General features: G+C 43.3%; 1 protein-coding gene across 1 annotated transcript; it reads right to left on the reverse strand.

Moving 5' to 3' along the window:
• Positions 1–21,068: 21,068 nt before the first annotated feature.
• LOC144509171 (tissue factor pathway inhibitor 2-like) lies at positions 21,069–50,520 on the reverse strand. Its single transcript, XM_078237600.1, has 5 exons — positions 50,159–50,520; positions 38,325–38,504; positions 34,413–34,592; positions 34,127–34,300; positions 21,069–22,209 (listed from the first exon to the last, which is right to left on the reverse strand). The coding sequence occupies exons 1-5, from the start codon at positions 50,229–50,231 to the stop codon at positions 22,103–22,105; spliced, it is 714 nt and encodes a 237-aa protein (XP_078093726.1). The 5' UTR covers positions 50,232–50,520; the 3' UTR covers positions 21,069–22,102.
• Positions 50,521–68,245: the final 17,725 nt, after the last annotated feature.

Consider the following 68,245-nt stretch of genomic DNA (forward strand, 5'->3'; position numbering starts at 1 on the left):
AACTAAATATAGCCCTGGGGTTGTTTGTGCTTTGAGCTGAATGGCTTGGATTCTTCTAGAATACCTTGTTGAAATTAAATGACATAAATTTTTATTGTGAATGATTTATTGCTAAAAAGAAAGTATCCATTATGAGAGAATATTAAGAAGTCGATTCCATGGTTAAATATCCCTAACTCAGCATTGTTGGATATAATGAGTGTACAGAGAGAGCACTGCCGTATATTTCCTCTCCTTGACTTTTTGTTTCCTTTTGGCAGGTGACAGGAAAACAGTGAAAATGAAGGAAGTTCCTGCTGCGCCAGAGAGAATGATCATTAAAACACAATCAAAAAATCAGTTTCTAAAAAATCTAAAGATGAGAAATTAAATGTTGATTATTCTTAGTGAGAAAATCCAGGTCTTGAGTTCCGACATTTTAATCTTGATTAAAAATCCAGACCGAGATGCATTTTTCCTCCACATGTTTTGATCATGAAAAGAGGAGATACAATTGACATCTGCAGCTCCCGATGTATTCACAGAATAAAGGTCTTTCCAGATTTTGATTCTGTTGACATTAATTTCACTTAAAAATTGTTGTAACATGACAGGAAATGAAAGAAAGTTCTTGAATGATATGGTTTGTGGAAGGTTTTGATGGACCAGCTGATCATTTCTCATTTCACCCATTTTTTATATGGTGTGGAGATGCCGGTGTTGGACTGGGGTAGGCACAGTAAGGAGTCTCACAACACCAGGTTAAAGTCCAACAGGTTTATTTGGTATCATGAGCTTTCGGAGCGCTGCTCCTTCATCAGGTGAGTTTTTTATGTTATTCCATTGGAATCTGTTTCAGTGGAAAACTTGGATCCATCTAAAATGGAGGAGTTTATGATCTGGAGTTTATGAGCTAAGATTTTTCTGCAAGGGTTATGCACCATTTTCTTCTTAAATAATTGTTTATTTCTTATCTTCTCTTTGGTGATTTCTTCCAGATGATGCAAATGTAAAACTCCTGGATTATTATTCCCCTGCTAATTATCTCTTAGATTGGTAATGTACCTCCTGTACTGTGTCTGAATAGCGCTAACCTCTACTTTGGGCTATTTGTGGCTGCCAGTGCCACAATGAGGGGCTAGAACTTCAGCAACATTTGTCAGCAGAGTTATATCAGGGGAACTTCAGCTTTGCTTTAAATAGAAATCTTTTCAACAGGAAACCATTGATGTTTTTCATTGGTTAAATTACATTGTTGCTTTGAATGGTTAGACTCCCCTTAAATAATATAACTATTAAAGGGTTACTGATTATTTTAATATGATTTATTCTTAAAATAAGAGAAATCTGATAATTGATGCATTAATTTGAAAGATGGTGTCCTGGTGGAATAAATTCTGTATTGCAACTGTTATGAACTCGAATTAAAAACAAATAATATTTTATGTTCCAATACATTTAAAAAATAAAATGGACTGAATTACAAATGATACACGTGTGTGAATGGATTTATATCTACAGGTTATGTGATGACATTTCTGAACCTCTTACACACACTCGGTGGAATTATCTGATATTTTCTCAAGATGTCGGTCCCAGTGAGGAAACGGGAGAGAATCCTGCTGGTGCCTCGAAGAGAAAAGGTATCATATATTCAGCCACTTTACAGAAAATACATTTTTCACAAATTTTGGCCTGCCTCTGATTCGCTCGCCCAGCTACAACTTAATCTCAGCAACCAGTTGGACCTTTCCTTTTAAACGCCTCCTCAGCACTTATTCCAAGTCCAATCGGGGGATGGTTGCCAGAAAGACTGCACCACGCTTCACCAAGGGAGCCCTCAGCAAACCTCTCCATGGTGTCGAACAGAGGCAGGAAATCCTGTACCTGCGGTCAGGCAGACGACCAACCCGCAAAGTGAGCGGCCCCACCTGGGAGACGCTGGCCATGATAGTGAGCCATGATGTGGAGATGCCGGTGTTGGACTGGGGTAAACACAGTAAGAAGTTTCACAACACCAAGTTAAAGTCCAACAGGTTTATTTGGTAGCACAAGCTTTCAGAGTGACTCACCTGAAGAAGGAGCGACACTCTGAAAGCTTGTGCTACCAAATAAACCTGTTGGACTTTAACCTGGTGTTGTGAGACTTCTTACTGTGATAGTGAGCACCAGCTTGCTCCATAAGAGGATGGGGATTCAGTGCCAGAAGAGAAGGAAAAGGGTTAATTGCTTAGATAAAGAAAACAGCAGCTCTTTATAGTCCGGACTCAGTCCAAATTCCAGAGCGAATGCCAACTGCTCCACAATGGTCCTATGTTCTGAAATCGACCGTCTGCAAGTTTCTCTTGAACTCCACCTGGAAAATAGTGCAAGAGTCATTTGTTGTTTCTCAGACCAGTGCTGAGAGACCAACCATAGAACCCGGATGCCATTTCAAGGACTCCATTATTATCCTTTTCCTTTGACCAATTGGCTTTTAACCATTTGACAAAATCCCTCTATTTTGTTTTGTTTTTGTATGTATGCGTGCCTGAGTGCAGGAATAAAAGTTTAGAAAGTGTCACTATTATAGCTTAATAGATCATCAGAAAATGCTGGAAAATCGCAGCAGGTCTGACAGCATCTGTGAAGAGACAAAGGGTCACCTAGACTCGAAACATTGGCTCTTTTCTCTCTCCACAGATGCTGTCAGGCCTGCTGAAATTTTCCAGCATTTTTTGTTTTTGTTTCAGATTCCAGCATCCGCAATATTTTGCTTTTTCTTAATATTTCATAGTGTATTAATAATTTCTCCTTGATAAGCCAGGTTCAAACAGAAATAAATCATTTTGCTGTTGAAGAAATCTAAGCACGGAGTGGTCATTCTGAAACAAATGGATAAATATATAATTGACCGTATCGCTGTTTTTACATGTTGTGATCAGTGGAGTAATGCAAGGAGAGATAAGATAGTGCACTTCTCCAAATTCCATTTGAACAAGCTATACTTCATTTCCTGTAATGTAAATAGATTAACATGCATTCCACTGCCCCTCTTTTGTCTGATGAGCTGCTTACTGGTTAATCAGGTGTCACACAATGTCTACAATTGTTGGAGTAAACTTAAAATTGAGACTGCTTAAGCCATTATTGTGACTTTAAAACTTTTTAAGCCATCATTGTGAATGTAAAACTTTTTAAGACAAGAAAAGTTGTCTATGTAACTTTTGCACTCTGTGGTTAACTACAAACACTCGAACCTTGACTCAGTGACAAGCTGGGGTGAGCCATGTCTCATTTTAGTGTAAAAATGCAGAGCAAGCAGGAATGGTCAGACTGCAAAGGACCAGAAATAGTCAAGTACCTCAGGGGCAGATGGCCTGAAAGAGGAACTCGAACAGTGAGGTATTTTCAACGAAATGTGATTGGGAGTTATTGATAACTAACTATTGTCAAGGGGCACAATTGGCCAAGTATGTAACCGCATACAGCTTGATGCAAAACTGCTGATGTTTGCGATGTTTTAACATATATAAATGCACTTGCTGCCAAGCCAGATTGAGGAACTCTGCCCAGAGATCCTCCCGAAGCTTCGATTTAATAAACTGCATGTTGAATCTCAAGTCTGATCTCCGAGTGGTGACTTTTCCCACAACAAATGGCGTAGTCGGCAGGATCTGTATTACTGGTAAGTCCAATCGGTGGCCACGATCAGAAGCCAGAATAGAGATCATTGAATCTGTGGGAGTCAGACTGAGTCAACGGTGTAGTTTTCTGGGGTAAAATTTGGGGAATTTGTGATATAGTGATAAGGTATAGTGATAAGTATTAACTGTTGATAGTGATAAGTAACTGTGACTTGTGCTGATCGACAAGAGGACAAGGTAGTGCCTGTCTCTGAGCTCACCTTAGATCGGATGTTAAGAGGGAAATGGTCAGGTATTGAAGAGGTAAAGAGACACCAAGGGCACTTAGGATTGTGAGGCACAAGTGGCAGAAGGCGGCTAACATCAAACTCTGTAGTGGTGAAGAGCGCAGAGTTTTGTCTTTGTGTATTTAAGGTTATATAAGTTGGGTTGGTAGTCTACCGGTTAAGTTGTAACGTAGCATGTGAAGGAATTGATCACTCCTTACTTTGAGCCGGACTCCGGTGGAAGAAACACATTACAGAGAAGGTAATCGTGGCCGGGAGTACGTGAGTATAAAAAACGGTGGGGAGAAACATGTTACTAAGAGAGTAATTGTGGCCATATAGGGAAGCAAACCCCAGAGAGGGAATGTAGGGGTCTATAGGATGACAGATGAGGAAATGAAGTGGGGAATCCCAGGCTCCCTTATCGACCGACAGGCATTCGTTGATGAGAGAAATGCCAAAAGATGGCTGGGATGTTTCTCAGACCTGAGAAGAAAAAAAAGAGTAAGATGAAAAAACGGGAGTGTTATTAGTCCACCAGTTAGATGGTCTAATTGGACAAGTAAAGGATTTGACCAAAAGGTGGAATAAAGACAAGGATAAAATTAAGGACTTAGAATCCAAAATTGGAGAAATAGAGAATGAGGACATGGCAAAAATTAAGAAACTAGACATCAGAATCAGGGAATTGGAAAAAAGAAATCAGGCATTAGAAAACAACCCACAGCCCTATAACCTCTGGGGACCCTCCCCCCCCATACACGACCTCTCAGGAGATGTTACAACAAGGTTATTATTAGTGGAGACACCTGTGCATATATAGATATGCAAGGCAGAGGTATCTGGAAACACTGGACGCAGTTGAAAGAATAAACTGGTACCAATCGGAAAACATGTACAACAGAACAGTTAAGAGGGGAGTAAAGGGTTAAAACTCCAGCAGTCTGTGAGTTTCTTTTTCTCTCTCTCGATAAGAGGAAGAGAGAGAGAGAGGGGTGAAAGTGTGCGACCGAGAGCCACATGTGGTGGAATAGGGTATAGCAGATCAATGTTTAATAAACTATTACATTTTACAATCGTGTATTACATTACAGCTGAAGAGTTGTAAGAAGAGTTAACCATTTAAGAGAAATAATTAATTATGCGCTCATCTTGAGCTTAAACCGGAGAGTCTGTGAGAAAGTGTAAACGTCGTAATTAGTAGAGATATTTAATAGTGATGAAAATAAATGGATTATTTGGATCAGGCTTTTGTTACAAAATGTACTCTTGATAGAATTGACAATGAAAAGATAAATGGAAAGAATTACTCCTGTGTATTTGAAGTGATGATTAATCACTTGTTTATGTTCAGCTGAGTGAACTTACCCCTCCGCCTCTCTGCTGAAACGAGCAGAGACCGAATCCGCGACAGGAAATTTGTGTTATAAGACTTGCAGTAATCTTAAGATATAGAATCAAAACTTAACAGAGAAGGGAGTTACAGAAGGGCCAAATGGGAGGCCGTCCTCCTACCTCCCAGCAAATCAGTCATAATAGTAAGAGATACAGGAGATAACCCAGCAGAAGGAATTTTGGATACAGGTGAACCACATAACTGTGGGGACGTAGATGCGGATACAGAAGAAGGTAGGATAAAGGATGTACCTTTAGTGACAGCTGAGGAGACCCTTTTTGTAGATGGTTCACGTAAATATGTGGAGGGATCACCCCGGACAGGGTGGGCAGTAGTAAATGACAAATTGGAAACGGTAAAGTCAGGAAGGATTGACGGAAGTTTATCTGCCCAAGTAGCAGAACTAGTGGCACTTACACAGGCCCTAGAATGATATGACGGCCTGGAGTAGAAGGGGGTTTGTAACCACGGGAGGAACTCCTATTAAGCACCAACAAAGGATCAAGGCATTACTAAAAGCTAACGAAAAACCCCTAGAAGCGACAGTAATAAAAATTAAAGCGCACCAAAGGGAACCAGAGAGGGACAACCCCGACTGGTTAAAATACAAAGGGAACCAAGCCGCAGACAAGGCTGCGCAATTAGCACTAGAACAAGAAGCAATTGGTGAGTTGCCAATAGCAGTTATCAGTCAAACAGCTGAATAAAAGCGACTGTTTAAGATGTTAAGTCTGAATAAATGTTGGAAGCTTCCATGTGTATCTGTATGTTTAACAACGTGATTGTGTGAATGTTTTGTTGGTGTTCGCTTTAATGTTTTAATGTTGAGAAAGGAGTTAAACCTTGGAAGGACCATTGCTCTTTCCTTGTCTTGAAATTAAAATACGAGTATAGTTGAGACGTTAAAAAAAACGAAGTAATTTTATGAAAATAAAGAGAAGCAGGAACAAAAGAATAAGATGAACATATTGTCTTTGAGTCAGTTTAAAGTGTATCAAATTGTGAAATGAAGCGTAGTTCTGATGACCCCAAGTTACAGCAGGAGATTAACCTCAGTTGTTAATACAAACAAATATGTTGTCCTTGAGCATTTTTAAACACCATGAATTGTTGGAACTTGTGTTACCAGTTAGTTATTTTTAAATAACATGATAATAATAGGAAATTCAAGACTTGTGTGATGTTCCGATAACATGCAACAAATTACATCAGTTAAATCATCTCACGTTGATGATAGTTCTGTAAAATTATATACTGCTGTTGGAATTGCATGTGCCATCTGTTGTTCAAGGTTTTCCAGATGTAAAAACACTGCAAAGCTTAAAACCGAGCCAGCTAGGAATCAAACCAAAACATTTCTGATCAAGTAACAATTGTTATTGTTATATGTATTGTGCTTGTTATTGTTCTAAAATGCAGGGATTCCGATCTGGAGCAGCTTAAAAATAAAAATGACTTAAATTAAGAGGGGTTGGACATACCTGAGAGAATCAAATCCTGGAGCGCCTTAACCAATTTTATATATTGTGTATTGATAAAACATAATTCTGTGGGAGAAGAGGCTATTTATTCCAGACATTTAACCATTCTTTGCCATAATTTGTAATAACTTGCATAATTAACATTGACATGACAGGAAGTGAAACCGGAATACTAGAGAAAAAGACAGAAAGAGTTGGTGACTGGCCTTACAACCAGACTCAAAAATCTTGCAGCATTCGACTGAACACAACAGATAGCTCATTTGGTTATCTGTGTTTTTAAAGAGCTGTGTCTGGCTCTGTGACCACGTAACACTGTTGTTTACCTTATGGGACAATCTGCCTATAGAGGGATCATTTCTGCTCAAACAAATGATTAAATTAGATGTAATGTAAGAATACATCATACAAAGATCGGAGCTGTATGGTATGTGATTTAAATAAGGAAAGCGATGTCTTTTGATAAGATTATATACATATAACAATAACAATGGATATGCAAAGTGTTATTTGATTTACACTAAACTTTCTATGATTGATTGCTCTTGTAATCATAGTTGTTTGCTGTCTGATTATTGGCTGTCTTAATAACTGCTGTAAAGTTATGATGGCTCAAGTCGTGCCAGGAGTCAACATGGTCATCGAAGATGAACAGCTGGTGGGAATACCAGAAGAATCCGAAGGCAACAATCGCGGAGAGGAGAACCAGATGAATGGATATCTGCAGACATGTAGCCAGTGAGCTACGGGTCCAGCATAGGCACAGAACATCACGGAGGACCGATACCCGAAAGGCTGTGTCTAAATTGCCGGACCAATGATACAGAGACTTTACTATTGTTGGTCTATTGGATTATTAAATGATAATCCAGACCAAGAGAAGGGACTGTTGGAGTAAACTTAAAATTGAGACTGCTTAAGCCACTATTGTGACTTTAAAACTTTTTAAGCCATCATTGTGAATGTAAAACTTTTTAAGACAAGAAAAGTTGTCTATGTAACTTTTGCACTCTGTGGTTAACTACAAACACTCAAGCCTTGACTCAGTGACAAGCTGGGGTGAGCCATGTCTCATTTTAGTGTAAAAATGCAGAGCAAGCAGGAATGGTCAGACTGCAAAGGACCAGAAATAGTCAAGTACCTCAGGGGCAGATGGCCTGAAAGAGGAACTCGAACAGTGAGGTATTTTCAACGAAATGTGATTGGGAGTTATTGATAACTAACTATTGTCAAGGGGCACAATTGGCCAAGTATGTAACCGCGTATGGCTTGATGCAAAACTGCTGATGTTTGTGATGTTTTAACGTATATAAATGCACTTGCTGCCAAGCCAGGTTGAGGAACTCTGCCCAGAGATCCTCCCGAAGCTTCGATTTAATAAACTGCATGTTGAATCTCAAGTCTGATCTCCGAGTGGTGACTTTTCCCACAACACAATCCCCCACCCTTCTCACAGATGTCACATCGTGTGCCTCGGTTGCATGTTGCGTGCAATCATCTCATATTAGTATGTCTGTTCACTGCTCAGTGCTGCCATCAACAATGCAGCAGCCTCAAACAAGAGTATAGCTGTGCAAGGCTTCTCTGAGACATGCTGTGCAGGTTTCAGTACTGTTCAGTCCTGACTGTATAAGATGGAGGCTCATGTAGTCCTGACTCACATACATTGTAGAATGGTCAGTGTGTGGTATGGGTGATTAAATATAGCCGCATAAAGAAATAGAGCATTTTTATCCTTGGCCTCCATGTGCTCTCCGTCAGCTGTGAGTATGGTTTGTCTATTAACCCTAACTCAGAGCTCATTTGCGCTCCTGTCCAACTCTGGGTGGCACGGTGCCACAGTGGTTAACACTGCTGCCTCACAGTACCAGGGATCTGGGTTAAATTCCGGCCTTGGGTGACTGTGTGGAGTTTGCATGTTCTCCCCGCGTCAGCGTGGGTTTCCTCTGGACGCTTGGGTTTCTTCTCACACTCCAAAGATGTACAGGTTTGTTGGATCAGCCATGTTAAACTGCCCCTTAGTGTCAGGGGGACTAGCTAGGGTAGATACATGGGGTTGGAGATAGGGCCTGGGTAGGATTGGTGCAGGCTTGATGAGCTGAATGGTTTCCTTCTGCATTGTAGGGATTCTATTTAGTGTTCTCTAATCACTGCGTGGAAATCAGCACAGCTCCCCGGTAACAGTTCCCACTGAATATTTTTGAGCTCTGGACTTCATCAATTGGTTTTTCCTGCTAGAAGTTGGAAAGTTAATGACCTTGGAGTTGCATGCATTCTACACCAGGTTTGGGGAGATTTGGAGCAGAGCCATAACTTCCGGTTAATGTCCCCTGATCTAAACAGTCTGCAAGCTTCAAGATGCTAATTCCAAAAGGTTCTTTGATTTTGATTTTTGATTTGACTTGATTAATTATTGTCACATGTATTAGTATACAGCTATACAGACAAAGCATACTGTACCTGGGGAAGGAAAAGAGAGAGTGCAGAATGTAATGTTACAGTCATAGCTAGGGTGTAGAGAAAGATCAACTTGAGGTAGGTCCATTCAAAAGTCTGATGGCAGCAGCGAAGAAGCTGTTCTTGAGTTGGTTGTTACGTGACCTCAGACTTTTGTATCTTTTACCCGATGGAAGACGGTGGAAGAGAGAATGTCCGGGGTGCGTGGGGTCCTTAATTATGCTGGTTGATTTTCCAAGGCAGTGGGAAGTGTAGACAGAGTCAATGGATGGGAGACTGTGTTGCGTGATGGACTGGGCTTCATTCAAACCCTTTTGTAGACTCTTGCGGTCTTGGACAGAGCAGGAGCCATAACAAGCTGTGAAAAATCCAGAAAGAATGCTTTCTGTGGTGTATCTGTAAAAGTTAGTGTGAGTCATAGCAGACATGCTAAATTTCCTTAGCATCCCAGGAAAGTACAGGCGTTGGTGGGCTTTCTTAACTATAGCGTGACGTGGAGGGACCAGGAAAGGCTGTTGGTGATCTGGACATCAAGAAATTTGAAGCTCTTGACCATCTCCACTTCATCCTTGTTGATGTAGACAGGGGCATGTCCTCCACTCTGCTTCCTGAGTTGATGACTATCTTCTTCATTTTGTTGATATTGAGGGAGAGATTATTGTCATCGCACCAGTTTCGCTATCTCTTTCCTATATTCAGTCTCATAATTTTTTGAGATCCGATCCATCATGGTGGTGTCATCACCTTGAAAGGGGAGTTGGAGGGGAATTTGGCCACACAGTCATAGGTGTATAAGGAGTATAGTAAGGGGCTGAAGACACAGCCTTGTGAGGCACTGGTGTTGAGGATGATCATTGAGGACGTTTTGTTGCCTATCCTTACTGATTGCAGCTGTGGGTTAGCAAGTCTAGGATCCAGTTGCAGAGGGAGGAACCGAACCCAAGGACATGGAGTTCAGAGATGAGTTTTGTCGAAATAATGGTGTTGAAGACTGACCAGTAGTCAATAAATGGAAGTCTGACATAAATGTCCTTGTTATCCAGGGTTGAATGTAGGGCCAGGGAGATGGCATCTGCTGTGGACCAGTTGTGGCGATAGTTGAACTGTAGTGGATCCAGGCAATCTGGGAGACTGGAGTTGATTCATGCCATGACTAAAGGACAATCTTTGTGTCACGTTCACATGTCAGGCAAATGGATGGAGAATTTGTTTTTTTTAATTCAATCATTCATCTGATGGGGGCGCCATTGACAAGGTCAGCATTTGTTGCTCATCCCTAATTGCCCTTGAACTGAGTGGCTCATTACAACATTTCATAGGGTACAAAGAACAATACAGCACAGGAACAGGCCCTTCGGCCCTCCAAGCCCACGCCGCTCCCCGGTCCAGGATTGAATCCTGAAACCAGGATCCCCGCCCAATTTTCCAGCCTATCTACATACTAATATCCTATCCACCGAGCTGTCCCTCACAGCTACGATGCTTTGTTCATCTCAACCTATTAACTCACCCCCACCCCCCCATTCCAGACCATGTGATCTCCAGGGAGAGGCGAAAACCCAGAGTGAAAAACCCCAGGGCCAATATGGGGGAAAAAAATCTGGGAAATTCCTCTCCGACCCCCTGAGGCGATCGAAACGAGTCCAGGAGATCACAATGGCCCCGATCGGAAAATGCTTGCCAACCCTAGTCATTTCCACTTCCACGAACACCATATGAATTCCCTGCCCCCGAGACAGGTTCCCAACTATCCGCAGTCTCGCTCTGTACTGGCACCGGCAAGATGATCATAGAATGAAGCCTTGAAACGAGAAACAAGGAACAATTAGCCCGCGCCGCTCCCTGGTCCAAACTAGACCACTCTTTTGTATCCCTCCATTCCCACTCCGTTCATATAGCTGTCTAGATAAGTCTTAAACGTTCCCAGTGTGTCCGCCTCCACCACCTTGCCCGGCAACACATTCCAGGCCCCCACGCCCTCTGTGTGAAATATGTCCTTCTGATATCTGTGTTAAACCTCCCCCCCTTCACCTTGAACCTATGACCCCTCGTGAACGTCACCACCGACCCGGGGAAAAGCTTCCCACCGTTCACCCTATCTATGCCTTTCATAATTTTATACACCTCTATTAAGTCTCCCCTCATCCTCCGTCTTTCCAAGGAGAACAACCCCAGTTTCCCCAAGGGTAGTTAAGAGTCAACAACATTGCTTTAGGTCTGGAGTCATATGTAGGGCAGACGAGGTTAGGATGACAGATTTCCTTCCCTAAAGGACATGAGCGAACCAGATGGATTGTTACAACAATCAACAATGGTTTCATGGTCATCATTGAGAATTGTCTCATGTCATGGCAGCTTGCTGGGTATCTGGTACATACCTGAATAATGTGTTTCTGGTAGTTACAGACCAATTGCACATTGAGTGAGTGGAACCCTATCCTGTAGATGAATAGGACTAAATGCTGCCAGGGAGCTGTTAAAACCACATAAGTGCAATCAATGGCACCATGCACCTGTCGGGATCCAGAAATAGCAGCAAAGCCCAGTGCTCTGGCAGCCTGGATGGTTTCTGGAGCTAGAGAGAACTGTATGCAATTATGGACCTTGGTAAACCGCACATTCACCACCTCCTGTATGCACTCGTGAGTGGAGGTTTGAGAGATCCCCAGTTTAGTCCTGGAAGAAGACCTTGTAAAAAAGTTCAGAATGGCCTGACTTTGAGAGCCACTGGCAAAGCATATCCTCCCAGTGTCAGTGTTTTAACTCCTCTTGGAGAATGCAACAGATGTGACCCATCAATTCCTTAGACATGTGGAAGTACAACAGCATTGCCTCCTGCTCCCCTGAAGAAATGACAAGCAGCTTCTGTACACCCTTGATCTTGGTTAGATATATGAAAGGCAGCGACTGAACAGAGTCATGGAACTGGTGATGCAGCTATAAAGAAAGAATAAAACATTTATTAAACAAGGAAAGATTAACTGTAATACACGACTCCTTCACCCCAACGGTACCTTTACAGGTGTATACAGATTTGTAAGGATAACAAACATTACAAAATTTATCTTATACTCTAACATTTTCAGTCAGCACACAGTCCAATAGGTGAAATGTGGTCAAACACACTGTCCTCTGAAACTAAGTGAAAAGATGCCACCCAAAAATGACTTGTATGGATTGGTTATCAATTCCCCCAGATGCTTGTCACATTGTGAGCCACAGATTCCAATCTCCGCTCTCGAAGAACATGCCTTGGAACTCTCTCCCAAATGTCTTACCAATGATCCACCTCTCGGGTTTAAACCTTTCCTTGTGGGATTCCACTGCTCTGGATCATCCTGTGCATTCAGGCTTCCTTTCCTCACAATCTCTCAGATACCCAGCTGTGCCAACAGAACACACTGCTGCACAGGCTGCATTCAAGTGTCACCAACCTTCGATTCACTTTGGATCCCTGGCTTCTCACAAACCTATTGCTTTCCCTCTGCTTTCTGCAGCTTTGCCTCTTAACTTGGAACCTTTCTCTGCTTCACAATCTATCAACTTCACTGAAAATAACCTTTTGTCCGAGATTCCCATTGTTTGTTCCTTTGACTTCAGTTTTCCTGGAATTCTCTTCTGTCCCATTTCCTGGTTTCTGGGATGCGCTGTTCTTTAGCTTGGGACCTGCTCACCGCTGTCTCTTTTCATGTCTAACATGTTCCAGCAGACCCTTGACAGCTGCTCACTCCTGAGTTCTCTTCTTTCAATGACTCAGATTGCTCTTGCTTTTCTGTGTTTCAAAACGTTGGCTCAATTCTCCTCCACAAACGTTGTCAGGCACTGAGATTTTCCAGCATTTTCTGTTATTGTACAGCATCCGCAGTATTTTTCCATCATCATTTCCAGTTAGCTAGTATAACATCAGACTCGTACTTCTCTGAGTCTTGCCAAGTACACACTCCAGTTTTGAATTTGTGCAAGGCTTATTGGTCCTTCACTCTCTGGTAATATATAGCAGCTGACATACTCTGGTACCTCACCTCAGCTGACAGGTTAAACTAAGTAAGGCTATCACCAGCTTTGCCTGATGTAGATAAAGGACAACATCCCTCCAAGTGCAGAAAGTTTGAAATGATGGAAGAGGCAAATGATCCTGGCAAGAGGACAATGGCCCTGAAGCTAGACACTAGCATATTGTGAGACAGGTCAAGGACACTCTCCTGATGAAGCAGCCATGTGGTCAGTCACCTCAGAAAGAATTAGGACCTGACCAAGTGTCATCACATAGTTAGCAATGATTGCAAAAAATGCTATAGCTTATAGAGACATAGAAACTAAGAGTAGGAGTAGGCCATTCAGCCCTTCGAGCCTGCTCCGCCATTCATTATGATCATTGCTGATTGTCAAATTCAATATTCTAATCCACCCATATCAATTAATACCTTTAGCCCCAAGAGCTATATCTAATTTCTTCTTGAAATCACACAAGGTTTTGGCCTCAACTACTTTCTGTGGTAATGAATTCCACACATTCAGCACCCACTGGGTGAAGAAGCTTCTCCTCACCTCAGTCGTAAAAGGTTTACCCCTTTTCCTCAAATTATGACCCCTAGTTCTGGACTCCCCCAACATTGGGAACATACTTTCTGAATCTACCCTGTCTAACCCTGTTAAAATTTTATAAGTTCCTATCAGATCCTCTCTCACTCTTCTGAAACTCCAGTGAATACAATCCCAACTGACTTAGTCTCTCATTTATAGCAGAAGTGACTTGCATAAGCCCCTCAGCAAGAGGAAGGAACTTGAAAAAGAATAACAATATGATGAAAAAATGGATTAATATTTAGGTTTATAACCAGGAGTTATTGCAATGCATGGTTTGATTTTACAGTCTTAAACCCCATTTAATTAGGAACTAGTTGATCAACAGTGTAGCACAGTTAAAATTGCTATTTAACTCCTAGCTTACTTCAGAAAGCAAGGTCAGCAGACCAATTCCAGTTTGCACTTAAATATTGCCTTTAATGTAGCAGAATGTCTCAAAATGCTTCAAAGGGTGGGAGTCGGACCTGAGCAGGAGATAAAAGATAGGTTGAAGTAAATGAAGATTATGGCAAGGAAGTTGTTTTGGGAGAATGGGAAGAGCTCTTACTCTAAGAGGTCAACCTCATGTGCCTCATTGAAGTCATTACAATATATATGAGATGGGATCCAATGAGTGGAGTCTGAAATGCAGTGTGTGTAATGTGAAGATTTAGAAGCCCACATGAGAAGGATTTGTTCTCTTATGAAGGAACTAATGTAACAGAGTTTCTGTTCATTTAATTTCCAAAATAATTTAGAAGGAAGCCATTCATTGGGCAGAATTTTCCTAAAAAATGGCAAAGCAGATTCTGTCTGAAAACCGCTACCCAGAAACACAGCCAGGTTTTCACTCCAGATCTTCTGACACTTTGGTCTAAACCTTACCTCTGGTGGGAAAACCAGTCCCCAACACATTGGGTTTTCACTCCAGACCTTCTGTCACTCTGACAAAAAAAAGCAAGTGTGTTTCATGTTATCATACATGGGGCCTACTTCAGGCGTGAGCCTACTTACATTGAGTTGAATAGATTTTAATACAATTAATCCGCTTCTCACCAGATAGTGACCCCATGCCACATATTCACAGCATGCTGACATCATGGGCCCGATTTTACCATTTTAATTCTAAGTGCCGAATCTGGGCGTAGTACAGATCCGACTTAGAAATCTGCTTTGAGGCGCTCCCATATGCTCTCAGCCATCTCCAGTCCCATTCATGCTGTGGGCGGGGCTTAGCGCGGCCGGAACGATCGGAGCCCTGAACTGCGCATGCGCAGTTAGAAAAACATTGGAAAAAGCACGCCCGTGTCAGATCGCTCCCGAGCCACAGAAAGCGGAGAAAGCGGCCCGGGAGCGAAAAGTGGGAGCGAGGGTGTATCTCGCGGGGAGGGGTGAGGGGGGGCGGGAGGAGGAGTGAGTCGGGTAAGATGTATCTTGGGGGGGGATCAGATGGATCTCTGGGGGGGCAGATGGATCTCTGGTGGGGGGGGGGCAGATAGATCTCTGGTGGAGGGGGGGCAGATGGATCTCTGGGGGGGGCAGGGGGGTCCGCTGCCACTCTGCGGGCTATCAGTGGGGGGGAGGGGGGCAGGTGTGGTGATCGGCCTGAGTAGTGGGGGGGTGGATAAAGGGGGCAGTGATGTGTGTGGGTAGTGGAGAGGGGGTGGATAAGGGGGGCAGTGATGTGTGCGGGTAGTGGGGGGGTGGATAAGGGACACACACACACATCACTGCCCCCCTCAACCACCCCCCCCACTACCCAGACCAATCGCCACCCCTGCCCCCCTTCCCCCCACCAATCGCCCGCAGAGTAGCAGCAGCCCCCCTGCCCCCCACCAGAGATCCATCTGCCCCCCCACCAGAGATCCATCTGCCCCCCCACCAGAGATCCATCTGCCCCCCCACCAGAGATCCATCTGCCCCCCCCCCACCAGAGATCCATCTGCCCCCCCTGAGATACATCTTACCCGCCTCCCTCCTCCCCCACCCAAGACAACGATCTGGCCTCACCCCACCCCCTGACAATGAACTTGCCTCAGTGTCCCCCCCCAGAGAATGGTCTGGCCTCACTCCCCCTCCCCTCCAGAAGAACATCTGACTCGCCTCCTCCCCCCCCCACCACCAAGCAACGATCAGCCCTCCCCCGCCACCACCAGACAACGATCGGCCCTACCCACCCCTCCCCCCCCCCCGGCCAGAGATACATCTGACCCATCTCCTCCTCCTCCCCCCCCAACCAGTCAACGATCTGACCCGCCTCCCTCCTCCTCCCCGCCACTGATCTGAGTCAGAGGGCCCGATTTTACCAACAATTCAAGCCCATTTTCGGGTGTGGAGTCATGGTAAAGTTGGGTGTGAGGCTTTTATCGCGATCTGCACTCGCGTCCGCGCAGATCACCACTTTACCGAGACCCGCGAATGGCGGGGATCCGTTCTGTGCCCAAATCGGGCGCAACGACGGTTTAAAAAATGCATTAGCATGCATTTAAATTGAATTCATGAACTGCCCGCCCAACTCTATCAGCGTTTCCCCCTTTACCAGCGCGTTTGCCGATCCAGAACCGTGCTTTTAGGGACCTGCTGAATAAAAGTCTGAGTCGGGTGCTCCAGTCTCTGAAGAGCGCGTTCAGTGTTTCCAACGGCTCTCTGACTCAGATCAGTGGTGGGGGGGAGGAGGGAGGCGGGTCAGATCATTCTCTCGTTGGGGGGGGGGGAGGGGAGTGAAGTCAGATCGTTGTCTGGTAGTGGGGGGAGGAAGCGGGTCAGATGTTCTTCTGGAGGGGAGGGGGAGTGAGGCCAGACCATGCTCTGTGGGGGGGCGGGGGGAGTGAGGCCAGATCGTTGTCTTGGGGGGGGAAGGAGGGAGGCGGGTAAGATGTATCTCGGTGGGGGGGGAAGATGGATCTCTGGTGCAGGGGTTCAGATGGATCTCTGGTGGGGGGGGCAGATGGATCTCTGGTAGGGGGGGCAAGGGGGTCCGCTGCCACTCTGCGGGCGATCGGTGGGGGGGAAGGGGGCAGGGGTGGCGATCGGTCTGGGTAGTGGGGGGGTGGATAAGGAGGGCAGTGATGTGTGTGTGTGTCCCTTATCCACCCCCCCAACTACCCACACACATCACTACCCCCCCTTATCCACCCTCCCACTACCTAGACCAATCTCCACCCCTGCCCCCCTCCCCCCCACCGATCGCCCGCAGAGTGGCAGCGGACCTCCCTGCCCCCTCCCCAGAGATCCATCTGCCCCCCCCCCCGAGAGACATTTTACCCACCTCCCTCCTCCCACCCCCCCCCCCCCCCCCCACGAGATACACCCTCGCTCCCGCTTTTCGCTCCCAGACCGCTTTCTCCACTTTCTGCGGCTCAGGAGTGATCTGATGCGGGCGCGCTTTTTCCAATGTTTTTCTAACTGTGCAGTTCAGAGCTCCGATCGTTCCGGTCGCGCTAAGACCCACCCACAGCGTGAATGGGACTGGAGATGGCTGAGAGCTTATGGGGGCGCCTGAAAGCAGATTTCTAAGTCAGATCTGTACTACGCCCAGATTCGGCACTTAGAATGAAAATGGTAAAATTGGGCCCAGAGAGCCGTTGGAAACACTGAACGTGCTCTTCAGAGGCTGGAACACCCGACTCAGACTTTTATTCAGCAGATCCCTAAAAGCGCGGTTCCGGATCGGCAAACGCGGTGGTAAAGGGGGAAATGCTGATAGAGTTGGGTGGGCAGTTCATTAATTCAATTTAAATACATGCAAATGCATTTAAATCATTGTTGCGCCCGATTTGGGCGCGGAACGGTTCCCCGCCATTCACAGGTCTCGGTAAAGTGGCGATCTGCGCGGACACGGGTGCAGATCGCGATAAAGGCCTCACACCCGACTTTACCACGATTTTGCGCCCGAAAACAGGCACAAATTGTTGGTAAAATCAGACCCCATGTCATGTTGGCACAGTTTACAACAGGTTCACACAGATGTGAACATGTTGCAGGGGTCTTCCCTGGGTAGAACGACATGGCCAGGCAGTGGCCTGGCAATGTCCCATTGCACTGCCCCTTGGCACCATGCCCACACCAACCTGGCACTGCCAATCTGCCTCATGGGAGAGGGGGGATTCATTTAGATGTGGTGGTGGCCAGGAGTGGATGGAGGAGCAGAAGATGCCGGCAATGTCCATTGGGGATGGGGAGGTGGAAGGGGCCGATGATCAGTGGGAAGGGGGGTTGGGGGAGAGAAGTCCTGACTCTGATGTCAGGTGTGGGGGAGCCCCTGAGACCTCTGTGGTGGGTTGGGTTGGGAGGGGAGGTGGATTTATACATTTTACAGAGATTTACACATTTTATACATGTTCTGATCGGGCGCCCTTTAAAGATGGCACCCTGATTCTGAATGAATGTGCAGCTTCCAGATTATAGGATATTGAATTTCCTGGATTGGTTTGAATTCCCACTCCTGAGTTGAGAACACAGAGTCAGAATTCCCAGGTTTGCAAATCTAACTCCCAAACCACTGCCCCAGAAATCCCAATTTTCATTTTAGGCAGGTGAGATGTAATGGGATTCAGGTCTGGCTTTCAGCCCTCACACTCTCACACCATGCAGAGATTTTCCATGACTGATATATGCTAACTTTATGCCCCTCTACCAATCTGCCAGGAATCCTCTTACCTTCCTGCCAACATTTGACCATTACCACCCCATGGCCCTTTATAACATCCTATGTCAAGATAGAGCCAAATCATGCCAACCAATGCCCCCAACTACCCCCTTTACACTTACACCATCCATACCAACTCATCTAGTATTCACCATGGGCAAACTTCAGGACCCACGCCAAGAGGAAATACATTTCTCAGTGTTTATTGATATAGTTACGATACAAAAATACTCTCATTGATAAAATCCCATTCACTACAGTTAAGTTTCTTCAGCCACATATTTGCTCATAACAACAAGTATCTGCATTATGGTTCCACTTCAAACACTTCATAAGCACTTGGAGTCGTCAATCAAATGGTGAACTGAGAGTTATCCTACTGCAATAATGATGGTTTGTGAAATTAGCAATGCAGGACTAATCACATAATGATGGATCTCAGGCTTATGTCAACAATCAGCATGAAATAGCAAGTTTTTGTTTTGTTTTAAATTGCAGGCAGCTTTTTCAATTTTTGAAGGGAGAGATATTTAAATGTCTGGACTGCTCCATTAACAGCCCCTTTGACAGTCCCGATTAGTTTATCCACTGTCTCTGCACATTCATGTCTACTTTTAACAATCACAAAGGGACTTTATGGCAATGTACCTTTATCAAAGAGGACCTTATATTCCCAAAGATGTCCCAGGATTATATCTCTAGATCTTCTCCTGAAACATGTGCACAAGTCAAATTTTGGATATCATAGAATAGAATCCCTGCAGTGCAGAAGGAGGCCATTTGGCCCATCAAGCTTGCACCAACAACAATCCCACCCAGGCCCTATCCCCATGCCATATATTTAATCTACTAATCCTCCTGACAGTAAGAGTCAATTTAGCATGGCCAATCAACCTAAGTGTGGGAGGAAACCAGAGCACTCAGAGGAAACCCATGCAGACACAGAGAGAACGTGTAAACTCTACACAGGCAGTCAAGGCCAGAATTGAACCTGGTGCTGTGAGCAGCAGTGCTAACCACTGTGCCGCTAATGAATACTGGACCTGATTGAAGACAGCTGAACTTTAACATGTGCAGTTGCTTCCGTGAACCACATATGTGCACAGTCCAAACCATCTAGCCGAACACCCCTACTTGCTCCGACCACCACCATGGAAATGATGAGGATGGAGTTCAGGGGAGGGAATTCCAGATTTCGGCTTCGAGTGCCATTTTGGATAAGCTGGAAGCCAGCCTGCAAAAATCAAGCCAAAGGTCAACATTGATGCAGCGTTGATCCTTATGCAACTTGGTTAGTTCAAATGCTTAAGGAAAGCATATCCCTTAAGATGACATTTGCAAGTCTCCTGTAAGCTGATGTGAAATCAGTATTACAGAATCCAGTGCAGCTTGAAAATCTGAAGTCATGTTTCACCACCACTGGAACATCGCACTTTTCACTTGATTCTTAACTGAAGTTATTTTTCAGGCTTTGATGTAGGCATGTAATATCCAAACTCTTCCCTCACTCCTTTTCCCCCTCCTCATATCTCTCCCTCACCTCCATGTTTAGAGACGACAGAATTGTTGTGTTATTGTATAGATATTTTATTGATTGTTGTTAGAGAAATATATACTTTGTAAGAAACGTGAAAAGACAAGGCAATTAAACATATCAGTGCAGCTGCTAAAGTAAATTGTTAACATGGTATCAAAGGTTTGTATTTATAACAATTTTTGTTAATAAATATTTTCCATTAAGCTACAAAATTCTACTAATGCTTTATTGAAACAAAACATTTAAATATGAAATTATACAAATGCCTTGTTGAAACACAGAACAGTTAAGTATGAGAATTACAAATAAAGTAAGCAAGGTAGAAGAATACTAATGATAAACACGTCTAGATTTTCCGTGGCCCAAAACGTGAGCCCTCCTTTGACCAATCTCATGCAGGTATCCAAATCATGGTTCAAGAAGTTCTGACCTCTCATCTTCCCAATTAAATTTTCAATTATCATCATCTAAACTAAACCACATGAAAACTTGTATAACTTTTATGATAATAGAATGCAGATTTAAAATAGTTTCCCAGATTTCAAATATTCTAAATTAAAATATACAAACATTTATAAGCGTATATACTGCAGATTTAAATAACAATTTCACAAATTTAAAACAAATAAATATGTGTTTATACATATTACTCATGTTCAAATAAAATAAACTTAGTTTGAGTGAGCCAATAACAGCAGTATTAACGACTTAAAAGAAATAGCAAAAAAATGAAATACAAGTGTCAATATACCTTTACAAGAGCAGGGCAATCCTTCTGTTTTCAATGCAAAACTGTCTTTTGGAACCTGGACCGTAATGGGGCATTCCCAGTCTTACCTCATCATAAAGGAGCGTGGTTAGGATTCGATTGCGTTGCGCTGGGGCCTGGGGAGATGGCTGTGCTGAAGGTCAAAGGCTGCTGTTCCCATCGAGAGTTTCTGCACAATTTCTCATCAAAGGTAAGTGCGCAAAAGTTTCTTCTATTTCTAGCAGCCCACAGCTTTCCGATGGTGATCGGAGGTGACAGGCCATTAATTTTATATTATCTATATAAAGGTTATAATATTACGCATAAGACATTCAGAGCTGTCATCATATAATCTGCAGAAAATAAATACATTCACACATCCCATCATTTGTTTTTCATTCAATTTTATTATTTTAAAGTTTCAGTACATAAAATGTTGCCTGCTTTATAATTACATTTGATAACAGGGAGTTACAATACAGAGTTTCTTCCACCAGGGCAATAACTTTGAAAGTTACCAGGTTTCCCTTATTCGAATAATAAATTCTAGTAACTCATATATCTTTAATGTAGCCAATATATAATTAATTCCAAAAAATAGCCCATTAAAATAAAATAATTCAGTAGCCGTGAATTAATTATAGGATTTAAAGTCAGTCTAACCATTTGAAGCAGCAATGAAATTTTACTGACCCAAAAGCAATGGTTTCGCAAAAATTCTTCCCTTTAAAGCAGAGCTTAAAATTTCTCTGATATAATTCTTCTCACAAATAGTGCTGACCTCTATGTCCTAGCTCTGTCAGTCACAAATAGCCTAAATTAGAGGTGAACACCATTCAAATGCAGCAGCAGAGTTAAATGACTGGTGTTTTTAAATTGAAGAGATAATATGAAAGGAAGAAATTAATCTGTAGTTGTGTTTATTTGAACTGAAATAACTCACTGAAGAGAAGAAATGGGTATTTTCCAATTAAATGGTCATTTAAGCAGAAAAAGGTGCACATATCTTCCAGCAAGATATTTAATAAGATCCACATCTTCAATTCCATTTGAAATGTATGGCATTTTGCACCCAACCACCAGCTTCCACCAGAATAACAGAAAAGTGTGAAAGGAGAAATATTCAGTTGGTGCATCAAGTCATTCCTTCCTGAATTTCCTGTCCTGTATACATCATTTCCTTAAACAAAGTTAATGACACCCAAATAAATGTAAACAAAAGCATAATCTGGAAAGATCTCTATTCTAAGAATATTTTGGAAGGCTTAAATGTCAATGGTCCCTCCCCTTCTTCCAGGTTCCAGTAATATGAAGATAAACTTGACCTCAGTTTGCTTCTTTATTAAGGTTAAAATAAACTGCAAGATTGCTGGACTTTTGCTAAGAAAGGTGAACACTTTAATTACTTCTCCTTGGATTTCTTAAGAACTGCTTTCTTCGATTCTTAGTTCTCCGAATTGTTGGTGCAGGAGGAGGGTTCTTGATCTTCACTGGTTTCCTGTCACCTGCCAAAAAGGACACAAAATGTCAAGGAAAAGACATATATGGAATCCTACAGTGCACCGACTACAATCCCACCCAGGCCCTATCCCCGCATACCCCATGAATTTACCCTAGCTGGTCCCCCTGACACTAAGGTGCATTTAGCATGGCCAATCCACCTAACCTGCACATCTTTGAACTGTGGAGGGAAATCGGAGGAAACCCATGCAGACACGGGGAGAATGTGCAGACTCCGCATAGTGACCCAAGCCAGGAATCAAACCCATGTCCCTCGTGCTATGAGGCAGTAGCGCTAATCACTGGGCCACCATGCCTGTTTGGTGTCCTTCACAGCTATTCGATCCAAATAATCCTATGACACAAATTTTGTTTTGTTTAACATGGAACTGACTTTTTAAAATTCTATTTTGGTATACGAGGAATGTTGATTATTTTTGAAAAATGGCTCCTCTCATAAATGAACAATGTCCGAGCAAACTTAGAAATGTGTACTTAAAAATAGTAGGAAAGTAAGTTGTGAACAGGACAGAAGAAGGCTGAAAAAGGATAAAAGAGTGGCAAATATCTGGCAATTGGAGTATAACATGGGAAAATATGGAATTGTCCATTTTGGCAGGAAGAATATGAAAGAAGCATTTAATCCACCAACTGTGATAGATTGTAGAGTTCTGCGATGCAGAGGGATCTTAGTGTACCAGTGGATGAATCACAAAAGACTAGTACACAAGTGCAACAAGTAATTACGAAAGTTAATAGAATGTTATCGTTTATTTGGTGGGGAATTGATTGCAAAGTAGGGAGGTTATGCTTTAGTTATATGGGACATTGGTGAGGCCACGTGTGGGGTACCAGATCAGTCTCCTTCTTTAAAGATGGATGTAAATGCATTGGAAGCAGTTCAGAACAGGTTTACTGAGCCAATAGTTTACTATAGGCCCCCAAATAGTAATAGAGATGTGGAGGAAGAAATTGCTAAGCAGATTATGGATACGTGTGGGGGTCACAGGGTAGTTGTCATGGGGGACTTTAACTTTCCAAATATTGATTGGAACCTTTGTAGGTCAAATAGTTTGGATGGGACACTTTTTGTGCAGTGTGTGCAGGAGGGTTTCCTGACACAATATGTGGATAGGCCGACAAGGGGTGAGGCCACATTGGATTTGGTACTGGGAAATGAACCGGGCCAAGTGTTAGATTTGGTTGTGGGAGAGAACTTTGGAGATAGTGACCACAATTCGGTGTCTTTTGTTATTGCAATGGAGAGGGATAGGGCCGGACGGCAGGGCAAGGCTTACAATTGGGGGAGAGGTAATTATGATGCGATTAGGCAAGAATTAGGGGGCATAAGATGGGAACAGAAACTGTCAGGGAAAGGCACTGATGAAAAGTGGAACTTTTTCAAGGAACAAATACTGGGTGTCCTTGATAGGTATGTCCCTGTCAGGCAGGGAGGAAATGGCCGAGTGAGGGAACCGTGGTTCACAAAAGAGGTGGAATGTCTTGTGAAAAGGAAGAGGGAAGCTTAGGTAGGGATGAGGAAACAAGGTTCAGATGGCTCGACTGAGGGTTACAAGTTAGCAAGGAACGAGCTGAAAAAGGGGCTGAGGAGAGCTAGGAGGGGACATGAGAAGTCCTTGGCGGGTCGGATCAAGGAAAACCCCAAGGCTTTTTACTCTTATGTGAGGAATAAAAGAATGACCAGGGTGAGGTTAGGGCCGGTCAAGGACAGTGGTGGGAACTTGTGTATGGAATCAGTAGAGATAGGCGAGGTGATGAATGAATACTTTTCTTCAGTGTTCACCAAGGAGAGGGGCCATGTTTTTCAGGAAGAGAAGGTGTTACAGGCTAATAGGCTGGAGGAAATAGATGTTCGGAGGGAGGATGTATTGGCAGTTTTGAATAAACTGAAGGTCGATAAGTCCCCTGGGCCTGATGAAATGTATCCTAGGATTCTTTGGGAGGCGAGGGATGAGATTGCAGAGCCTTTGGCTTTGATCTTTGGGTCCTCGCTGTCCACGGGGATGGTGCCAGAGGACTGGAGAGTGGCAAATGTTGTTCCTCTGTTTAAGAAAGGGAATAGAAATGACCCTGGTAATTATAGACCGGTTAGTCTGACTTCGGTGGTTGGTAAATTGATGGAAAAGGTCCTTCGAGATGGGATTTACAACCATTTAGAAAGATGCGGATTAATCCGGGATAGTCAGCACGGATTTGTGAAGGGCAAATCGTGCCTCACAAATTTGATAGAATTTTTTGAGGAGGTAACTAGGTGTGTTGATGAAGGTAGGGCGGTTGATGTCATATACATGGATTTTAGTAAGGCGTTTGATAAGGTCCCCCATGGTCGGCTTATGATGAAAGTAAGGAGGTGTGGGATAGAGGGAAAGTTGGCCGATTGGATAGGTAACTGGCTGTCTGATCGAAGACAGAGGGTGGTGGTGGATGGAAAATTTTTGGACTGGAGGCAGGTTGCTAGCGGAGTGCCGCAGGGATCGGTGCTTGGTCCTCTGCTCTTTGTGATTTTTATGAATGACTTAGAGGAGGGGGCTGAAGGGTGGATCAGTAAATTTGCTGATGACACCAAGATTGGTGGAGTAGTGGATGAGGTGGAGGGGTGTTGTAGGCTGCAAAGAGACATAGATAGGATGCAAAGCTGGGCTGAAAAATGGCAAATGGAGTTTAACCCTGATAAATGTGAGGTGATTCATTTTGGTAGGACTAATTTAAATGTGGATTACAGGGTCAAAGGTAGGGTTCTGAAGACTGTGGAAGAACAGAGAGATCTTGGGGTCCATATCCACAGATCTCTAAAGGTTGCCACTCAAGTGGATAGAGCTGTGAAGAAGGCCTATAGTGTGTTAGCTTTTATTAACAGGGGGTTGGAGTTTAAGAGCCGTGGGGTTATGCTGCAACTGTACAGGACCTTGGTGAGACCGCATTTGGAATATTGCGTGCAGTTCTGGTCACCTCACTATAAGAAGGATGTGGAAGCGCTGGAAAGAGTGCAGAGGAGATTTACCAGGATGCTGCCTGGTTTGGAGTGTCGGTCTTATGAGGAAAGGTTGAGGGAGCTGGGGCTGTTCTCTCTGGAGCGGAGGAGATTGAGGGGAGACTTAATAGAGGTTTATAAAATGATGAAGGGGATAGATTGAGTGAACGTTCAAAGACTATTTCCTCGGGTGGATGGAGCTATTACGAGGGGGCATAACTATAGGGTTCATGGTGGGAGATATAGGAAGGATATCAGAGGTAGGTTCTTCACGCAGAGAGTGGTTGGGGTGTGGAATGGACTGCCTGCAGTGATAGTGGAGTCAGACACTTTAGGAACATTTAAGCGGTTATTGGATAGGCACATGGAGCACACCAGGATGGTAGGGAGTGGGATAGCTTGATCTTGGTTTCAGATGAAGGTCGGCACAACATCGTGGGCCGAAGGGCCTGTTCTGTGCTGTACTGTTCTATGTTCTATGTTCTATAATAACTGGAATGGGTATCCAATGAGGAAAGATTGGACTGATGAGGCTTGTATCTGCTGGAGTTTAGAACAGTAAGAGATGACTTGATGGCAACATACAAGACCCTGTGACAGGGTGGATGTGGAAAGGGTGGGTTCCCTTTCAGGAAAATCTAAGACTAGGGATCATTGTTTAAAACTAAGGGGTCGCTCATTGAAGACAGATATGAGGCGATGTGCATCTTTGGGGCTCTTCCTCAAAAGGCAATGGAGGCAATTCTCCCCCAAACATTCTGAGTGTCACATTTGTGTAAAAACTGGAGTAAATCCCCTTGCTTTTTTCAGTGGGAGTTTCAAAATGAATCTCCCTCACTCTGTACACTGCAGAGTGCACTAGCATGATTCACTCCAGAAATCAGTGGGCAGGGCCTATTCCCGCTGGAGAGGCTGGCAGCATAGCGCTGAGCGAGCCACTGCGCATGCGTCAATCTGTCAGCGCCGAGATCGGAGCATGCGCGATAGCCTCGCACTGCTAGCCTTGTGATCGCTGGCCCTTCAGCCCCGCCACAGCCCAATCCTGGCCCCCCCCGAACATATCCGGGCCCCGGCCCCCCTGCCCCAATCTCCCCCACCCACAGCCCTGATCTCCCTTTCCACCACCAGCAGCCCTGACCCCCTCCACCTACCCCCGGCAGGCCAACCTCCCCCCACACTCTGATTGTTGGCCTCCCTCCCTCTGAGCGCTATCCCTCTGCAGAGTGGCAGTGGGCCTCCCCCCCCATCCCCACTGATCGCCGCTCCCCAGAGGACCTGCCTCTCTCTGGCCCCACCCCCTTGTCACTGCCTGATGTTTAGTGGGCAGTGCCAAGGTGCCCCTGGGCATTGGCACTTTGAACTTTGGGCAGTGCCATAAGGCCCTGGCTGGCACTGCCAAAGTGGCATTGCCTAGGGAACCCCCCATTGGCGCCCGACCCTCTGGGAGGGTCTCGATTACCCCCCTTCACTCCAGCGGGATTGGGTCACCAGCTCCCCTAAAGTGAACCACTCCTGGTCGGGGGGTGTGGGGGATGTGACTAGCGGGCCAGGAGATTTCAGTCCCAAGCCCACTAATGATATTTAAAACAGATTTAAATGCTCATTTAAATAAATTATGCAGCACTGCGCCAGAAATTGGTGCAGAGCTGATGGTGCCGGAAATCTGGCTGCCAGAGACGCATGGAGGCCATGGCGCCCAATGCCTGTGAAATAGCCTCCGCTCGAGTCTCCTCGCTCACTGACCACAAAAGCAGCACAGAGAGTGGAAGAATCACTCCCTTTGTCTTTGAATATTTTGATGTGGAGATGCCGGCGTTGGACTGGGGTAAACACAGTAAGAAGTTTAACAACACCAGGTTAAAGTCCAACAGGTTTATTTGGTAGCAAAAGCCACACAAGCTTTCGAGGCTCTAAGCCCCTTCTTCAGGTGAGTGGGAATTCTGTTCACAAACAGAACTTATAAAGACACAGACTCAATTTACATGAATAATGGTTGGAATGCGAATACTTACAACTAATCCAGTCTTTAAGAAACAAAACAATGGGAGTGGAGAGAGCATCAAGACAGGCTAAAAAGAAGTATTCGCATTCCAACCATTATTCATGTAAATTGAGTCCGTGTCTTTATAAGTTCTGTTTGTGAACAGAATTCCCACTCACCTGAAGAAGGGGCTTAGAGCCTCGAAAGCTTGTGTGGCTTTTGCTACCAAATAAACCTGTTGGACTTTAACCTGGTGTTGTTAAACTTCTTATTGAATATTTTGAGGCAGAGGTGGATAGATTCTCAATAAGGAAGAAGGTGAAAAGTTATCGGGGTAGGTCGGAAGGTGGAGTTGAGGTTAAAATCAGACTCACCATGATCTTACTGAATGGTAGTGAAGACGGATGGGGAAGAATGGCCTATACTTACTCCAAATTCACTTGTTCATACGTCATAGACTTTAGTCATTTTATTTCGCTAGGTGCGGAATTTTATGATCTCATCGCACCTGTTTTGCTGCTGGAAAATGCCGTAAAATCGCGCATGAAGCAACGAGCTGGAATGCCGCCCGCTTTCGCATCCATTCGCATTTTACCGAGCAAAAAAAAAATTGGCACGATCGGGACCCCACCCAAAACGGGCAAAAAGTCAATTTGCATTTTTTTTGCATTCATCACAATGTCATTAGCCATCATCCAATCGTCCCAGCTCACCTGCCTTAACCACCTCGTTCAGATGGATCGGTCAGGAAAACACCTCAAGTATAAAAGTCTCATTCAGATGCTTGATCAGTGAGGGTGAGTGAGGAGGTGAGTCTCTGCTTTCACACTGCTCAATGCTGCTCAGACGGGGTTGTTTTGTGACAGCCATGTAGAGTTTCGGTTGGTCGGGAGGGTCCTGCGAGTGTGTAGTGGGTGCGGGGATGTTGTTGCTCACGGGGTCCAACATCAGCACAGATCCGGGTCAGAGCACTGACCTCGGGTCTTAGCGCTGACTCTGGGTCCTAGTGCTGGCAGTAACAAGCACTGTTGCTGATAGGGGTTGGGCTGGAAACTGTCTGAAGTTCTGCAGCTCAGGACATGTCAAGCAGCATTGTCTGGGGCCACTACTGCATGGGTTCTGGGTATGTGTTTGTGAGGGTGGGGGGTTGTGTTGCCATTCTGGGATCTGGGGGGGGGGGAGGGGAGGGAGGGGGGAGGGGGGGGGCAGGGAGGGGGGACGGGGGGGGGCAGGGAGTACGGGGTGTGTGTGTGTTGCTGGCCTGGGGTGAGCAGAGTTCTTTAACCTCTCCATCTGTCTCTCCCCTTCCCCAAATTCACCCAATAAATTATGTAAATGTTGATTTCCATGTGTTTAGCCAGCCCTGCGCTAAATAGTGTGGAGCTCGTTTGCCTTTATGGCCTTGTTGAGAGAGGTTTTCTGCAGCAAAGAAAACACCTGCTCCCCATAAATGGGGAACAGTCATGTTGGCCTTGCCGGTGGAACCAGAGACCATGAAGGCCCTCCCCAGGGAGGCCGAGTGCAAGGCTGGGGTGCCCTTTGGGCAGTGGACTGGCAATGCCACTCTGGCACTGGGCAGTGCCAGCCTGGCACCTGGGCAATGCCCACTAGGCAGTGCCAGAGGGGCTGCAATCAATCTGGGCAGTGAAGGGGGGTGGGGGGCGGTGGCTGTATCTCGGGCCGCCGGTCCCCGCGATTGCAGGAGTGGGGGGAACTAGTTGAGGCTGCAAGCAGTAGCAGGGGTCTGACTGCTCTCTCCTTGTCTGTCAGACTCCTGCTATAGCTAGTGCACATGTGCAGCATCAGAGGTCTGCACATGCGCAGCAACTCTGTCTACAGGCTGTCTGGCGAGTTAAGCCCCACCCACAGCCTCTCTGACTAGCCCATCTTTTCACAGGCAGGGTGCATAAAATTGGGTATGAAAACTCGCCCAAAAAATGGATCTGGAACTCTCCAGATCCTAGCTGGACGTTTAGGGTGAAACTTTATAAGATTTTTTCTCTGTGCAGATTCTAACCAGACATGTACCAGCTTGGTACATGCATGGTTAGACAAAGAAAGGAATTATAATGCTAAAGATATAATTAAAATTGATGTTTTAGGAGGAAACAAATACAATTTGAGCTTGAACCTATCTATGGAAGGGAAAATGACAGTGAGAAATAGTGAGGAAACATCACAGGGACCTTTTGTTTTCATAGGTCAAGATGTTTCTGGCATGGAATTAATCGGAACACAGAAAGTAATCAACACCTCGATATTTGGATTGTTATTCCCATTATTGCAGAGGATCTAAAGGTAAATCAGGAGTTAAAAACAATGTTTAAAGCAAAAGAAAGGATTCTCCAAAGGAAGAGGAAGGGCGAGGATGGAAACAAATTATCTCCTTATGTCACTGGGAAATTTTACTGCTGTGTTTTTATAATGACAGGAGCACTTGGACAGATCAATGGTATTCACTATATTTCAAAGTGAAATCTATATTTGGCGCTACATGTTCCAACACAAGGGGACCCACATGCAAAGGTATATAGTAGGTTGTAAATTTTGACCAGAAAACAGTTCACTACAGGACAGCAAGTCGACTGTACCGAGTTAGACATGTTGCAAAAGGAAGTAAAGTATGCTCCTGTGGACAAGGGTCTTTTCATCAAAATGGGTGGATGGTTTGTCTGTATTAAAAATTCTTCAAAGGTTAGACTCGTGGATTACAGCATAGAAGGAGGCCATTCAGCCCATTTTGCCAATGCTCACTCTTTGCAAGAGCAAGTCGTCTTGTCCCACTCACCTCCATTTCTCCCAGAACCCTGTAAACGCTTCCACTTCACGTATTGATCCAATTCACTAATGAAAGATTCAAGGTGCCTTCGTCAAGCTTTCAGCGAGTGCATTCCAGATTCTAACCATTCGCTGCGCAAAAACATGCTTCCTCATCTTACCATTGCTTCTTTCCGATCACCATAGATCAGTGTCCTCTCATTCTTGATCCTTCCACAAACAGGAAGTTTCTCCCCATCCACTTAGGGGACACCCCTCAGGGATTTGAATATACCAATCAAATCTACTCTCAACCTTCTCTTCTCCAAGCTCCTCACTGCTGCCTCACAGCGCCAGGGACCTGGGTTCAATTCCCGGCTTGGGTCACTGTGCAGAGTCTGCACGTTCTCCCCATGTTTGCGTGGGTTTCCTCTGGGTACTCTGGTTTCTCCCACAGTCCGAAAGACGTACTGGTTAGGTGCATTGGCCATGCTAAATTCTCCCTCAGTGTAACCCGACTTAAAAAAAACCTTTGAATTTCCTGAAACCTAATAATGTGCCTACTTCTATCTTTTTAGCCATAATGATAGTGCTTATTCTCATCTCGATGAGCATGAGCTGGCCATGTGTATTGAATGTCAATGATCAATTTTGCTGTTAAAAATACCTAATCTAACACAGATCTAAATATTACAAAAAATATCATGCAAAAGTCTTGATCTTGAATGAGGCAGGACTACAGTTGGGATCTATTTATTGAGTTGTTCAGCTCCTGTCTTCTGCTTGCCATTGTTTAGGGAATAAATAATTGGTTTGAAAAGAACAAGAGGCTAAAAATGTGATTTTCCCCAAAGAAAGACACAAGGATAATGATATTCAATTAATTTGCATTCCTCCAGGCTTCAAGCTGCCTACTAATTTCAATGGTAGTGGTGCACAGCCCACTGCTAAACACTTGATTGTACATCTCAGCAAAGGGCCCAAGTTCCTGTGAGTCTAACACCACATACAGCAATCCTCCAAATCTTAAAAGGCAGATGAATTCTGGATGCACTGAGTGTTAAAAGTCATTGACAAAAAGATTATGAGCAGAAGGTTCAACAGACCAGATAGCAAGCTCAAAGGTTCTTTAATTTCAATCCTGGAAGTTTTGTTTCAGGAAGTGGACAAAAGGAGGGAGGTTTCCATTGCTCAGGGAGCCAGAGATGATCAGACAGACTCTGCAAAGATGGGTGGAGCAGGTAACCATTGTGGATAATGCCAGCAGTCTAACCCTGAGGGATTGGATTTCAATAAACTCACACAAATAATCAAGGGGCGTGAATACATCTTCACACGGAATATCCTTACAAGTGAACCAATGGCTTCATGCACCGCTCACATTCACAATCCCTGCTTCACTCACCTCCTACAATCAAGTACCATTCAAACCCAAATATTTTCTGCCAATTTACAGAGTAATGATTCCAATTATGCATTCCAATCATTATTCTGTAAATTGAGTTTGTGTCTCTGTATACCCTGTTTGTGAGCATTTCTCCACTCCACCTGACGAAGGGACAGCCTGTTCCGAAAACTAGTGGCATTTGCTACCAAATAAACCTGTTGGATTTTAACCTGGTGTTGTTAAACTTCTTACTGTGAATTCCCCTGACACCAAGGGACAATTGAACTTCGCCAATCAACCTCACCCGCACATTTTTGGACTGTGGCAGGAAACCGGAGCACCCACAGGAAACTCACGCAGTCACCTGGAATAGAATCTGGGTCCCTGTTGCTGTGAGGCAACAGTGCTAACCACTGTGCCGCCCATAGTAGTGTGGGAGTTCTGTACGAATTGCATATTTAAGTGTGTGTGTGTAGATAAGAATGCAAGAAGCAAAAGGTGGGAAGAAGGGAGAAGATGACACAACTGGGGATCAGTCCATACACTGGACAGCAGGGTGCTCCATCACAGCAGTGCCATTCTGGACACACGAAAGGAACAATGCAATGTGAAGTTGACTATTTATTGAGAAACAAATCGTAGTGTATTACTGGAAAATCTGACAGCCATTATGGGGAAAGTTTAGCTCCAATAACAGGTGGGTTGAGGTTGGGGATGGAATTTAAAATTTAAACTAACCCAAACCAACTGAATTCCATCCATTTCCAGATTTAACGGTGATGTGAATAGGGTAGGTGACCAATCTGCTGTCAGGGGACAGCTCAGTTACTAACAGCTTTCAAGGAAGGTTTGAGCTTCCGAGTTTTTTTAAAAAACACTGGCTTTTAATTCTTAATGTTTTTCAGCGGATTTGAACCTTATTGAAGCTGGCAGGTAAGACGAGATGAGATGTTGAGTATACTGACAGCTGAGGCTTTGAGCCAGGAGAAATAGGATTGTTTCCTCACCTGCTTCCAGCTCTATTACTGCCAACTCTCATCATTCCCCATGTTCTTTCCTTCCTCCAACTACAGTCTTTTCTTCCCACCCTGTTTTCGCTGCTCAGCTGCAGCCCTGTATCACAGCATAACTGCCCAACAAGTCAATCAGACAGGAAACGTGAAGAAATAAATGGAAAAGATGCCACATATCAACATAAAAAGCAGGACAAATCCAACCTGGCCAATTATCACTCCATCAGTCTACTCTCAATCATCAATAAAGAGATGGAGGGGATCAACAACAGTGTTATCAAGCAAACAGTTGCTTAGCAATAACCTGCTCAGTTTGGGTTCTGCCAGGGTCACTCAGCTCCTGACCTCATTGCTGTCTTGGTTCAAACATCGAGGGAAGAGCTGAACGCCAGAGGTGAGGTGTGAGTGACTACTCTTGACATCAAGGAGTCCTAGCAAAACCAGAGTCAGTGGGAATCAGGAGGAAACATCTCCGCTGCTTGGAGTCATACCTGGCACAAAGGAAGGTGGTTGTGGCGGGTCAGTTATCTCAGATCCAGGACATCACTGCAGGAGCTCCTCATTGTCCTAGGCCCAACCATCTTCAACAGTTTCATCAGTGACCTTTCTTCCATCACAAGGTCAGAAGTGGGCTTGTTCGTTGATGAATGCACAATTGGTGACTCCTTAGATACTGAAGTAGTCTATGTCCAAATGCAGCTAAACCTGGAAAATATCCAGGCTTGGGCAGACAAGTGGCAAGTAACATTTGTGTCACGTAAGTACCAGTCAATGACCATCTCCAACGAGAGAGAATCCAACCATTGCCCCTTGTCAATGGCTTTACCATCACTGAATATCCCATTGTCAACATCCTGGGGGTTACCATTGACCAGAAACTGATCTGGACTAGCTATATAAATACTGTGGTTACAAGAGTAGATCAGAGGCTAGGAATCCTGTAGTGAATAAATCACCTCCTGACACCCCAACCCTATCCACCATCGGCAGGGTGCCAGTCGGGAGTGTGATAAAACACACTCCACTAGCTTGGATGAGTGCAGCTCCAGCAACACTCAAGAAGCTTGACACTATCCCGGACAAAGAAGCCTGTTTGGCACCCCTTCCACAAACATTCATTTCATCTACCACTGACACACAGTGGCGGCAGTGTGTACCATCTAAAAATGCACTGCTGGAACTCACCAATGTTCCTTCGGCAGCACAACCCAAACCCATGACCACTACCATCTAGAAGGACCAAGGCAGCATGAGAACATGATCACCTGGAAGTTCCCTCCAAACCATTCACCATCCTGACTTGGTTATATATGGTCATCCCTTCACTGTCAAGGGCAAAATCCTAGAACTCCCTCCCTAACAACACTCTGTATGGACTGCAGCAGTTCAAGAAGGCATATCACCACCACCTTCTTGAGGTCAATTAAGAGTGGCAAATAAATGTTAGTCTAGCCAGTGACATCCCACAAGTGAATAAAGAAAAATATCAATAGAACATCCGGGAAAGTCATACTTTCACATTTCCCGTCCGGAACACCTCTACCTGCCCACTGCAGCCCCACATTCTCCAAAGATGTGCGGATTAGGTGTATTGGCTGTGCTAAATTGACCCTAGTGTCAGGGGGACTAGCTAGGGAAATGCGTGGGGTTACGAAAATAGGGCCTGGGTGGGATTGTGGTTGGTACAGATTTGATGGGCCAAATGGCCTTCTTCTGCACTGTAAGGATCCTATGATTCTGAACATATGTGCGCATTTTCCCAAATATGAGAGCCCATGATCATGTGACATACCTGGCTGACATATCTTTTGACAATGTTTAAGGGAAATAAAGTTATTGTCATTTCCACCACAGCCAGAGTAGCTGAAAGTCTCACAAGTGCCACTCTCTTCATTGAAGTAAAAACGCAGGATATCAGCTTCACAAGATCCTCTGTCTTTGGGCTTGCCACAGAATGAGGGCATAACTGTAAAGAAATCAAGGTCATAGCTTTGAAAATATCCACATTTCTGCAAGGAAAACTATTATTTCATTTTAAATAACTTAAACCAAAGAACAACACATTTTAAGGTAATTACCTGATATTGGTTTGCACTCTTTCTGGCAAGTTTTAATGTCATTGAATTTGTTATCATTCCCATAACAGCCGCCAAACACAAAGTCCTCACACTGTTGCGTTGTAAAGTTATAGAAATATTTGGTAAACAAACCACGACATGGTCCTACATCGGCCTCCAACCTGCATATTTTAGGAACCTCTGCAATTCAAAACAGAATGTTGTTAAATGCATTATACGATGCATCTATTCACATTGCTTCCATCTATAAGAAACCACAGGCAATATTACTGTCAGCTATATAGGTAAAATGTAGTCAAAAGAAGCGTTTTTTTTGTGACTGCCATCAACTTCATGCAACTCACTCAAAAAGCCAATAAAACAATTCCCTGATGGATATCAAGGAATATGGGGATAAGAAGAATTCACAATATCAACGTACATTTATATAGTGCCTTTTGTGCAATGAAATGCCCCAAGCTCTTCAAAGGAGAATTACAAAAATAAATTAGTCAGTGATCCAGTAGAACCAGAAATTCTCATCAAAAAAAGCCAATCTCCAAATTTCCAACCCTGCCCATGACATTTTTCAACATTTGAAACATCTTGACCATTAGGATGGTGGCAAAATCCTATATAGAGAAGTCAATGAGATTCAAGATGTATAGGGTGGCACAGTGACACAGTGGTAGGCACTGTTGCCTCACAGTGCCAAGGACCCAGGTTTGATTCCCGGCTTAGGTCACTGTCTGAGTGGAGTTTGCACATTCTCCCTGTGCCTGTGTGGGTTTCCTCCGGGTGCTCTGGTTTCCTCCCACAGTCCAAAGATGTGCAGGTTAGGTGAATTGGCCATGCTAAATTATCACGGTGACTAGCAGGGTCAATACGTCGAGCTATGGGGATAGGTGGGTGGGATTGTGGTCAGTGCAGACTTGATGGGCTGAATGGCCTCCTTCTGTACTGTAGGGATTCTATATAATTATTACAAAACAAGTTTCCTTTTATTGAATTTAGTACTTGGATAATATGAGGAATAAAATGGACAGGATTCTCTGACCTCCCTGCAGCAGGTTATTCATGGTGGGAGCCATGCTGTTCGAAGGCAGCGGGATCTTCTGGTCCCACCACCGTCAGGGGATTTTCCATTGACTGCACCCCAAATCGTCAGGAAACCCACAATGCAGCAGAACCAGAAGATCCCGCCGGCTTGAACAGCCGGAAAATTCCGGCCATGAAATGAGGCTGAATCATTTAATCACTGACCATTTTGTTCTGGTTGGACTTGCTTTCTTTTTGAACTTACATTATTTTAAAGGATTATATCCTGAGTTATACAGGGCATTGGGAGACGACATCTCGAATACTGTGTGCAGTTTTGGTCTTCTTATTTAAGGAAGGATGTATTTGCATTGGAGGCAGTTCAGAGATTTGTTAGATTGATTGATGGAATGAGTGGGTTGTCGGACAGGCTTGGCTCATTTCCACTGGAGTTGAGAAGAGTGAGGAGAGACATGATTGAAGTACATAAAATCCTGAATGATATTGACAAGATAGACATTGAAAGGATGTTTCCTCTTTTGGAGGGGTCCAGAAATATGGGACACTGTTTGAAAATTAGAGGTCGCCTTTGTAGGACAGAGAAAAAGAGAATATTTTTCTCTGAGGATTGTGTGACCTTGGAAGTTTTGTGCTTCAGAAGGCGATGGAAGTGGGTCACTGAATATTTTTAAGGCAGAGTTATACAGATTCTTGCTGGGCAAAGGAATCCAAAGGTTATTGGAGGTAGATTGAGGAATGTGGAACTCAACACAACCAGATCAGCCATGATCTTATTGAATGGTGGAGCAAGCTCGCGGGGCTGAATGGCCCACCCCTGTTGCTATTTCATACATTCATATTATTCACACCATTACCAGACAGGCTACCAGAGGTGTTCACCCACAAAGCATAAGACTAAGTGATCACTGTTTTCTACAATGTTTATAAATTTCCCAAAAATGTGTAATTTCTGAACTGTCCCACTGACTTTCCCTCGCAATTAGGTCAACCACGGTCTGTGTTATCTTTATTTACCTCTTTATTTAAGGCAAAATAAAATAGCTTTCACATAGCAATTTATTAAAGGACTGACTTGAACTTCTTGATGGCTTTGTTAGCAGATTAACAGGCCTGTGTGAAGCCAAGTCACATGCAATTACATTTTCCACTTTTATTTTGAACATTATTAATTAAAATTCACATGACCCCAGATTCCATCTTTCCTCAGTGTTAAATTACTTGAGCTTACCCCAAGTGGAAATAGGGGTGCTATAATTTCTTTCAGTGAAAGGTAACAAGCATCAGAAAGATAGAATGCCAGGGTTCTCACTCTGATTGTTATCCAGTTACAAATGTACTATTGCAAAGTGTTTGTCTGGGAACATGAGGTGAGGACAAGATCAAGCTCATTGTGAAGATAATGGTTATTTGGACAAGATCCCAGAGAGCATCTGGAACCTACCTCAGCAAGTGTCTTCAGACTCAGAGAAAAAAATTCAAGTGCTGCAGAAAAGAAATTGAGCTTTTTTTATAACTGGGGGCTTTGTGAAAGCACTTTGCAGCGTCAGTTTAGGTAGAGTTGGTGCAAGAGGCCCCATTGAGAATCAGTTCCATTGAAAGAACAGCATTTTTGAGTTAATCTAAAAGCATTTTTTTTAAAAAAGTAAAATAAAACTGCATCAATAAATATAACGACCGGGATTCTGTCAAAAAAAAGTCCTCAATTCACCTGAAACTGGGAGTAACACCTGCCGATTTTTTAAGCGTAATTTTCAAATTGAATCTCCCACATTCTGTGCATCACAGAGTGCTCGAGCAAGATTCCCTCTGAAGATCGGGGGGGGGGGGGGAACCTATTCCCGCCCAAGAAACCGGCAGCATAATGCTGAACGGGCCACTGTGCATGCGCCAATCTGTCATAGCGGAGATCAGTGCATGCGCAGTGGCCCTGCACTGCCAGCCTCCCGGTCGCTGGCCTTTCGACACCCCCCCCCCCGCCCCCCCCCCCCCCCCGGTCATTGGTCCCCCCAGACTTCGGTAAGAAGTCTCACAACACCAGGTTAAAGTCCAACAGGTTTATTTGGTAGCAAACACCATAAGCTTTCGGAGCACTGCTCCTTCGTCAGATGGAGGGGAAATGTGCTCTCAAACAGTGCAAACAGACAAAATCAAGTTGCAGAATACTGATTAGAATGCGAATCCTACAGCCAGCCAAGTCTTAAAGGTACAGACAATGTGGGTGGAGGGAACATTAAACACAGGTTAAAGAAATGTGTATTGTCTCCAGACAGAACAGCTAGTGAGATTCTACAAGCCCAGGAGGCAAGCTGTGGGGGTTACTGATAATGATAATTATCCCAGACTTCCCCATGGCAGTCCCGATGTCCTGATCCCCACCCCACCCTCCACCCACCCCACCCAGCAGTCCCGGCGCCGTTAATGATATTGAAATGCACGGCACTAATTACCCTGGAAATATTCGGCTGGGAGACGGGTGGAGACTTGGGCGCCCAGCGGGGAGCCCACAAAATGGCCTCCGCTGATGTCTCCCGGCCTGCTGTGCTGCTAGAGCAGCTCGCTGGGAGAATCGCCCCCAAAATTTTCGATAAAATGATCTGGAAAATCATTTTGAAGGTGCCCGTTTTAAAAAGCAGGAAAGATCTAAATATGAAAAAACTCCACCTAACATGAGAAAATGATGCAAAATTATATTTTGTTAGCCTAATGGATAGTTTGTAAGTGCCAGTTGCATGGTTCAGTTCTTTTCAAATTCTATTTAAAACTGCTCCAATAAACAGGAACCGTCACCCTTCCCGTCAAGTTTTCTTTTCTCAATGAACGTGACCTGTTGGTAAAGTTGCACATTACTTAAAAAATCCTTGAGCAGAAACTTACTTTTAATTCTTCGGCAATGCAGTTTACATTCCTGCATGGATCGAAAGTTATTTTCATTACCCCTGCAGCCACCATATATAAACTGCTCGCATTTCTGAGTGTATCTGTTGTAATAAAAGCGACGGCTTGAGGCCCTACAGGGTCCCGGGTCTTTTAACAATAAGCAGACGTCTTGACTGCCTGGAAAAATACAAATTTTGCATGTAACTTCTGTAAAATTGCTTGATAACTTGAGTTAGTGAACAAATGCTTTGGCGCCTAGAAACATGAAACAATGGAAAACCAAATCATTGCTGGCTGGTGAAATACCCCTAGAATGTAGAATTCAGAAAGATGACAACTGACCATTGCCAGTGCAACATCAAGTGTGCTATTACTGCTTCAGCGTCCTGAACTAAGAGGAAGAAAATCAGCTGGGTTCCCATTTCTGATCGTCTCTGGTGACACCAGATAGACAATGTGCATATGTAACCTTTAGGGAATGAATAGATTGAGTATGTCTTGATACTGTTTTCTCCTATGGTTGAATCATTTGTCAATGCACAGTGACACAAATTGCGGTGGCGGAGGCAGGTGAGCCCAAGGGTGAATGATGCTGGTTTGAACTCGTAGCTCGGAGAAGGATGGGGCCTGTGACATGAGTTGTAAAGCTGAATAAGATTATTTTGGTCCTTAAAGTCTTCAATGAAAGGAAGTACCTCACAACCCAAATAAGATCATTGCATTGAATGACTAGCTGGAGAAAGTGTGCTGGGCAAAATAAACAACTTGAAATCCTGTTGTGGCAGAATAACAAGCACGATTTAAAAATAGCTTTTGACACTGAAGTGTGGGGGAAATGTGCATCAAAAATGCTACAGCACAACAAGCACAAATGCTGCGCAACGGTTTAGCATAATCACAAAACACTGATAGCAATTCACATAATTCCTCTCTTCATAAAGCTTCATGAAACTAGACACTTTTCTACAATATTTGAAAAATAAAATGGTGCTGCTTTTTTAAAACATCTAATTGGTAGTACAACAACATTAATGTAAGTCTCAAACTATTGCACAGAGCAGTAAATCTAAGCAAATATGGACTCCAGAAAGTCCATATTTCTGGACTTTCAACCAAGTGACTTCCACTGGACTTCATGCACATTTGGATAAATGTTAAACAAACCTTTCAGAGTAAAAATATGCGCTATGAAAGTTAGCAATACTATACTCATCCTTTATTTTACTTCAAATTTGGAATGTATTATTGGTAGGTAACAATACATTTTGCTGAGATGTGAAATAAATCCAGCAGGCTTGATTATAAACCTCAGGGAATATTTCATTAGAATGTGATCTCTAAGTTATAGTGGTCTTCTTAATTGAAGTGCTGTTTTTGTTATTCTGTCAGGGTTGAAAGTAAAAAGGTCCAACTGAATTTTAAGCAAGCACGTGGGGTTACGGGAATAAGGCCTGGGTGGGATTGTTGTCAATGCAGGCTCACTGGGCCAAATGCGCTCCTTCTGCACTGTAGGGATTCTATGGATTCAATGATTCTCACCTACCACCCTGTCTTCACTGGTTCTTCATTCTATAATGGATTGAATTGAAATCCTCATCCTCCTGCTGAACTGCCTCCATAGCTTTTACTCCTGCCAATTCTATAATCCAAACGCAAATCTGCTTTGTGTTCCTATTCAGCATTAAAGTTGGATGTTTTACCTCAGAGTGACAACAACAAGAACACTGAGAACATTAGACTATTTGGAATGCAAAAAATGAAATAACCATAAACTTTAGAACTAGTGCAAACATGTGTCAGCTGTACTCTGATCAGATAGAAGGTTGTGGGCTCAAGTTTCACTTCAGAAGCTTGAGCACAAAATCTATCTGACACTTCAGTGTAGTACATGTGGACAGGGTTTCTACAACAGGGTTTCACAACAGCCTAGCAATATTCTATCTACAGATGGCCAAGTGTAGAGTTCTCCAACAGGGACAAGTTGATCCAGTACATGGATGGTCCATTACTATTTACATAAATACCTGAAAAATATATGGAGTCACTGAAGGAATGGCAGCTCTTAATGTGTTATGGGTTGAAGGTAAACATTAAAAAGGCTTGGATAAAGCAAAAACAGGAAAATTAATTGGAAACTGTACTGAGACCAGCTCAGTGGGTCACAGATGAGGTAAATGAGGTGAAACAAGAGCTACCAATGCCGGAGGATGTTTTAGCTTTTACTGACAGGATATTGCTGTGAGTTTCTGGAGAAATACGCAGGTATAGCTGGACCATTGTAAATGCTAATATTGTAACTGTTCCGTGGCAATCCCCAGCTAGAAATATCTCCTTCAATAGGGTTTTTGTTGTGGTAAGGGCAGTATCTATCTTGCATGTAAACTGCTGTTAGTTGTTTAATTGTCCACCACCATTAATGATTTACTGTGGGGAAGGTGGGGGGTGAGTGGGGAATGCTGCTGGGCTTAGATTTGATCTATTGGTTGTGGGATCACTTAGCTCTATCTATCGCATGCTGCTTTTGCTCTTTGGCATGCAAGCAGCCTTGTGTTGTAGCCTTATTCGAAGGCAGAGCTGAGATGGGAAGTGCCTTGGGATCCCTTGGAAAGAATGGGAGAAATAGCAACAATACCAGTTGTTGAGCCACTGAGAGTGAGTGACCTCTTAGGAATGCAGAAGGTACAGATCTACAACTGTTATCATAAAATCCCTACAGTGCAGAAGGGGGCCATTCTGCCCATCGAGTCTGCACGACAGTGCATCAGGGAGATGTTATGCAAACTAGAAAAGGGGACAACTATTGAGGAACTCTATGGATGTTTAAGAATGATAAATAGACCCACAAACCGGTGGATCCAGAACTGGCTTGCCCAAAGGAGGCAGAGAGTGGGTATAGATGGGTCTTTTTCTAAATGGAGGTCGGTCACCAGTGGTGTGCCCCAGGGATCTGTTCTGGGACCCTTGCTGTTTGTCATTTTCATAAATGACCTGGATGAGGAAGCGGAGGGATGCGTTGGTAAGTTTGCCGACGACACGAAGGTTGGTGGGGTTGTGGATAGTCTGGAGGGATGTCAGAAGTTACAGAGGGACATAGATAGGATGCAAGACTGGGCGGACAAGTGGCAGATGGACTTCAACCCAGATAAATGCGTCGTGGTCCATTTTGGTAGGTCAAATGGGATGAAGGAGTACAATATAAAGGGAAAGACTCTTAGTACTATGGAGGATCAGAAGGACCTTGGGGTCCGGGTCCATAGGACTCTAAAATCGGCCCCGCAGGTGGAGGAGGTGGTTAAGAAGGCGTATGGTGTGCTGGCCTTTATCAATCGAGGGATTGAGTTTAGGAGTCCGGGGATAATGATGCAGCTATATAAGACCCTCGGCAGACCCCACTTGGAGTACTGTGCTCAGTTCTGGTTGCCTCACTATAGGAAGAATGTGGAAAAGATTGAAAGGGTGCAGAGGAGATTTACAAGGATGTTGCCTGGATTGAGTGGCATGCCTTATGAGGATAGGCTGAGGGAGCTCGGTCTTTTCTCCTTGGAGAGACGAAGGATGAGAGGAGACCTAATAGAGGTGTATAAGATGTTGAGAGGCATAGATCGGGTGGACTCTCAGAGGCTTTTTCCCAGGGTGGAAATGTCTGCTACGAGAGGACACAGGTTTAAGGTGCTGGGGGAGATGTTAGGGGTAAGTTTTTCACACAGAGGGTGGTGGGCGAGTGGAATCGGCTGCCGTCAGTGGTGGTGGAGGCGAACTCAATAGGGTCTTTTAAGAGACTCCTGGATGAGTACATGGAGCTTAATAGGGTGGAGGGTTATAGGTAGGTCTAGTAGGTAGGGATGTGTTCGGCACAACTTGTGGGCCGAAGGGCCTGTTTGTGCTGTAGTTTTTCTATGTTTCTCAATTAGTACATAGGGCATCAGAAGAAAGGCACCCAGAAGAAACACAGAATGGAATGAATGCAGTAGGATCAGAGAGAGGATGTGAAGGACTTTTTCCATAATTGTCTGATTTATGCAGCCATTAATGTACATCATAATCCACAGTCCTCAGAATTGTAGAAGATGTGCAGTGTTAGTGGAGTCAGACACTTTAGGAACATTTAAGCGGTTATTGGATAGGCACATGGAGCACACCTGGATGATAGGGGGTGGGATAGCTTGATCTTGGTTTCAGATAAAGCTCGGCACAACATCGTGGGCCGAAGGGCCTGTTCTGTGCTGTACTGTTCTATGTCTATGTCTATGTGAAAAGAACCCTAAAAGATTGGATGAAGAAAAGAAGAAATGGAATGAAGTGTTACTTGCATGAGAAGTATTTCTCTCAATATTCATCAATAACCTATCCATTTCCAAAATGTGATAACAGGGAAATCTATGAGCACCAGCTCACTTCTTCATACCTGCTCTGACTGAAAGACAGGAGCAGGAAGTAACTCAAAATAAGTTTATGATAGACATACAGAAAAATATAAATTGCAGGGAATATTGGCAGAAAACATTGTGCTAACAAAGTGTATCCAAGACCACACAAACCATGGGAATAGGACAGAAGAGGTCAGGTGATGGTAAGTAATTATGCTCGATTAGGAAAGTTCAAACCACTCTATATGGGACAGTGTAATAGAGAGGAAAAGGTAAGTCTGATGTGATGAGAGGTACAGCTACGCGGAAAGATAAAATGGTTCCACAACCAGAATAAAACTGTACAAACACAATAAGAAACAACACAGCCAAAAGGGACAGTTGGGAGTATGGTAAAATGGTGGGCCATGGATAATGAGGTTGTACCTATGGTGTTATAGCCACAGAAACCACCACAGGAGGTCACCACCATCAGTCCCAGCCTCTTGAAAAAACACATTGAAAGGTGGAAACCGGAAGGGAGAGAGCCCTGAGGCTGTTGGTCCTGAAGGTCCAAAATATATCTTGAGAAGTTATAAGTGCCAAAAGCATGCCGGTAATTGAATAAGTTGCTATTTAATTAATTGGATCTCTGTAGCCCAGATAGTACAGGAGGAGATAATGAAAAGTGAATCTTTATTTTTTCAGGAAGAGAAGGGAAAAGGAGGAAGCGATTAGGTTTGAGTCAGCGCTTCCCTTGATAATCATTTGGCGCAAAACCATCACTTGTGAACTAGGTTGATGTCCACAGCCATCACCCACCTTCAAAAAATGGAAGAATTTGTTCGTAAATTTGTCTAAGACCCGAACTCCAGACTTAAATAACAAACTTGTTGAATGATCTTGATGTGACCTAGTGTGTATTGTGGGAATTTAAACTCAGGCAATGTGAGGTGGAGAAAAAGATATACAAAACATTAAAATGATCACATAATCGAGCATAATTACTTACCATCACCTGACCTCTTCTGTCCTATTCCCAAGGTTTGTGGATGAACTATTGAGACAAATCCTTGGATAAGAACTGTGTCTCATGTGTTAGTCATCATCTAGCTGATCATTGCTATGCTTGGAAATGATGGAGAGCAGAGGCTGAAAGAAGAGCCAGCGAAGTTAATAGCCAATGTCTTGGTTCAGCACGAATAGGAGAAGTTGGTTTAAAAGTGACTGACACTCAGAAGAGTCAAAACATCGGCCATTTGGAAGTTGGGTCCTGTCGTAAGAATGTATTCAACTTAAAATAAATCAACATTTAAAAGCATAAAGATGATACTGCAAAAAGGTCCTTTGAAATGGACAGAAATTGACCAAACTTTTGTCTCACCGCATTCCCTGGAATTGGACTTAAAAAAATACCCTTGAAAACTTGACATAGACACAATGGCCAAATCTCCAATGGGTTGGAGATAAGATATACCCCTAAAGATGTGCTGCAGCGCCCCCTCAGAAGTCCCAATGCCAAAACTCTGGGAAGTCCCCAAGAGGTTTGACCCTGAAAAATCTCCAACTCTGAATTGGAGTCTTCTGGATGGTTGACTTAATTACCTGAATAGCTACCTTGGAAATGTTGGACAGAATAGTCCTAGGTCTCACTCATGGGTAACAACACAACTGACTGCGAATCTTCCTTCCAACCCTGATTCCCCTTTGCGCCACCCCCCCCCCCCAACCATCCCATTACTTCTCTGATCGCCGACATTGCCATGACTGAACCTTACCAACCCAAGTGCCTCCAACCTCCTTAATTCCCCCGAGTTCACCATGTCCCCCTCAAACCCTTGACCCCTCCCCATTCAACCTGAGTAGACTGCGACCTGAATGGTCCCCAGCCTCTGACTACACTCCCACCCACCGGCTAGCCCCGTGAGCCACTGCGGCTTGACAGCCCCTCTGTACCCAATCATCCCCCGACCCATTCACCCACCTGCCACCCTGTCCGTCTTGCCCACCCAGGCACGTCAGCTACCATACTCCCTTGTGCACTTTACCTTCCCTAACTTATTCCCCACTCACTTACCTTCTCTCCACAGCTTTTAAGAAGCTTGGTGTAACAATTATTCTAAAATCGACAATAAATTGTTAATGTTTGTTGCGACTTGTGTGATTAACAAGACCAAATGTGAAGGCGAATTTCAAATTATAAAATTTGACAGCATAAAAGTGATGCAACTGTATCTGAATAATTCTCACACACTGAAAATTCTGGAAAAGAAAATAGAAACAGTGGGCCAAAAGATCTGTGTTTTTTTCATCATAATAACTTGTGGAATAAATGTCAGTATTCTTGTGGGATAAGTACTGAGTACAGGGTTTCCAGTCAGTCACACATGATGGGGGTGGAAAGCACAACAATGACAGGCTTGCGGACACAGGGACTAGTATTGAGCTGTAGGGATTAACACTTTCAGCATTTCATGCCCTAACCCTGCCATAACTGCTGTCTTTATGCCGCTAAGTACATGGATGCCAGTAATCATTTCCAGACTGGGGATTTCCGCACTGTTTAATTAAATACGTTCATTCAGGAAACCACAATGTTGATTACATCAGCAACTTTCTCCAAACATTTAACAAAAAAAATGTAAATGGCGATGCAGGCCCACAATCTTGAAGATAATGCTCACCAGCGAGCTATCGTTCCCCACTTTTCAACACCCCTCGCTCATGACATGATGAAGTTCCCACCCTTGAAATTCCAATGTCATTACAGGGCTTCCCCCATTACTGAATATTCATACCTTTGCCGATGTGACATTACAAATCTGTTAATAACAGGTTTTGAAAAACCTGCATTAGTCACAGGGAACCCACCAGGGGCACAGAAAATAAGTATAGCCCTCTCCCCTCCCCGCACCCGAGGAAGAGGGACATTCCCGGGCTGTGCCCTGCCTCTGCCCCTGTCATCCTGACTGTACCAGGGGTGAGCCCTCTGAGGAGCCCCATTGTGGGGGTTCTCTTATGTGTGGTCAGGGTGAGGGGGCCCCAATGCTTGTGGGGTGAAGGTGCCCAGATGCAGGCCGCCAGAGGGATGGTGACAACTACACTCCAGATGTCTATTTGCATAGAGTGCAGCAGAACCTGGAGAGCGACCTCACACACACACACGAACACAGCAAAAGATTATCTCCAAACTAGCCAGCTTGATGAATGAACAAGCTCATTTAACACAGCAGCGGAAACAAAACTCTGATTTTTATGAAGATGAAGCTCTTTGACAGACTATACAGTCCGCATTTCTGGAGAAGCCAGGATCAGAAGAGCCAGCTTAGAATGCAACTCTCCAGCTTGATGGAGAAAAGTAGAAGTGGAGTGATGGCGATTGCCAATGTGTGACTCTTTCAAAATGCTAGTCAAAAGATGACAGAGGCAATTAAACCATACAATGCAATGTTTCTGTTTAAGGATTTGTCTCAATTATCATGGCCACTGTTGTGATAACAGCAGTAGCAGAATTGCACTGCATGGAGTTTCTCAGAAAACAAGCTGATAAAAAGTATTTGACAAACTAGAAGGGGATCACAAAGCTAAAGGAACAGCAGTAACAGAAGCAGCTGCTTTTCAAGGGTTAATAGTGTGAGTGCAGCTGAGAGGTTATGTGAGCAACATTTGTGAATACAGTACTGAGTTGACTTAAAAAAACAGCGGAGAACTAATCTTAGTAAGTTCATCCTTGATCAATAAACAATCAAATATAAGAGTCGTGCGCTAGACCATTTTCCCACCTAAGCGGAATTAGGCCAACCTGGGAATTAGGAGTAGAAGGTTTGTGGGGGGGGGGGATGTGCAAATCCATCTGCCCTCTCAGGTAACCATAAATTTATTTTAAAAAGTGTGGCTGCTTCCTTTACTGAATGTCACCAACTGGATCCGAAAGACACTAATTGCTTCAATCTGAGTTTTGATAAAGGATTTGGGGAGGGCTTTTGAACTTGAACTGTAACAAGGGCAAACTTGGATGCATTTCTTTCTCTTAAAATCTTGACTTGGTCATGTTGCGAGTGCATTCAAACTCCCACTTTCAGCAACTCACATTAGTCACTTCATATTAAACGGCTGTCACCAAATGATTTGGTGGAATAAATGACAACATTTGAAGGAAAGTCATGGTGTTTTCATGATGACCTGTTGAATATTTATCCCTCATCCAACATCACTCAAACAGCTGATATGGCCGTGACCTCATTGGGATGTCCTGAGGTCGTGAAAAGCATCAATTTTCTCTATAAATTGTGCATCTGATGTTCACCTTGGTAACGTGCGTTTGTGGTTTAAAAGCAACTGTTAATGAAGTAGAACAAATTCCTTATTCATCTCAAAATTGTGAGATCTTGTTATATTAGGGTTGTTACGCTTGGTCCTCTCTTAAGTAGCACAACATCGCCAGTATAGAGCTATTTAACTTTTGTCAGCTCTAATCATTTCAACTCCACTAACATCTACAAATAAATGGGCATCAGGTGGGTAGTAATATTCGATAAATCTCAGTGCAATATCTGGCAATCATCCAATATTTCATAAACCCTGTGTAGTATAGTGACACTATAGTTAAGAAAGCCCACCACCGCCTCTACTTTCTCAGAAGACTAAGGAAATTTAGCTTGTCAGCTACGACTCTCACCAACTTTACAGATGCACCATAGAAAGCATTCTTTCTGGTTGTATCACAGCTTGGTATGTCTCCTGCTCTGCCCAAGACCGCAGGAAACTACAAAAGGTCATGAATGTAGCCCAATCCATCGTACACATCAGCCTCCCAACTATTGACTCTGTCTACACTTCCCGCTGCCTCGGCAAAGCAGCCAGCATAATTAAGGACCCTATGCACCCCGGACATTCTCTCTTCCGCCTTCTTCCGTCGGGAAAAAGATACAAAACTCTGAGGTCACGTACCAACCGACTCAAGAACAGCTTCTTCCCTGCTGCCGTCAGACTTTTGAATGGACCTACCTCGCATTAAGTTGATCTTTCTCTACACCCTAGCTATAACTGTAACACTACATTCTGCACTCCCTCGTTTCCTTCTCTATGAACGGTATGCTTTGTCTGTATAGCGTGCAAGAAACAATACTTTTCACTGTATGCTAATACATGTGATAATAATAAATCAAATCAAAATCAGTGCACATCATGATTTGCCAATTGTAAAGCATAAAATAATCTCTGCACTGAAAAAATACTGATCTATCCAGGTACAGCATCAACAAAATAAATATATTTAATAATAGGTAGAAATTCCTATGTTTTGCCATTTGAAAATTCTCTGATAAACCATGTTTTTTTTTAAATGTAGGAGCTTATTTAAAATTACAAATTACAAACAAGTTTCCATTAGTTCTCTGTTTTAGCCCGTTGCTTTGAATGTTTTTGTTTCCAAAGCAAATGAACTCCAGGAAAGATGCTAAAGACTGAAAAATCTGCTGCATCTGGAACCAGAGTGAATACAGCTAGCAAGTATTTTCCTAATGAATTGGACAGAAGGATTGTGAAATTAACAGCATGAAGACTGAAAATAAATTGTAACTTAGATTTTACATTAATTAAAATCTCCAATAGCAATTAAAACCTGAAGGAACAATACACCACACCTGTAATAGTAAGTTTTCAATGCCAGAGAAGTTCATTGGCAGTCATTAGTACTTATTGTTGAAAGTGTACCCATGCATTAAATTATAACTTAACTTTCTGTGGGTTTAGCTTATATCTGCTGTACAAATACAGTATCTTCACACCAGTCAATGCTGTTTAGTGGTAATGCAGACGGCAAGATACAGTTTTCTCAAAATTAACAGTGGAGATTTGAAATCCAGACAGCAACCTTTGGGTTTTTGCATTTTATTATTCATCTGTTCCTCACCTGAAGTTGCTGTGCTGTTTGCACATTAATAACAACGGCAATGCTACCTTCAATGTTACCTTAACAAGTTGCTCTGGCCAGTCAAATGCATTGTCATGTTTGACAATAGGCAGCTTCAGTGAGCTCCACTCACTGCCTCCAATTGTGGGTTAGAATACTCTACTTATCTGGCACTTTCACTTTAATGACACAAAGTTTAAAATACACGCAGGGATAATTGCTAAATACTTTAAATAACTTTGTGGGTAGATTTAATCGGATTGTTCAGAAATATTTTTATATAATAAAATGAATTTAAATATAGTTATACTACCAAAGATGTGCGGGTTAGGTTGATTGGCCATGCTAAAAAATTGCCCTTAGTGTCCTGGGATGCGTAGGTTAGAGGGATTAGTGGGTAAATATCTAGGGATATGGGGGTAAGGCCTGGGTGGGATCGTGGTCGGCGCAGACTCGATGGGCCGAATGGCCTCTTTCTGTGCTGTAGGGATTCTAAGATTCTACTCATTCTCAGACCTCCTAACCCAGTCTGGTACAGGATGGGCGGTGGTGATTGACGGGCTTCTATCTGAGTCACATCCAAAGCTAACAACATGAGGCAGTTTGAGCTAGATTCTGCTATGATAGTAGCAGTTTCTGGATTCAAGATGCATTTAATATTCAAAATCATATGGGTCAGAGTTTTGTAAATACATATGTTAGAACTCAACTAATAATGCCATCAAAGCCATGCTTTCAATCTAAATTGCATTAGCCCAATCTGCTAACACTATCCTAGATGTTAAAACTAGTAGTAATAGACATAGCCGCTTGTTTGGAGTTGTTTAACGCTGCATCGAAAGCGAGAAAATGTCTCTCCAATTCCCACTCCTTAACACCCACTCTGGAACAAAGTATTTCCAGCATGGAAAATATAGGAGAAATTATTCCAAGAATAGCAATGAATGCTTTAACTGCAATACCAACTACAAATGATAAACAGGAAGTCTTGTCCAAATGTGAACTAATTTTAATCGTATTCCCAACTGTGGTTGTAAAACCTCCACTGCTTATAGAGATTTTTTGAACCGTTGTTCAGATACATTTCACCGTGAATTCAAGTAGACTCTCTTCTGCCTTTACCAATGCCCCAATATTCTGAGCAAATCTTGGGAATGGAGATGACAGAATTGAGCTGATGTGGGAACGATCTCTGTCAGCCCCCTCTGTCACATCCCAGATGCCCCTATCGTATTCTGTCTAACACAAGCAAGACTCTCCAGGCTTGTAAGTTATAAATAAACACTAGTTCATCATTATTTCGCGTGTTTGTCCATTTCTGTTGCTTTACCCGTAAAGCTGACGGCAATTCTAGCCCTCCAGAAGCGGATCCCTGCTGTTAACACATGAGGTTGTAATAAACCTGACTTACCCAGCTGAAGTTCCGACATTTGTTACTTGAGATCCGGCTTTCGTCTTCAAAGATAGATCTCATTTATTTTTCAATAACTTTGTTCCTCCCCTGGCTATTTCAAAATAAAGCATCGAAGTAAACTCAATTTCTAAACATTAGATTATTTTGAGACGATTACCTGTCTGCACAAAGCCAAACTGTGGAGCCAGCAGCAAGATGCTGCAGATCACAGTGAAAAGCTGCAACTCCATGATGCTGACAGAGTGAGTGAGTTGTGTTGTTTCGCTGTCGATTCCTCGCTGTCACTCGTGACTTCAGTCTGCACTGGGTCAGCGGAATCAAGTGGACTCTTCACTGTCTGATTGAAGCTCGAACCTGGTACATTTATAGAGCTGGTGTTCTGGCCACTGCACTCAGCCTGGCTCAGAGATGCGTCAGTGTGACTCATACTGGAAAACCAAAGGCTCCAACTTTTAACTGTGTTAATATTTTCTCAAACCATAATAAAGTGCCGTCAATGATGCAGATAACTTCCACAATGTTTAAAATCACTGATGCACGTTTTATATCAATCCATAATAAGTTGCCATTTTTTTACCAACATAGATATTTTTTTCCTGCGCTGTTATATTAACCCATGCTAAACGTGACTGCATATTTCAGTCTGGAGTGTATATATTTTTTGAAAATCCTATCGTAGAGTTTAAGTAGCAATACAACGCAAAACCTGCTGGCATGTGGAAGCAAAGGATGATATAGATTATGTGAATTAAGCTTTAGAAGTACACTAAAATAAAATACACCAATAAATATCCGCTGTTTGTATTGGAATAAACTATATAAATGTGACATAGGGAAGATCTCCATTGAGAATGGCAATTTAAACGTGACTTTTTTTAAATATAAGAAACAGCATTTGATTGTTTTAAACATGAGGGTAACTAATGAACCACTCAGATTCTTAATGATCTTTATTGCATGTTCTTCATTCATTATGATTCTGCCCATGTTTAATAGCAAGTTTCACAAACTCTCAGCGAATCATTCAGAAGGATCAGGTTAAAGCAGCAAAGAACTCCTATCTTGGAAAAAAAACTCGTAATTGCTGCAAAGCTACTTCACCAGTTGGATGGCCATGGAATAGCAATGATGCTGATCAAATTGTAAAGCCAAGTCCATGGTCTCATATCTTCCTAATTGAAGGATCAGATGTGATGGGTGGTGGAGAGTATGCTCGGGACACTTAACTATCATGAGGGAAGTTGTTGAAAATGTGACAGCATTCAAGTAACAATGCAACAGAATCTTTAATCCAGAAACTTAAGATGTGTTGCTGACTTGACTTGCATCTAACAATCAGAAAGAGAGTGAGACTTTACCTGTAAGCAACAGTGATGTTCTTCAGCTGTGATGCTCACAGCACACACTAGCACAAAGGAACTAGAACACCAGATTAGCACACGGAGACCAGAGTTGCAGTTGGGTTTTAACTTCTTCTTCTGTGTATACCTGGAAGGGGGAAACCATAAACATGTCTGGCATGAAACTCACGATAGCAGTAGTTTCTGCTGAGATTGTAATCAACTTCCATTATCTCCAAAGGAGATTACAGTTTAGTTTCTGCATCGCCTCTTCATTTAAAAGGTCTCTGTCTGAAAAAAAAAGACATTCTGTTGTGTCACTCAGGACTGATTGTAATCCATATAGGAATTCCAGCAAATGGTTCCTTTTCCATCTCAGCCTATTTTAACCTGCATTTCTTTTTAAAAACATATGCCTTATTTAAAAGTTCAATATGTCCGTCGGTAACTCGGGGCTGTTAAGGCTTTACTCTGGGTTTTGGAAATCTGAAATTAAAACAAAATATGCTGGAAATCATCAGCAGATCAGAAACACGGTTGATACTTCAAGTTGAGATGACCGTTCATTTATAAATGGATGGATCATTGAATATTTGTCAGGCCAAGTTAGATTCTTAATTGACAAGGGAGTCAAAAGGGAGGTAAACTAGAAAGTAGAGGCCTCAATCTGATGAGCCATGATCTTGTCATATGGAGGACCAGACTCAGGGCTGAATGGCCTATTCCTGCCTGATATTTACACATGTATTTATTTTATTCATTTGTGGACATGGGCATCGCAGACTGGCCAGCATTCATTGCACATCCCTAGTTCCCTTTGGGAAGGTGCTGGTGAGCTGCCTTCTTGAATTGCTGCAGTCCATGTGCTGTGGGTTTACCCATAATGCCATTAGGGAGGGAATTCCAGGATTTTGACCCAGCAACTGTGAAGGAACGGCAATATATTTCCAAGTCAGGATGGTGAGTGGCTTGGAGGGGAACTTGCAGGTGGTGATGTTCCCATTTATCTGCTGCCCTTCTCCTTATAGATGGAATTGGTCATGGGTTTGGAAGATGCTGTCTAAGGAGCTTTGGTGATTTTCTGCAGTGCATCTTGTAGATAGTACTCACTGCTGCTACTGAACATCGGTTGTGGAGGGACTGGATGTTAGTAGATGTGGTGCCAATCAAGCGGGCTGCTTTGACCTGGATGGTGTCAAACTTCTTGAGTTTTGTTGGAGCTACACCCATCCAGGCAAGTGGGGAGTATTCCATCACACTCCTGACTTGTGCTTTGTAGATGGTGTATAGGCTTTGGGGAGTCAGGAGGTGAGTTACTCACCACAGTATTCCTAGCCTCTGACCTGCTCTTGAGGCCACTGTGTTTATGTGGTGAGTCCAGTTGAGTTTCTGGCAATAGTAACCCCAAGGATGTTGATAGTGGGGGATTCAGTGATGGTAACACCATTGAATGTCAAGGGCAGTGGTTAGAGTGTCTCTTATTGGTGATGGTCATTGCCTGGCATTTGTGTGGCACGAATGTTACTTGCCACTTGTCAGCCCAAGTTTGGATATTGTCCAGATCTTGCTGCATTTGAACATGGACTGCTTCAGTATCTGAGGTTTCGCAAATGGTGCTGGCATAGTTTTGTCCCTCTGTGAGATCGCTTAGCTTTGTACATCACTTGCTGTTTGGCATGCAAGTAGTCCTGTTTGGTGGCTTCACCAGGTTGACACCTCATTTTTAGGAATGCCTGTTGCTGCTCCTGGCATGCCCTTCTTCACTCTCCATTGATCCAGGGTGGATCCCCTGGCTTCATGGTAGTGGTTGAGTGAGGGAGATGCCAGGCCAATGTGACAGAGTGGATTTCAAAGGGGTTGCTTGACCAACTTTATTAAATTATTTGAAGAGAAATACAACTCATTTACAAGGAAATTGCAGGAGACAGAGATGATGCAGTGGGTGTGTTAATTTTGAATTTTCAAAATACCTTTGGTAAGTTACCCCACAGTAGCCTCATGGCTAAGGTCAGAGTAAGTGGAACGAGCCACTGGGATGCAAAATGGAAAGCAGGCTAGCTACAAAACAGCAAAATGAGCATAATGGGTTAAACTAGTACTTAACCTGACAAAAGTTGGAAGTTGTTTTTTTTTCCATGGGATGTGGGCATCTTTGGCAAGGCCAGAATTTAACCCTCCTTGTCTATTTGGAAGATGATGGCAGGCTGCTTTCCTGAACTGCTGCAGCCCTTCCAGTCACAGTGCTGTTAAAAGTTGTGTTCAACAAGACCTGGCACTGGAATTATATTTGTTCTCTATTTGAACAAGCAATTTAGACTCATGAGTAATTTCAAAATTGTGGACAGCACCAAATTAGGAAATAATCTAGAGAATTATAGGAAGGCAGTCCTAAACTTGTGTAATCAGCAAATTAAATGTAATATTGGTAAGTGCTACCCTTTTGAAGGGTAAGTAAGGACACGTATTCCTTGGAACATAAATGTCTAAATGGGGAGACGAGCGAGGGGATCTAGGGTTACCAATACACAAATTATAAAAAGTACCCTCGTAGGTTAATAAGATCATAAAACAGCAAAGAAGTCTCTAGGATTCATTTTTGGAGGGAGAACATTGAAAAACAATGGGTAGGATTTTCCGGCCACAGAATACTGGAAAATCTGCCAGAGGTCAGTCAATGTACCTTTGCATGGTCTGCCCCCTGCACGCTACAATTCCCATGGCAGGCGGGACGGGAAATTTCCACCACGCACCCCCCTCCCCCTCCCCAATGTGTCAAATTTGAATATAACTTTGGTTAGGTCTGGTATGGACAAACTGGAGAAAGTGCAAAAAATGTTTCTGAAGATAATACCCGAACTCACCACTACGCAGAGTATTTGAGGTGAATAGAATGGATGCATTTAAGGAGGAGGTAAATAAACACACAAGAGAGAAGGGAACAGAAGGGTAAGTTAAAGGTGTTAAATGAAGGATGGGAGAAGGCTTCTGTGGAGCAAAACACTGACAGGAACTTGTTGGATCAAATAACCAGTTTGTGTGGGAAATAACTTTTGTTAGTTGATGTTTGTTCTGGAAACTTTTCAGGATATAATGGCCTTGCTAAATATTTATCATTTATTTTATCTATAAGCTTCCTGTCAGGATATTTTAAAATTAACAGATCAACTTTGAAGTTGAAAATGTCACTCAGCATTTTTGACAAAAATAGAACATGCTTGGGAGAGGAGTAACATTTGGAAGATGTGTGTACAATTTTATTTTTGCTTTCTGTACTCCTGAGCAGGATTGTAATGTAATTTTAAAAAATCATTTTCACGCCCAACAAGCTGAGGAATGGCATTATTGATTTCAGACACAGACGGGCAGACCATTGAGAGAACTTGGTCGTGCATAAATCCTTAGCCCAAATTGTTCATAGTTTTTCCATCGAGTAAAACTCAACTCAGCACTGAAAAGGAAAAGCTAGGTCCCAATAGCAGGATCAAATACTTTCAAAGAAGATAATGAACAGCTGGATGTAAAGCTCCCTCTGCCTTTCCTCAACAATATATCCCAATCCGAATCACAGATGTGCAAACCCTACTGCACTAGTGTGGCAGTTTATCATTTCTCACACCCAGTTATCCATATGAAAACTTGCATGATATTGCCAATTAGTGCAGAACTGGTGAACATTCTGTGCTGAAGAAATCCATGTCCACCAGGGACTTGGCACACACCGCTCAACCATTTTTCACATCGGACCCTGTGGCAGCAGACAAGGAAGCTCGGGCAGATTAGCACATTTTAAAAATTCTTTAAAGGATGTGGGCATCATTGGTTAGGCCAACATTTATTGACCATCTCTATTTGCACTTGTGAAGGTGGTGGTGAGCCATCTTCTGTAGTCCATTGGATACAAGTATAGCACAGTAAGAGTTTTAACAACACCAGGTTAAAGTCCAACAGGTTTATTTGTTAGCAAATACCATTCGCTTTTAGAGCGCTGCTCCTTCGTCAGATGGAGTGGAAATGTGCTCTCAAACAGATCTGGTTGGCTGTAGGGATTCGCATTCTAATCAGTGTTCTGTAACTTGATTTTGTGTCTGTGCCCTGTTTGAGAGCACATTTCCACTCCATCTGACGAAGGAGCAGCGCTCCGAAAGCTAATGGTATTTGCTACCAAATAAACCTGTTGGACTTTAACCTGGCGTTGTTAAAACTCTTACTGTGTTCACCCCAGTCCAACGCCGGCATCTCCACATTACAAGTATAGCCACAGGGCTTTAGGAAGGGAGTACCAAGATTTTGACACAGACATGTGCCTATGATGTCCATTCCTGGAGACACAGACAAACATGGGACACTAATATATTTTGCATATTGCTGTAAGTGAGCAGCCTGGGAGAAAATTGAAAAGTAGAATGGGTATGCTGTGCCTGTGATTCACTCACACCTGTGATTTATATGCATTTCCCTATTCATGGAGCAACTTTTGTCGCCAAACCTTTTCTGTTGCACATTTTTGTAGGGCTACAGTGATATGAAAGTGAAGCAAAAGTGGATATCACTGCTTGTTCTGTTGTAAGACAAAACTTTCTGTTATCTTTGTTTAAAGGAAACATGTTATGTTAACGTAAGTGTGCTGGCTGTTTCCTGGGTAAATTACAAGTGGAGATAATCAGACTAAACTCAGTAACAGGAGAGCAGCAAACCAAATCAACTCCAAAAACATCAGGTTGTATTTCTGAGATTCTGTTCATTTTATGCTTCATTATACATGTTTGGAGGTGTGCCAAGGATGAAGATGGGCACGAAAAGAATCAGGGCCAAGTGTTCTCAAGCTCTGCTGCAGTGACATTAACCTATCATTCTAGGCTTGTTTTGAAAAAACAACCTTGCATTTATACAGCTTCTTTCATGACCTCAACACATCCTTAAATGCTGCCACGAAAGTTCACTTGTAAGTCACTGTTGTAATTTAGGCAGAGGGAAATAACGTTCCAAAATGTCCACTGCAGATTCTCATTAGCTGATTAATGGAAAATGTAAGCCAACACATCAGAGAGCACATTATTAATTCATTCCATTTCTTGAATGTATATCAACGCATGTAGATAAGCATGTGTGGAGTTTGTGAGGTGGTAGAAGGTGGAACATTGCAGTGAAAGGAGAACCCAGACTGAGATATTGAAGAACAATGCAGTGTGGATATAGAGCAAGGCCTGATGGTTCACTTAGCCGTGACAAAGCCTTGGTAGAATTAGTAAGTTCTGCAAAATGAATTAAAGTGCAGAAATGCTTGCATCAAGAAAAGATATAGGATGGCATTCCCTGGCCGCGCTGGCCCCAAAACCGGAAAATCCCTTCCACTATGATTCCTGTGCCGGGTGAGACAGGAAACCTCAGCCCAGAAAGTGGGATTTTCCATCCCCCAAAAGACATGTGCTGGAATTGTACCACCTCACCACCATAGGAATTGGAGCGTATGAGGGGCAGATAATAGGAAGGTCCATTGCCCTCGGGCGGAATTTTATGGTTTCGGGATGAGCGAGGCTGTAAAATCCCAGATAATTTCAGGTGACAGAGGCAGCATAGCATGAACATTAAAGGAGCTGTGTGGCTTGCCCGTCGCACTGCTGGAGAATCCACCACTGGATGGGGGGAAGGCTCACTTTTGGGAGGACCGAAAACTCCCACTGGCAGGAAGGGACAGAAAATCCCACCCCCTCTAAGATTAAAAAAGTTGCCTCCTTCCCTCAGCTTTGGAGTTTTATAACAGTGGTAGAGATAACAAAGCACAGTTTAGCCAGCTTTGTTGCTTCCAGCATCGCTAGGGGATCGCTGCAAGGAGTCCAGTCAGGAGACACCTGGAGAAGGAATTCTGAACCCAGTGACTTGTATTGCGAAGGGCAGTGAGGTAATTACAGACCAACTGAATGGGTTATTTACCTTTTATGGCACAAAGCAAGAGTCAAAAGATAGAGTAACGAAATAGCATACAAAGACATTGTCACTTCAGTGGTTAAGGTGACCTGATCAGCCTAGAAGCCACATACGGAGGATTTGTCAGTAAATTGACAACTGGGGCAGACTCCAGTCACTGGAAACTAAGCAACTAGAATTATCACGAGTGTAAGAGGAGTGCAGGAACAGGGAGATACCTGGCTGAATATAATATTGTTATATTGCTATATATGCTATTATACTATTGTTTAGTCATTTCGAATTGGTGTACTAAATTTAGTGGAATAATATCCAAGCTGTTGCATGCCATTGATACCCAAAGTAAAGGCTAGAACTTTAGGGGAGATCCTATAAAAATAACGCAATAAATGCCAAGCTACAGTCAACACACATCAACTTATATTTACAAAAATAAGAAACATTATGGCCGGAACTCTACCACTTCACCCGTCACAGAATCAGCACGTGTGAGGGTCCGACAATGGAAATCTCCATTGACCTTGGTTGGGAATTTCCAGTCTCACCCAAGCGAGACTGTAAAATCCCACCCGATAGCCCTTCCTGTGACCAACAGATGTGTCAAATCACTTCACAACCAATTAAAGCACTTTATTTTGAAATACAGAACTGTGATAATATAGGAAACATGCAGGTAATTTGCATTCAGCAAACTCTTACATTCAGCTTAATGACCAGTTTGTCTGTTTTGTGATACTGATTGAAGGGTAAATATTGGCCAAGATACCGGGGATAGGTTCTCTGCTAGTCTTTGAAACAGTGCCAGAGGATCTTTTACATCCACCAGAGCAAGCAGATGGGGCCTTGGTTTAATGTCTCACCTGAAAGATGACACTTCTCACAGTGCAGTGTTCTCTCGGTACTGCACTCACGTGTCAGCTGAATATTTGCGCTTAAGCCCAAGAGTGGGACTTGCTTCCAGAAACAAGTCTTCTACCAACAGGACCACAGCTGACACCAAAGACAGGAGCCATATTAAACTAAATACGACACTCATGATCCCCCACCCCCTTTCCAGGGTGTGCCAGACTGGCTCTGGGCCCAATTCACCTCTTTTTCAGGCTTCCTTGTTCTTGCTGCTCCAGGGCTGCTTTCGGCAGTGGCCATTGCTGCTACTCGTGCTGCTGGGACTGAAGAGCTGCCATCCATCTGATTGACCAGCAGCTTGGGAAACAGACTCCGAACCTGCAAAGGTGCAGGGATCCTGATGGTAGACAGATAACTGACTGATAGGCATTTAATTCCATCACGGCTCCCAGAAATGGCTACAGCAGAATTGTTGCCATCATTCTGGCCAATGGATGATAGCCATTAAATCTCCCTGTTCCTGCACTCCCTTTATTATGCTGAGCATAGTGTTATGTTAGACACACCTATCTGGACATGTTGGAACACCGGTGTAGGAGAAGGCTATGTCAGTCCAAGCACACAGTCACAGGCTTCTGTGCCATTGTGAAACATTAATAGGTGTCTGAAACCAATAGCCAACTGGCACTGCCCTTCACAATCAATGTTACAGTAACCTTAAACTATTTTGTGACTAGTTTATTACAGGGCTCTTCGGCAGATTCATGCAACATCTCATAAGCAGCAGCTCTCCATAACTACAATTACAAATGCTCTTTTTGTGTGGTTGGCATGCACTCCGGCTGCTGTCACTTGTGGCTCAGTTGGCCATTCTCTCCTGCAAAAAACTCATACACTGTGTCATGGACTCATGAGCTTGCATTACCTTCAGGAATTCCACCCAGTGTCTAAACATCTACTGTAGATGCTCCAAATACTGATCCCCAAACAGCACCCTACTCACTAATGTTTCTCCATTATCATGAGGAGCTGTGGATTGTAACATGAGGCAAATACACTTATTGACCCCTGTGCTTTGTTTGTTCCCATGCCAGAATATCCTCAAGGAGGTCATCAATGAAGAGCTCGGTGTCAACTGCATCGCAGTTCAGTGACCAGGACCTGGAGCTCCTGATGCTATCAATGAGTGACTTGAGGGACATCTAGCACCCAATGAATAGAAAACTTCACAGAGCAGACCCACATTACACTTCTGATCGCAGTTGCTGCAGGGTGCAGATACTTGCTAGAATGGCAAGAGGCAGCAGTGAGTCAAAGTGCAGCAGTCACATAAGAAAGGAAGCAGCCAGATATACAGTTTATTGAGTAGGCATGCTTATTAATTCCAATAATTATATGTTGAGGAAGAATGAACCTTAAACAACAAAGTCACAGACTCTCCCAATTCCTCCTCACCTCAGGTTCTTGCTGTCCCCATTTAAAAGTGGACGAATACCCATCAGCTGTTTAACAATGCAATGGCCTTAACAATCTAATTGTCATTTAGCCTGAACAATGTAATTATTAGGAGATTGCCAGTACCAGGGGACTTTATCATGGTTAAAAATAAGTTGCCGTGGGCCAGCCACAGTGCTGGTGCGGGCCTTTCTATCAGGGCAATGTGATGAGCCTGCCTCTGCATCGGGCCCATTTCTGACTCCGGGGACCCTTCAGAGTTGGTAAGTCTGTTTCCATCATAAACCTTTCTCGTCAGCATGAAAATAGAGCAGGCAGACACCTCCACCACAGACAGGATCACAGGGTTGTGAAAATTGCAGACTCCAATACCCGTCTGGAAAATGAAAATCCAAGCCAAAGAGTCTGCAAAGAGATTTGGATAGGTTAAGTGACTGTATAAAATTTGACAAATGGGGTACAGTGTGAGACAATGTCAGCCTGTCCATTTTGGCAGGAAGAATAGAAGAATGTTATTTAAATGGAGGGAGAATGCAGAACGCTGCAATACAGACAGGTCTGGATGTCCTGGTATTCGAATGATACAAAAGCTAGCCGGTACACCAAGTGATTGGGAAAGCAAATGGAATGTCGGCTTTCATTGCAAGGGAAAGTAGCAAGTGTTGCTGCAGTTGCTTAGAGTCTTTGTGAGGCTGCATCTGGATGGATTACTGTAACAGTTTTGGGCTTCTCATACTGACGGAGTGATGTAATTGTATTAGAATTAGTTGAGAGAAGGTTCATCAAATAGGCCTTTTACCCAGCCTGCCTCGGCACCACCCACCAACTGCACTGCCTCGGTCTTACCTCGGGACCCCCACCTTCCCTGCCTACCTATCACTGAAATGAAAATGCTGAGGGGTTGGAAGGAGATGATGGATTCAACATCACAAAGTCTAGAAATGGCCCCACTCGCATTTCTTGAATGAGAGGGAAAGATCCAGCCTCAGATCTACACTGAAGCAACTGTGAAATCAGGGGGAACACTTCTACAAAAGTTAAAATTGTAATGCAGGACTAGAAATGTTGTATAAAATTAAGAGGTTCAGAACTGTCATATATATATAGATAGATAGATAGATAGATAGATAGATAGATAGATAGATAGATAGATAGATAGATAGATAGATAGATAGATAAATCCATTTACACATTACATCATTTGCAATTCAATCAATTTTAATTTTTTTTAATGTTTCAGTACATAAAATATTATGTGCTTTCTAATTAGAGTTCATAACAGTGAGTTGTATTGCAGAATTTATTCCAACAGGGTAACATCATCAAAATGTATGCCTAATTATCAGATTTCCCTTATTCCAAGAATAAACTCTAATAATTTGTACATCTTTAAATTCACATTCTATGCACTTAATTGTCCCAAAATGGCTGTTATAATAATTCAGTAGCCAAGAAACAACTATATAATTTAAAGGGAGGCTCAAGTTCTCTGTATATAACTCTGCTCACAAATGGTGTTGAGCCTCTATTTTCTGCTTCCACTCGCATCAGGCGGGCTCAGTGACAGGAGTAGAAAACATTGCGAGGTCAGTGTTGCGTTTCACGATGATGTTTAACCAGGATGCGATTGTTGCCCAGCACTGGCAGTTATGGGCTGCATTTGCCTGATTTTGAACATTGGGAACCTCATTATAATAAATTTACATATCATTCGCAGGCCCGTGTGTCGGAATTCCCCCCCACCCCACCCCACCCCACATCAAAAACCCCATCCATAATGGTGTGATGTTTGAACAGCGCAAAGCACGACTGATCTCAGAAGGTGAGCAACTGGTACACAGCACTGCCAGGGGAGCTCATGGGGGGTGAGTTCTGCGCTCAGGGGAGAGAGGGTCACATCTGGTTAGTGCCCAGTTAGTGCCAGGGGATTCCAGCTTGATGCAGAGGTAATGCCAGGGGTTCAAGGATAGTGACGGGAATGTCAGGGACGCCTGCTTGATACCAGGGTAGTGGCACTGTGGTGCACCTGGATTAACTGCTTGCAGTGTGCAGGGGAAGCCTTTAAAAATGGTGTGCGAGACCATTGACACATCAGGGAACCCGTGACATTAAGTTTTTTTCAAGTCCTGCAATATGTGGATAAAAATGTCTTCAATGCTGCTTTTCCCACCCTTTGCTGATATCAGAGTAAATCCATTCCCATGTCCTAGTTGTGGCACTAACAGTCACAAATAGCCCAAAGTAGAGGTTAGCACCATTCAGTGGAGTAAAATTGCTGATGTTCTGGAACTTAAGAAATAATTATGAGGGAAATAAATAAACGCTGAGCTTTATATTTATATGAACTCAATAAGTCACTGTGTAGAAGGCAAGAAATGGGCTACGTGGGATGTCTTTTCCAATTAAATGATCATTAAGAAGTAACAGTGCACACATCTTGCAGCAAAATAAGTTACACTTAGTGAATCCCCCGTTTTAAATGTATCCACGTTTTACACTTATCGACCAGGCTTTATGAGAATAATTAAAATAAATAAACTGGAATGAGAAATTATCAGTTGGCTCATCAAATCTATTCACAAACCTTAATTCAAGTCCTTTCTGTCCCTTTTACAACATTTGCTCAAACAAAATGAATGTCATCAATATAAGTGTAACAGAAGCATAATCCCAAAGATCTCTACTCTTTGGGAGGCTCAGATGTCGATTGCAGCTCCTTACCTGTTGTGTTCAAAGATAACAGAGAAAAATCTGACCTCAGGCTAAATTTTCAATCAAGAATTTTTTAAAATGTAGGAATTCAAGTACTGGAATTTCTTGTTAAGAACCTTAAACATTTAATTTGTCATCTTCAGATTTTTTAATAACTGCTTTTATTGATTTTTTAAATTATCGTACGCACTAGTATAGCAGGAACCTCCGTCTTTACACTGTTTTTCTGTCACCTGCCAAAAAGGAAACAAAATGTCAAGAAAAAGAATATCACATAGCTCTGTACAGTCGTTATGTCCAACAATCCTGTGACACAATGACGTGTATCTTTTAATACGGAATTGACTTTTAAAAATCGTGTCACAGTGTATTAGGATTTTAAAAATAAACACAAGAACACAAACATTAGGAGCAGCTGCCTGTTGAGCCTGCTCTATCATTCGATAAGATTCTGGCTGATCTGATTGTAGCCTCCCACATTCCTGTCTAACTCCCATAACCCTGGAGTCCAGTGTTGATAAACATCTGTCAAACTCAGCTTTGAATAGATTGAATGACCCATAAGACATAGGAGCAGAATTAGGACACTCAGCCCATCGAGTCTGCTCTGCCATTGGAGACCCAGTCTCCAATGATCTCTGGGGAAGTGAACTCCATAGACTAACAGCCTTCTGAGGGAAGAAAAAACCTCCTCAGCTTTGCCTTAAATAGGAGACCACTAATTTTTAAACTGTGTCCCCTCATTCTAGACTCTGCATTTGCCCTGTCAAGTCCCCTCAGGATCTGGTATGTTTCAGAAAGATCACTTCTCATGGGCATAGGTCCAATTTCCTCAACCTGCCTTCATTAGATAACTCCTCCATCTCAGGAATCAGTTGAGTGAACCTTAATCAAGATTAAGTATAGAGACCAAAACTGCACTAAGGCCCTGTACAGCTTTAGGAACATTTCCCTACTTTTATATTCTATTCTTTTATACTCTTTGGCTACATATCTGTCTAGTTTGTACAGGTCCCATCTTCCCCAGAATTGATCTCAATATCTCAATGCCTCAGGAATCTAAAGCTCCTCCTCCTGCACCATCTCTTCAGTCATGCATTTACCTGGTCTATTATCTTATTCCTGCTCTCACTAGCACGTGGCACTAGGAGTAATCCTGATATAAATACCTTTGAATCACCGAATTGTTATGGTGTAGAAGAAAGAAAACCATTGAACCCATTGGGTGGGATTTTATGGCCTCGCTTGACCCAAGACTGGAAATTCATGCCCGGGGTAAACGGACCTTCCTATTGTCCACCCCTCACCCGCTCTGATTCCGTGGTGGGCAGGCAGTAGAATTCCGACGATTATATCTGCACTGGCTCCCCAAATGAACATCATGACTTAGTGTCATTCTCCTGCCTTTACCCTGTACCCTGCACATTGTTTCTAATCACATATCATCTAATGCCCTCATGAATGCCTCAATTGAACTTTGCCCCACCACACTTCCAGGCAGTGAATTCCAAATCTTAAGCACTCATTGTGTGAAAAAGATTTTTCTCAAATCACACTTATTTCTTTTGCAAATCTGTTTCCTCTTGTTCTTGATCCTTTTACGAGCAGGCACAGTTTCTCCCTATCCACTCTATCCAGCCTCCTCATGATTTTGAACATCTCTATCAAATCTCTTCTCAGCCGCCTTCTCTCCAAAGAGAACAGTCCTAACCTCTCCAATCTATCCCCATAACTAAAGTTTCTCATCCCTGGAACCATTCTTGTAAACCTTTTCTGCACTCTCTTCAATGAATTCACGACCTTCCGATAGGGTGGCACTCAGAACTGTACACAATGTTCCAGTTGAGGTCTAATTAGTGTCTTGTATAAGTTCAGCATAATCTCTTTACTCTTATACTCTGTGTCCCTATTAATAAACCCTGAATGTTTTATAACCGCACTTTCTACCTGTCATCGTCACAAGAGTCATAGAATTTTACAGCACAAAGAGGCCGGTTGGCCCATCATTTCTGTGCCAACCCTCACTCTTTAAACTGCGTAAGGCTCCACTAGCATGCAGTGCTATACATACCAACCAGTCAACTAACTGGACTCCTTTGACTTTTAGATTTTGTCTGTAAACTCCCAGCTCTCTTTCTCTCCCTCACTGAACTCCTGTTGCTTAATGGGCTTTCCTGTAGCAAAGGAAAAGTCAGCTACTTAATGCTGAGGAAAGTTAGAAAATGAAACGTTCACCTCCTTCCTCTTCACCGAACTCCCTCACTCACCAAACTCCAACTGAAGCACTCTAATGCAGCCCAAAGACCACTGAAGGTGGTCTGTTTTTATACTCTCTGAATCTAACTTTGGAAACCCTCCTTAAGCCAGTTATCACAGATTTATACAGTGCAGAAGAGGCCCTTCGACCCATCGGGTCTGCACCTATCTAATTAACTCGCTGCATCCGCAGGCAGAGCCTGTAAAGCTCTGATTTAAATCTGGACTCAACTTCTCCGAACCTAAATCAATTTTTAGTCAATTGCTAAATTAGTGAAAAAACTAGACTTAAGGTAGAGATTAACTCTTAAATTTAATTAAACCTGCAAATTCCCTCACTCACCAAGCTTAAACTGAAGCACTCGATGCAGTTCAAAGCAGAACTCCAAAGCAGATTGTTGGTAAAATATTCCCCAGCTAGTTTGGGAGTAAATGTTGCAGATTTTACTCATTTTTCTTCAACTTGGTAGCCAAAACAAATCCAACTCAATCAATTCAAATGCAACCATCTTCTGGGATGTGGTTAAATTGGTGTGTAATTGGCAGATCAATAATCATGATGGTTTCAAGGGGCAGCAGTAAGGAAAAGAAACAACACGCAAGGTGCAATTGGTCCGCACTGTGACTGGGAACCAAACCTGATCTGATCAGTGTGCAGAATTGAAGCACATATCGAATCAACTGAGGTGTGTTATGTTAAAGGGAGTCATGATGAACAAAGTGTGGCACTGTACATGAGTGAAGGACATAGGGTGGATTTCTGTCACGTACAACCATGTTCAGGTTATAAGGAATTTTGGAGATACCTAACAACATGACCGATAAAGGAGTTTCCTGGGTTTGCGCAATTTCACAGAGGAATATGCTGGAACAATTTAAACCTTCAGTAAATACCAAAATAAAAAGGTAAATGCTGGAGACAGGTCAGGCAGCATCTGTAAAGAGAATAAAATTTAGCAGATGTTGTGGGTTCAGAGTGAAGGTCCACTGACTGAGTCGTCGATTGACTTGTGCTCTCTCGACAGATGTTTCCTGACCTGCTGAGCGCCTCCAACAATTTTGATTAAACTTCCAGTAACTGCAGTAATTTTTGCTTCAGGTCATATAAATTATTGCACTTTGGGTCTAGGGTAATGAGTAGATTGATGGATAAGAAGAACCTGAAAACAGTCAGTCATGGGACCACTAAGGAAACCTACGTTGAGACAATTCTTACCACAAATAGAATCAGCGCAATTCAATAATGCAACAAAAGTTGTCAGGCTATTCTTTGTATGAGAAAATGCAGTGAAGTGGAGCAAAAATACCGCAGAAATCTTTCTGGAGCAAAAACCCGCTTTGGAGTTAACACTGCATGTGTTGGCTTGCTGGAGCTCTTGGACTAATGAAGGATTAAGGAGATGAGACATTCAGAGATAACAATGCAAAGACACAGTAAGAAGTCTCACAACATCAAGTTTATTTGGAATCCTGAGCTTTCGGGACGCTTTATCCTCCTGATGAAGGAGCAGTGCTTCAAAAGCTCGTGATTCCAAATAAACCTGTTGGACTTTAACCTGGTGTTGTGAGACTTCTTACTGTGCCCACCCCAGCCCAACACCGGCATCTCCACATCAATGCAAAGACAGGTTAAAGTGGGAACATTAAAGGAAGGATTAGTGGAGGAATTTTAAGGGCCTCAGGTTAGATAAAGGAGGGAATTATGATGCTAAAATTTTGATTAAATTGCTGATTTAAGCGGAATCAAATAAGATTTCAGGTTTAGCATAGCTGTGGAAGTGATGGCGACAGGAAGAAAATCAAGATGCATCTCAGGGACATTTTGTTTTCAGAGGTCAAGATGTCCCTGGTGAGGAATTAGATGATATGTAGAAAAGAAATAAAATGATAGCTAAAACACAATTCTAGATCCAACATCCTATGTTATACCCTAGGACTCCAGAGGACCTGGAAGTCAAACAGGAATTATAAATAATGTAAAAGATAAAAACAAGTTTAAGATGCAAAATCTGTTCTTTTTTGCACTGCAAAGAATAAGAAGGGGTTAAGAAAATATATAAGTAGTTTCCATATGCCATGATGAACTATTTCCAATATGAGCAGACCACATGGACAGGCCAATGACATTTGCCTACATTTTAAAGTGAACTGTGTATTAGCCCCACATGTCCCGAGACGCGGAGACCCACATTCAAAGGACCCCTTTACAGGACAGCAACACACAAGAAATGGCAGAAGGATAAGGCCATATGGTCCGTCAAGTCTACTCCACCATTCAGTACAGTCATGACTGATCTTGGGCTTCAACCCAACTTCCTTACCTCTTCCCCATATCCCGTGATACCCTGAAAATCCAAAATTCTGTCTGTCCTAGCCTTAAAAAGTATTCAGTGGTGAAGCATCCACTACATCTGGTGTAGAGATTCACAGCCCTTCAAGTGAAGTAATTTCCCCTCATCTCCATTCTAAATGGTTGTCCTTTATCCTGAGCCTGTGCCCCCATGGTTTAGGTTCCCAACCAGTGGAAACAATCACCCTATCAACCCCCTTCAGAATGTTTCAATGAGATCACCTCTCATTCTTCCAAACTCCAGAGAAAATAGAACCAATTTCCTCATCTTAGGAGATCTCCTCCACCTCAGGAACCAGTTTAGTGAACTTTCACTGCACTGCCTCCTATGCAAGTACAATTTTCTTAAATGTGGAAACCAAAGCTGCATACAGTACTCCAGATGTGGTCTCACTAAAACTCTGCACAACTCAAGCAAAACTTCTTTACTCATGTATTCTAAACTCCTTGCAGTAAAAGGCAACACGCCATTTGCCTCCCTAATTGTTTGCTGTGACTGTATGTTAACTTCCTTGTATGGTCACACCCAAGTCTCTTTGAACATCAATACTTGCACATTTCTTACCTTTAAAAAAATATTCAGTTCTTGTATTCTTTTGACAAAACTGAGTAACCTCTCACTTCCCAATATTGACTGAATTCTCTGGCCGTTCGCACTTCACTGCCGCTGCCAGCGAGTTTGGAGAATTTGATGCTCAGCCAAAACCCGGTTCACTGCAGCGGGACTGGAGAATCCCAGCTGCAGACGAGGTTGGAAAATTTGGCCCTTTATAATCCATCTGCCATCTTCTCACCCAATCACATAAATATGGGGTTTTCTGTTCCCCCCATCACCACCACCACCAACGCACCCACCCCCCCCCCTGCCCCCCCCCCCCACCATCCCCGCCCACCATGGCATGTTTTGCAGAGGTAGCCCACCATTGGCAGGTGGTGGGCACTTCTGATGTCATCGCTGTCTACGGGGTTTCCTGTTGTATGCACCTCCCTCCACCGGAAAACCGACGGCAGCGATTTGCCATTGGAAGGACTGGAAAATCCTGCCAGTGGAAATGGCTGGAAAATTCCACCATATATTTCTTCGAGCTCCTGTGTCCCCCACACAACTTATCTTTCCACCTAGCTTTGAATTATCAGCAAACTTAGATATGTTACTCTCTGTCTCTTCATCTAAGGTTATTAATATAGATTGTAACCAAATGATTCTTGCGGACTTGTTATTCCGTCAAAATACTCCAATAAATGTGTTAAACTGGATTTCCCTTCAGTGCAATTATGTTGACTTTTTCTAATCGCAATTAGATAATCAGGGTGTCAGTGCCAGGGTGCCAGGGGGTAGTGCATTGTTGACACTGCCATG

Source organism: Mustelus asterias, chromosome 2, assembly GCF_964213995.1.
Source record: "Mustelus asterias chromosome 2, sMusAst1.hap1.1, whole genome shotgun sequence".
NCBI classification, from domain to species: Eukaryota; Metazoa; Chordata; class Chondrichthyes; order Carcharhiniformes; family Triakidae; genus Mustelus; species Mustelus asterias.

Bases quoted from the DNA above. Each gene is read 5' to 3' on its own strand.
- LOC144509171 (XM_078237600.1), bottom strand. From the start codon at position 50,231: ATGGAGTTGCAGCTTTTCACTGTGATCTGCAGCATCTTGCTGCTGGCT. The intron at 34,593-38,324 runs GTAAGTTTCTGC...TTTGAATTGCAG, and splicing joins GCATTGCCGAAGAATTAAAA to AGGTTCCTAAAATATGCAGG. The intron at 34,301-34,412 runs GTAATTACCTTA...ATTTCTTTACAG, and splicing joins AGAGTGCAAACCAATATCAG to TTATGCCCTCATTCTGTGGC.